Below are 60,948 nucleotides of genomic sequence, written 5' to 3'. Positions count from 1 at the left end.
CAATGTCTCAAAAGAACCAGGTCACCTGTTCCTTGGACCCCTTTTTAATGGGTGGGTGTGTTCATATCTCTGATGCAATGTGTTAACAGGAACACTGACCCCTACGAAGCATATGCCTCTTATCCTTGTTGACTAATGCACACTAATAGAAACTGTGGGTGAAGCGCCGTTATGTAATTGTGCTTGTGTTGCAGACATTGAACCTTCCGTGACATAACAGATCCTGTATTAAAGACAGAAGCAGCTTTATCCTAAGTATTATGGCTAATGTGAACAGACCTAAACATGAGCAGATGCACTGCTGCTACGTACAGTGTTATGCTACTCTGCCATTAATAATTTTCATTTTAAAAAACATATATTGTTTAATTTGTTCATAGAGAAAAAACGGATCTTTGGGTTCTGAAGGTTTTGTAGTTTAACATCTGTGGTGTTATAAAGTCAGTATTAGATAATTGTAAGATGTACATTAAGCAACATATTTTGACCTTGACTACTCAAATCTCAATTATTCAACCCTTCTGGTTATTATAAAAGGGGTCAGGTCATCTGATGTCTACTAATTAAAATAAAAAATAAAAATGTTCCAAATTGTCTGAAACCTCAAAACATACTTAGTATACCAGCAGAGAGAAAGATTAAAAATGTGGAGGGGGGGGAGGGAAAAGAAAATGAAAGGCCCAATTCATCAAAAGACTATTGATTTCAACACTGAAATGTTGGAGGCCATTTCAATAGTTTAAACAACACATGCAGCCTTGTGGTCAGTCCACTGGACTGCATCAGAAGTCTGGGAAGTCATGCCCCTCTGGCCTACCAAGTGACTTTGCTTCTCTGTGCTTTTGTGTTCTGCACTGAATAACAATGACAAAAACCTTGTGCCCACCCAACCCAAAACCTAGCTATTTTCTGGCAGCACAATGTGCTGGATTACCTTGTGGAGGGATCAAACACCAGATTCTGTGATTCTGTCTAAAGTGAAACTACAAAGACTAGGTAACAGGTCAGTGTTTCCCACTGGATGTGACCCATATGACTTTCACCCCAGCAACACAGGACTAACAATTCCATTTCAAGTGAGGTTTAAACTGGGGTCCTGCACCTTGTGGTATGTCTTCTAGGCTTCCTCTTTGCTTGGTGCACATCCCATACAACCACAGACTGTGTCCTCAGATTTTCTAGACACTGATACCTTATTTTCACTCAAAATTATAAGTTATCTTTCTTTGATTGTCACTCCAGTACACCAGTACTATTTAATCAATGAATACTAAAGGACATTGCTATTTTTTACAAGTAGTTGAATCACAGACAGCTAAAGCAGTAATATTCATCTGAATTTTTCATTTAAAAAATGAAACCTTTCATGGAGCTGATGTAAGCTGTCTGTGTGAGCCAACAGGCGACAGGATTGATTGATTTCACAGGGACTGTGCAGAATTCAGTGATCTGTACCACTTGAGAAGCAGAGAGCAAATGGGCATGCTGTTACTGAACTTACTGAATTAAAGCTATAGTGCAGGCCAGCACATCTTAAGCAGGAGAATTCAAAGCCAATTCTTGCTAATTAGGTGTCACATTATAACTATATAGTATGTTTTTCTATTAAAGACATTAGGAAAGGCCTACTGGGAAAAGTATTTTACTAAACTGAATAACAGAAGATACTGCCTCTTCCTGCAGTCTTGCTTAAATCGTATCCATGTAGTTACAATGATCTATAGAGAGTTAAGCATCCATTTTTAGATACTTTGACACAATATATAGCAGCAAAGCAAGCATGAAGCTTCCAGGAAGTGTGCTGCAAGGTACAGCTAAGCTGAACATGTAAGAAAGTGATTGAAAGGCAATTTCTAATAAACACATCAATGTAAGAGAAATAAGAAAATATAATGGTTTGTACCCCAAAAAAATCATTATAAAAGTCTAACATCCACTTAAATTGTACCCTTGCTCCTTTGTTTCTGAGGTTAATCATTGGTCACGTCCAACTGGACACAATGACCTATCACTTCATCTCCATAAACATTTGTATGTTGACTGACGTTAATTGAGATAACTAACATCTTTACTGCTATGGCACTTTCACAGTAACACTACTCCTTTTTGGCATACACACAGCTGTTGGCCTTCCTGGGTCTCCCCGTTAGCTTAGGTAAAAGCATACTCGGGGAGGGGGGGGGGAAACCTGAACTTGCCTATGACTTTCCTGTTAATGCTAACATTGTAAGTGCAAGTGTACTACACTTGTCCTGGTTTGAGCTGGGATAGAGTTTAATTTTCTTCCCAGTAGCTGGTATGGGGCTGTGTTTCGGATCTGTGCTGAAAACAGCGCTGGTAACCCAGGGATGTTCCCGTTACTGCTGAGCAGCGCCTACCCAGAGCCAAGGGCTTTTCTGCCTCTCACACCGCCCCCGCAGCGAGGGGGCTGGGGGTGCACAAGGAGCTGGGGGGGGGCACCGCTGGGACAGCTGCCCCCAGTGACCAAGGGGATGTCCCCTGCCATATGGCGTCATGCTCAGCATGTAAAGCTGGGGGAAGGAGAAGGAAGAGGGGAACGTTCAGAGTGATGGTGTTTGTCTTCCTGTTACACGTGATGGAGCCCAGCTTCCCTGGGGATGGCCGAACACCCGCCTGCCCATGGGAAGCGGTGAATGAATTCCATGTTTTGCTTTGCTTGCGTGTGTGGCTTTTGCCTTACCTATTAAACTCTCTTTATTTATGTCCACAAGTTTTCTCACTTTTACTCTTCTGATTCTCTCCCCTTTCCTGCCGTGGGGGGAGTGAGTGAGCGAGCAGCTGTGTGGTGCTCAGTTGCCAGCTGGGGTTAAACCATGACAACACTATAAGCCTCCTAAAGAATAAGATGTATTAAAATAACTATTTGGACTGTCTTCAGCTAGCCAGGCCAAAGAACAGGCTGCTTCTTGTACTTTTAGCTACACTTTTTTCATCAGCCTATTGCATAATGGAATACTGACCTTAAGACCAAAAACCTAGGTTCAATTGTAACAAAGGACAGCTCTAAAATGAGGCTCAATACTTTATATTTTCAAGGCCTTAGAAGTGTAGTTTATCCATATATGACATTTTCCATTATGAAATGTATAGACAAAATTATGTTCTCCATTCTCTGCCTCATATTAGCAATCTGCAATAAAATATGCTATAGGAATGTTGCATTATCCCCAAACCAAAAAGTTTTAAAATATAGAATGCTTATATTAAGAGGTGAGATTATTAAATGCTTATCCAGAACATGAAAAAGAATTCAGCCCTGTCATGACAAGCATATGGAAATTATCTTTAAAACATTAAAATGCCTTTAGAGTATTGTATTGCCATAAAACAGAAGGTTGTCTGGGAGTCTTGATGTTGTGTTTCCATCGTACATATTAGGGATTGCAGAAATATCCCCAGTTTCCTAAGGAGAAATGGTTTTTGTGGTTGATCCATCTGTTGTTCCCCTGCTCCATAGCTTTCAGGCCTATTGGCCATACTCAGGTGCATTTAAATCATGTAGAAGTCTCAAGTGTGATCCTAAGAGGTTTTTTACTGAAAAACTGGTAACTAGACAGAGGGCACACTCCCCCGTTTAATGACCCCCATGAGATAAAAGTAGCAGAACACAAGCATTTTACATAACCTGGTCAGCTGGCCAATCTGTGGATGGCTGCACAGTAACTGCAGCGTGTGCTGTCTATGCCCAGTGGGCATTCCAGGGAAACATGCAGCAGCACTACTATTATGGGGTGGGAAGTAGTGTAGGAGACAAAGAACTCAAATCTGTAGGAATCCAGTGCTTGTTGTTACTCCTTTCTTTGAGGAGTAATTCTTGACTTGTGCAATAAATTACTAGAGGATAAATGTATGAGAATATTAATAATGAAAGCATCTTGCTCTTCTATGCTGCAATGCATCAAAATAACAAAATCTTGATCACTACCTGTCTCCTGTGAAGCGGGTAACAGAGCTCGTTTCATTCCAGAGAAACAGAACTGACACACAGCTACTGTGCCTGACTTGCCTATGGCTGCACAGGAAAGCCAACAGGGAGTGTTTCTGTCAAAACAAACTTCACCATTTTTAACAGCAGCATGTGGGTAACTGGCTTCCTGTTGTCCTTGTTTAAAGGAAAGGAAGGACTTACTCAAAAGTGGAGCTAGACAACTGCATTCTGGTTGTAGTCTACTGAAATAATTGCTACCTGGAAATAGCAAATATGTTGCTTGCTAGACCAAGCAAGTGATTCTTTTATTTCTGTAGAAGTTACATTTACAGAAGCCCCCTGAAACCACCTTGTTTCCTGAAGCTTTTCAAGTATCATACTTCAACTGATTTTTATAGATGATGTCTTTCTATTATAGTCACTGTGATACAGGTCTAGTTAATAAAATAAACGCCTACACTAGCTATTCTGAGTGAATTCAGAGATGAGGTACCTATTGACTTGAATAGAGCTGAGACGTCGTGTTAATACCTTAGTACATCATTAAGTTCTGATTTCACAAATTCAGCTGTTAAGATATTAAAAGGTAAGGAAATTTCTTTCATCAGCTGAACAGGAACCTATAGGGGTATCTGGCATGGCAGGAGCCCAGCTCACACAAGGTAGGTTGAAATCACGTTTCTTTTCAGAAAGGGGAAAAGAAGATAAAGGGAAGTGAGGCTGTTCTGAGTGGAGTATAAAGAGACTGCAGACAGGTTTTCTTTACCCTAGACCATTCATTATTTCAGGACTTTGCCTCATTCTCAGGGTTGCAAGACCTAAATTACTGTGTGTGTCTTAAAACATCAAATCATTAAGATCCACTCTGTGTAGGGACTGCAGCCAGCAGTGTCCATTTTTATCATTATATTGGCCTCAATGCTATTAATTCTGCATTGATACCAGTGTTAGAAAGAAAGGAATTGTGCATATTTAAAATTTAACCTGTACTGATTTTCCTAGCTACGTACACAGAATGCATCCTTTCACTGCCAGTTTGTTTTGGGCAGTTAGTGGAAAAAGAGTCAGAAAAAAATGTTTTCCTGTTTCCTGATGGAAATAGCTTTAGACATCCTATGATTTGAGCAAGGTGTTGGACCACATGATCTCCAAAAATCCCTTCCAATCAAAATTAGTCTGTGATTCTATGCCTGACTCATGTTTAGAAGGAGTTGCCACTTCCTGTGGACCTGTGTGTGTTACGCGCTTTGTAGCCCCTTGCTGATTATTTTCTGTCTCCAAGCCAGAGTTGCAGTTTTGTGGGACTTTAGGGCTCATGTATCCACAGAGGCTGTTGAGTCCAAAGTTGCTGCTCTGCCTAGACAGCAGCGTATACGCATATGCATTGTGTATGGGGTTGTCTACTGTTCACAAATTCCTTGTAGCACCAAAACCTGTGGGCAGGGGGGTGAAATGAGGACAGGATGACAATGTTCATAGCAGAAATACCTCACAGTAATAGTTGTCATCTCCATTACTATCAAATTAATTCTGAATTGTTGCCCATCATACACTGTTTAGCTTGAGGGAAGCGAAATGTTGGCTTTGCTTCCATGGCAGAAATGAGAATAGTTCAGCCCTCTGAGGAGCCTTGCAGAGTGGCAAACGAAATGTCAAATATTGTTTGGTCAAAGAGGGTTCTTGAAATCCTCTGAGAAATACTCCTTGCTCTATACACTTTATCTCCATCATATATATGAAACAGAGAAGTGGAGCTTTTTATTTAGGAAGTATCAGCTTTCAGACAAAGCTGGGGATGTTTGTAGTTGAGGCTACATTTGGACTGAGACATAAGTTTTACAGACCAAATCTGCACTTTCAAACAACTATACTTCAATTTGCAGGCAGAAAAGAACAGCAGATGGGACAACAGACTGAAATTCAGCGTTAGCAGGCTCCATTTCTGGATCAACAATTAACTCGTCATGTGACACCAGGCAGTTCCATGGCACTATCACCATTCCTTTAATCCAGCACAGTGAGAATCAGTGCAGCAGACCTTCTAGTCCAAATTAACTATCTCAGTATTTAAACTCTTAGACAGAATGTAGATTTAGGCACTCTGATAAATGAGTTTGTGTGACAGTAAGTGTTAAATATCTCAATAAATGAAAGAACATCTATTTAGATGCCTATTTTGAATTAAAATCCCAAAGAGGTTTGTTTCTGCCTTTGTAGTGTACATATTATGTCTAGAGAAAGGAAAAAATGAGCATACGCTGAAGAGAAAACAAGGAAAGCTGATCCCTCTGTGGACCTTAATGAGTTTTTCCCTGGATGCCTTTCTATCAAGTTGCTGGTTCATTTAATTTTTTTCTTCCCTCACTTGAAGATGTGAGTTCTTCTTGGATCACCCAGTTTACCAAACTGAGATTTTGTAGAAATACATTGAAGAAGAAAATGGGAACGTGCAGCACAAGTCCTGTCTCTAAGAGTCATTTAGAGGTCTTGAGAAAGAAGCTAATGGTGCTGAGTTTAATGTCATGGCCTTGCCTAGAAAGCAGTATTAAGCCGAGTGCTACCAGACATGTACGTTAATACCAGAACTATCTTAGATGTATGGCGTGTGAGATAATGATTAGGCCTTCTGGTCTATGATGCTACTGGTGTACTGTACTAAGAGAATTAAATGTTTAAAAATCACATACTTGGGGTGATTACACAAAACCTGGATTATTCTCTGTGGTCAAGCAACTGCCACTGTTGCTTAAGGCTTCACAGATTAATGGTAATCCTCCATTTTGCAAAGTGACCTTAAAACTGCAGTCAAAAAGGAACTTAGAAATTCTGATGACAGTCTGCACTAATTACTTTGTGTGCAAGTAGGTACAAGTAGTTTGCTACATGTGCATTCTATATGCCTGGCTAAAACCAATGCAAGATTCCCAGCAGGAGCCGGTGAGAAAACAGCTAATGGGAGCCCAGGTGCAACTGGTAAGGTCACCTCAAGGAGAGATCAACCTCTGTATTTCCTGGTGTGGAGTTGAGAGACTCTATGGATTTTGCCTTCTCCCTCCTTTATTCCCTGGGCTCATAATGGTGGCTGTGTGGCTCCCTGTGGCCAGAGGGAGAATCATTTTTTTCTGTAGTGAGCAACTCTGGTGGAGATTTTATTTGTGGGGTCACTGACATAATTCTAGGAGGTGGCGTTGTAACTTGCGGCTGATAAATGCTTAAGTCTATTCCATATAAAGCTTGCGAGCATGACTAATTAATATAATAATCACCTCTAGCAGAGAACACATTAACTGCCTGAACTCTCAGGATTTAGAAGATCAGAGAGAACAAGTTGGAAGACACTGAGAAATCGAATTAGCAGATTCTCAGGATGGCAGCCAGTAAGAGACTTCATGCACTCGTGTGCTAAGGGATGAGCTCTGTGCCCTGGGGACCCTGGCAAAGCTGCAGTCTTCTCTGGGTTTACACCATGTGGGTACTTCCCTGAGGACAAAAGGGAGTGAACTCCAGGGCATTCTGGAGCACTGTATTTATTCCAACTAATATTCTTTGAATCAAATGATCTCATTAACTAAATATGCATTTGACCACAAAAATGTTATGTTATTTTTAGCTAACACTGCAAAGCTACATCAGGGTTGCTTCTTTTTCTCACTGAAACTGCATCTATTTTCTATAAAATTCCTTTATTTTTCTGAATTAAATCATCAGTAACCTGTGTAGCTGCTCTTGAATTTTGATCTTCAGAACCTGGTCTCTTCATCCTTTTTAATGATGAGATAAGCTTCTAACAAAAGTAATCAGGCTCTTTGAAAAAAGTTGTAACCAACAATTCAGGTACAAGTTTTCTTTTTTGTTTTCAAGTAAAATAAGAGAGGAAAATTACAGATCAATGTGTTCCATAACATTACATTCCGATTTGGATTTTTATTACAGATTTCCAGGCTTCAGGCTTTAAGTTTGAGATGATACTGAAATTACCAAAATGGAAACAAATAAAATAGTCTCAGATTCTGAGCTTCAGCCTTTCCAAAACTGAATGAGGTATCATAGAAATCAGATTTCACATTCAGAGAGAGAAAGTCTCAATGGCATTAAGTATTTATCTGTTATATACCACAATAATTGTTATCATCCTGATTTTGCAGACTTGGGGACTGTAGACTGCCTGAGGTGCCAGCAGCCACTACTCTAAACTGTTTCTTTTATACTGTAGCCACTAACAACGTGTCACCCTACTGTGTAACATGGCTGCGACATTTTGTCCCATTCTCAGTTTCCAGAAGGATGATAGCAATCTGGAAGAAAAAAAACATGATCAAAGGCTGCACAGATGGTTCCGTAACAGCTGATAGGTAGCCGTGGTTGTTGATGACTATTTTGGAGGTGACAGACAGCAAGGGCAAAGATTTACCGCCAGCATTTAAATGCCAGGCCACAAAATACTTCTGATGAAAGAAATGCTTAAAAGAAATTTCCAGCACTGAGATTTCTTAAACGGGAATAAATTCCCCAAAAGACAGGGACATCTCTCTCTCTCTCCCCCCCACCCCCCACCCCCACCCTCCAAAAAAAAAGGACAATTAAAGACTCTGCTGTGCAGTAGCTTTAAGAAAATGTGACCCTGGAAACAGAAATCTCTTTAAGTGTCTTGCACAAACTGCTGTGTGCTGCTGTGAACAATTACAGAATTACTTTCTGTTGTAAAGTGGTATGTGTAGTGTCTTGCAGGGAAGAGCTCAGGTTGTAATGAGTAATCAAGTTGACTTTTGACAGAGTACCAGTCATGTATCGCTGCTAAGCACAGAGGGCTTACTATGGAAGGCTGTTTGACACCACAGGTAGATCTTGAAGGTCCATTAAGAAAAGCCTCGATAGGCACCATGAGGCCAAATCCATCAGCAAGGGACTCTGTTCACACCCAGGTCAAGACATAAGCGTGCCCAGCAGCTCACGTGGTGCCCAAGGCACCATGACATGCATGGCAGAGGCTCAGGAGCCTGCAGCTACCTGGACTCCTCTGGGAAGAGTGTTACACAACAATGGTCTGAGCCTGTGGATTGCACCTCTTTGCTACGTTACCACATAAAATTTCAGCCATGCAACCCTCCCATTTTCTGCTGCAATGCATGTCAAGAGCAGCAGGAGGGAGGCTATATATCACCTAGACATGCTGAACAGCCAGCCTACCCCAAATTGTTGGATGTATGATTAGAAAGTTGTTATGAAAGATCATGCATGGTTTCAGGCTTGGATATGTGTGAAAAAAAATGAAGTTTGTATACCTTCAACAAGAGAACCTAGGCCTTGATTAAAGCAGGGAGACATTCTCTTGGACCTTGACATATCCAAGGCTGTGGACTTCCCCATAGCCTCAGCAGGTTGACAGGGTGACTGTCAGATTGAAGGACAAGAGGTTTCTGAACACAAAGGCATCCTTATAGAATGAAAGGGTACGTACTGTTGCTCTACCTCCAGAAGCCTGCCATCCAGCAGAGGGTTTTAAGGCAATTGGGTCTTTCAGCAGCCTGAGCTTGCCACCCACCAACAGATATCTAGACAGCCAGCATCTTTTTCACAGAAGATGTTTCACCACCTTGGAAGCTTTCATGATGTGCCTTGGGGTCTTCCAGGTAGGTGAGTCATTCCATCAGTTTTCATCTGTCTTGAGAGGAGATGGAGGAGTTCCTCCTGAGAAACAAACTCTAAACTCTGAGACAACATTAATGAGTAGCAAAACGCTGGTGAGGTGCTTTTCATGTTCCCCAGTTATCCTTAGCAGTGGGTTTAGCATGTGATATGACAACCAGACATAACTCTTAGATAATGCTCCCAAACATTATTCAATGAATGACAGGGACTGATAATGGTTTAGGATGCTGTCTTAGGAGCTCATCCTCATTACAAATTTTACACAGTCATTCCTGATGCATTTAGCCTCTTTAGACAGTTCTGGTCTTTTTATAGGTGTCATTGCTCTGAGGGTCCACTCCATGCACAACTGAAGCATACCCATCTGACAACTGTAGTGCATATGTCCCTATTAGACATTTTACTTAAGCACTCTGAACTGCCTCTAATTTCTGATTGTGTAGTCCAGCTTTTCCAGAAAAGCCTGACAATAGTTGGGGTTTTTTTTTGATATAAAACTACCCTGTACTGCAGTGACTTTTTTTCCCCTGTGGTCTGTCACAGGGCTGAGGGTAAATAATCCTACTGAAAGTGGATTTTCCTCTGGAAAGTGCTATCAGACCTAAGTAGAGATCTTTCATGCAGCAGGTTCTCCCTCTAGTCCCAGGTATTTCCAGTTAGCTGTTGACATTGTCTGTTGTTGGATTTGTTGAGTGCCAAGATGTCATGGTTTAACTCTAGCTGGCAACTAAGTATCGTGCAGCCACTCATTCATTCCCTGCCCTCCCCAACAGGATGGGGAGGAGAATCGGGGAAAAAGGTAAAACTTGAGGGTTGAGATAAGAACAATGTATTAATTGAAATATAATAACAACAATAATTATAATAATAATAATTTTAAAAAAAAGAGAGAGGAGGGGAGAGGAATAAAATCCAAAGGGAATGGAAAAAAAACAAGTGATGCACAATACAAATGCTCACCATCTGCTGACCAATGCCCAGACAATCCCTGAGCAGCAATCAGCCAGCCCCAGCCAACTCCCCTGAGTTTATATACTGAACATGACATTATATGGTATGGAAAATCCCTTTGATTAGTTTGGGTCAGCTGTCCTGGCTGTGTCCCCTCCCAGTTTCTTGTGCCCTCTTGTGCCTTCTTGCTGGCAGGGCTTAAGAAACTGAAAAGTCCTTGACTTAGTATAAACATTACTTAGCAACAACTAAAAACATCAGCGTGTTATCAACATTATTTTCATACTATATCTGAAGCACAGCATTGTACCAGCTACTGAGAAGAAAAAATAACGCTGTCCCAGCTGAAACCAGGACACAAGCTAACTCTCCTCTGAACACGAGAGGAACAGCTTCACTGACCTGGAAAACCATGACCTGTTTTTTCTCTTCCACTTGGAAGATTAACCTTGAACTTCTGATGCCTACCACCAGCAGCTAAGTCTCACTTTTTGGCAAGTTGTGGTGGGTCGCATGAATCATAGTGCTATGACCTTAGTGCCGAGCCTGCTTGAGGCCTGTGGCTATACAGAAACTGAGAAAGTTCTCCCATCTACGATTGCAGGTGTCCTTAGCTCACTCACTGAAGAATGACAGCATTCTGAACCTGATTTCCCAGTCCTAGCCTCACACCCCTTCTCTGCAGTGAGATCAATGTATGTCAAGGCAACACATCTGTGCAGGATCTGAAAGGATAAATCAGGCTGTTGCTAAGGATGGCATTCAGGATCATGGGTGAAGTACAGGAAACTCAACTACACTGCAAGTATTGCAGAATCCTACATTAAAGGGCTGTGCTGGTTTTAAGAAACACCCCAACTGACTCCCACTGAAGGCAACCAAATTTTCAGCTGCTTTTGTTCTGAAATGCTCCTTTCCAAGGTATTTCTGTATGAACAAAACCTGCAGAATGGAACAAGATTTCATAACCATATCAGCTGCATCATTCCTGCAATAGCTGCCTTCCTGTTTTCTCCATTTCTCCTCAATGTATTATGTCTATCTTTTCTCTAATGAGTTCCACTCAGACCTTGGTGATCCTTGGGCAAGAGATCATGCTAATGTCATTAAGTCTCTTCCTGGAAGCCTCCTACAGAAATAAGGCTTTAAAATTGCAAGGGCAAAAGTAAGGTGGTCACCTTGCTCTTTAAATATGTCTAACCACTATATTTGTTGACTGTTTCAAGAGAGGACAGCTGAAAATATTTAAACATATTTGAGCATGAAAGCAAAATTTGTTAAACTGTATCTGTCAGGTGCCAAATGTTCTACAGGCATCTAAAACAGATGGGCCCTGCCTTACCCAAAGGATATGCTGAGGCAGTGAGATCTTTAAAGAGTTATATTCAGACAATCATTTCCCTTCTGTTATTTCCACTGATGACCGTGAGCCTCCTCTACAAGCCTCACTGCCCACCTTTTGCTTGCTCATGAAGTTTAAGCCAGAAAGAAACTTGCTTTCATCTGATATAACTTCCTGACTAAAAGATTTCACTCTGCTATCATGGATAGAACTTAATAATCTGTATATGGTTAAAGTTTATCTTTCAAATAGAAACACTGGCCTGATTTGTGAACACGAAAAAATCAGAGAATCTCCACTCACCTCAGTTGTTTGCTCCTAAGGTCACTTGCTCTCTCAGCTAAAAATCTGTGCCTTTTTCTCTGGTTTGTCTTTCATCTTCCGAAAATCGGTTCGTGTTATGCCTTTCTCCAGTAGTCTAAAGAGCTTGCAAGTACCAGGTGTTTTCTCCACATGAAAGCACTTATTCACTATAATCACCTTACTGTAATACAAGTAGGACTAGATTTCAGTTTGCTTTCAGAATAATACATGACATTAAAAAAACACATGTAGTTCAGTAAGCAGTGAGCTAATGAAGTTTGTTTGCCTGTGGATTTGTAATCTCATAGTTAGATTCTCTGTGTCTCAAGAGTACGCATCAGTTTTCCCAGCAGTTAACCCATTCATCATAATCATCATCCATGTGGATTCTCTGGTCTAATAATATAGTTGAACACTTTAGGATGTTTCTTCCCTCTCTGCTGAGTTATTTTCTTGGAACTTGTAGGAGAGGAAGGAAGACTGATAGCAATATATAGGTGATATGATCAGTTAAGTCCCATTTCCACAGGAACCCAGACAAAAACATTAGTGCTGTGCAAAGTAAACACGGTCTTTTAAACCTTTGCAGTGGAAAATGCCACTCCAGATGGCTGCATTTGACCTGTCTTGTTTTCAAAGTCTTTTCTTGTTACCATCATCAGGAAACCCACATACCAGGATCCCCACTAGGCAATGGGTGTTACAGTTGCACAGCAGCTCCAAAATTCAAATCTTTCCTGTTGAAAAACAGCAGCTAGTTTCTTGTAATTTGAGCTTCGGGACACCAGGGAATTCTGTACCATATGGTACCAGAATATTTGTCTTCTGCCAAAAATTTCTGTCTCCCCATCCTCTGCTCCAACCACATGGCCTTTTTTCCCTAACAGTCAATTACATCAGATATAACTGATATTCTTGGCACAGGAATTTATTCATCTCCTCAAAGCAAAGGATTGTTACGAGGTTTCTGCGTGTTTCTACAGGGGACTACAGTATGGCATGTACTGTCAAGAGTCCCAACAGTGACAGGTGCCACCTGTTAAAACACTGCTACAACTGTTTATGGATCCTGCTCCATGGAAAATACTGTCTCTAACCCATCTAGCTAATGCTTTTGTAACCTTTAACATTAAAAATCTGACTAAGTTATGGGCAGTGCCCAAATAAGATTAGGTGTTGTAATTTGAGATCAGTATGGTACTCAAACTGATTCCTTCAGTATCTGCTACAAAAAATACCTGAAGCAGGTATTCTACTTGTAATAGATAACTAAAGTTTTCTCTTCTCCATTTGCTACGAAATGAGCAAAATGTAGGACTGGTGAGGACTAAACTCTGCCTTTGTCTAAATAAAATAGGAATAGGGGTGGCACTGTGTCTCTGCTGGCAGTCTGTTTTACAGCCAAAGGAAGTGTGGTGTGAATGAAGCTGGAGAGATCTTGGCTGTCCTCCAAGCTTAAAAGCTCAGTTATCAAGACTTTACAGAAGCTGCTGTGTCATTGAAGAGTGCCCCAGAGTATTTTGAAGCCTTCCATTCTAAGGTTCTGCTGCCTGCCTTTCCAAGCATGGTGGCTTGTAAGGCAGGAGATATTTGGCAGCAACTGCTGCCTTACTACCTTCTGAATGCGCAGAAAGCTACTGGGTTCAGAGTAAGCCTGAATTGGATGACAGTTTGCAGGTGTGGTGACCTGGGAGAGAACGAGGAAGAGATTTTGCAATCATTATTAGTGATCACTTTGACATTTAATGTGATTTCTGTGCATTTTTTCCCCTACGGTAGAAATAAGGCAGAGGAAAATCTATTCTTCTTATCATAGCATGGGTCTATAGACATGGGAGGTTAGAGGAAAGATGACTGGACTAGTAATGAAAATATCTGTGACAATAATGGTGCATGTAGATCTGGTGATGGCTGTACTTGAAAACATTTCTCTCAATATATCTGAAGGGACTTTAATTACAAATAAATTAATGAAAAAACATTTGAGACTGACTATTCCACAATGAGAATGCTTTCTAAAAAATTAAGCAGCTCAAGCCAGCAAAGTATTTACTTATTGTATCACTTAAGGCATTTTTTGTCACATATTTTGAGAGGTACACCTATAAATGTTAATCTGGAAGGTAAATATACTTTCAAAAGAGGACAAACTGAAGCATAGATCCTAAACTTGCCTGCTTTCCTAGGAATGAGTTAGTCAGAGGCCCAGAACAGAAACCACAGATTGTCATTCTAGAGTTCTTGCTTAGAGACAATTCCAGTTCTTCAGATTCTGATGAATTTAGGATTTGAGGTTACTCAGGAATTTCACTTTTGAAGTTCTATGCACATTAAAAAATTGGTCTTTAACCGGTTTAAACAGTGGTCTTAAAGATCAATTCAAGCACTTTCTTAAGGTTAATGAACACCATTTTGAAAATTAGCATATATATGCAGACATATATAATACATAAGGCTGTTTGTTTCATTTTAAGAAACAGAGCTAAGTAATTATATACTTTCAAAATGTCCAGCCATGTATTGTATTTAAATAAATCTTTTACAGAATATAAGGAATGAATAAAGCAAATCTGGAGTTAGTAGAATTCATATTCCCCTCTCTGAATGCAAAACCATGTCTCTTTTACACTCCTCAGTCTCCTCATAAATTCCCATGCTGTTAGCTTTTTGTTTTTCCAGTGCTTCATGTAAAAACTTAACGTGCTGCTGAATTTATTTCATGTCAGTTTATGTTTTCCTCATTTTCATGCAAAACCATGAAGGTACAGCTGCTGCAACAAACTCCCTTATTGAAGCTTGCCTGCTGCACACAGTGATTATTGCTTTTGGAGTCTAACTTGGCTTTGAATCCAAACATTACAAAAAATGAAAAGTAGCATGGTCTTAAGCACTATAATTGATGCTGCTAAATTTTGTTCCTTTGCTGTCCAGCCCACAGCTGTGTTGTACAGAATTTCTTCAATGAACATGTTCTTTGTTTCCCTCCCAAACCAAGAGAGGAAAAACACTATGAAATTTTACCCTCTGGTACTTTTTAGACAGTGCTTCTGTCTAACATCCCAGCATTTTGTATTTTTTTGTTAATCTTAGAATCGAATTTTGACATTAAAGTCAGCAGCTAGAAAATTAGAGGGGAAAAAAATGGTGTCTTCTGTGTACAATAGTCCTAGGTAAATGCAGAATTTCTATGCATGGACCAAATGAGAGAAGGCAACGAAAAAAACCACAATGTGCATGACGACACATAAGGACAAATGCAATTGAATATTAAAACCCCCAAATCACTTATGTACTGAAAATGAACTGAAATAAAACACTCATGTTCCAGTCACTCCAATATTTGTAATTCTTCTTGTAATTAAAAGCATAAAGCATTCTTATGATCTCTTACCTTGCTAATATTTGCCAGAAGACTTTGGCACATTTCTGAGATCCTGGAATATGATTTTACATCTCTTTGGCTTTCTTTGAAGAGAAAAGACAAGATTTTTCTCAGATATTTTTCTCATTATTTTTATTCACTGCATTTTTCATTATTCATCCTCTTCCTGTGTTTATTTTCAGTACTTTTCCTACTGAGATTCTTTTCTGTTTCTGAACCTGAAAGTTGCTTCCACGCAACTTTCTCTGATTGGCTAACAAAAAAATTTGCCAAAAATATAATTTAATTTGCTACAGTGCTTTACAATACTTTTTTGCTATTAATCTATACAATTATACTGGGTTGGGCTCCCACAGCAAAGTGTTAACCATTTATTTTTACTTATTTCCATGTGCAAAAAAGAAAATATCTAAGAGAAATATCACGTTAACTACCATATTTTTATCTTCAGCATTTAATATTTTCTCAGTTAACTAGGCCCTGACATAAGGGAAAAGGTACTCCTTACAGCACAAATGACAGATGTCACAAAAACTGACCAACTTTGGTTAAGAACTACAAAATAATTTGTGTGTGTGTGTGTGTTAAGTTTTGGGAAAGTACTAGTGAAATTAGATGTAAAAAAAGCAGAATAAAATATTAGAAGCAGTATTATAAATAGATGATTGAAAACTATTTGGTAGCTTTCAAAGACCTGAAGTCAGCACACATATTTTCAAGACAAGAAATCTAAGAGCTGCTCCTGAGCCAGACATCAGAGCTGAAAATACAATACCTGAAAAAAGGCCCCCCCATTTCAAACCTGATATATATTTTTGGAATCATTGGACTCTGGGTTCTCTTATGTGGCCAGCGTGAAAATCAGAAAGAAAGAAAATAGAGTGCCTACTGAAAATTTTAATGACCACTTTTAGAAATGCATTTTTCTCAAAATTACCCAGCTCTTGAAAAGTAAGTATAATCAGAAGTAAAATGACTGTGCTACTGGTTTTTAGAGCATGACATTTTGACATTTCTGTAATTCAAACAAACATTTCTAAAGAAACTTCCAAGATAGTCCCTAGACAAAACACAGTATTGAAAGCCTACTCTATTTCTTTTGAAATATAAATAGAAAGACTCCCATTGATAACAGTGGGAATTCATGATGACCTTTTGCTAATTTGAAAGTACAGAAGTTTGAAACAGAGATATTTGAAACCAGAAATGAAGCTTACAGCCTGAATAATACATACTGTACTTTTTTTGTCATTTTTATTGCAAAATGCCATAATTTATTTACTATGCTAACAGTGTATGTGAGGATTTTCTTTTAAGGTAATTAAAATCAATGATAAAAATGAACCATTTAGACCACCCTGTTACTCATTAACAACAAAACTAAAATGTCTTTACACTGTGTAATTAGTTTGCTCTTTTTTTCCTCTAATGAGTAGGCATTCTCTATGGATAGAAAGCTATAGGATTTTTTAAATGGATAACAGGAGCTTTTGTGCTTCCTGATGATGAAAGTAAAGGCTTAAGAATTTTTCATAAAAATTCAGTAATAGCATGACACTTGTCCCCCTCAAACTTTTTTCAAAGCCTGAATACAAAACAGGGAAATGATTAATGGCACCATATGGAGATGGAATATGAGAAACTACTCTGTCCTATTGCTGAATTTCTAGGTCAACAAATACAACAGTTTCCTTTCGCACCAGGTTCAGGCATGTTACAATTCTTTGCTCAGGAACTAGGAGTTCTTGTTTCAGTCACAGCCACTTCCACGTGGAGAGACATTAAACTGAATCGAGAGCTGCACTCTGATGTCATTCCCAATTTATCCTAAATGATGCTAGAAAATACATTACTCACTTCTTAAAATTTGTATTTTTTGTGTCATTTAATGTACCCATAATAATTACTGAATTCCAAAAGTTCAACTTTTGGACTCATGCATTCCTGTTTATATATATATCTATAAAATACATAAAATTTACATTTTAAGCCATTACATTACTTAGCATATTTTCAAAAGGTGTTCATGTACGGTGTAACACAGGTGTTCATCATATATGGTGTAACTGTAAAGCTGCCATGACATTTGGAGTTTTTAACGAATAATTTCTTGAAGAATCATGAGGAACTTTCCTCACCGGTTTTAAAGGACAAGCTTCCAGAACAAATTTATGTTGTTTTACAACGCTTGAGGGTGCTTTTTTTTAAACACTTCCCAATATTAAAAAACTCTTTAAAGTCTTCCAGTTTTCTATCGATATCTATTCAGTAGACCAAAGTATTTCAGGAAAGGGGATAATCTGTTATTTTTACTGGGAAGATTGTCTGCTCCTGCGCAGCTACGACTGCGCTACTGCCCGTGCCCAGGGGCACGGCGGTTCGCCCAGCCCCGCCAGGTGCCGCCGCCCCCTTGCGAAGGGCGCTGACACGATGCGGGCAAGGGGCCCTAACGCAAAAGCGGGCCTGGGCCTGCTGCTGGGAGGCCGGTAGTTAGGAGGGGCACTCCAAAAGCTCATTTACTGGTAATTCCAGACCTTGTTTTCCTCAGAATACCTGAAGGAAAGGAAACCAAAAGCCGTCCTGCTGGCGGAACCCTGAGGGGTCGCCCTTAGTGCCTCACCCGGTCTGCGGGGAAGGCCGGACAACGGCCGCCCGCCTTGCTCCGGGAAACAGCCCGGGAACAGGGCAGCCCGCCTCCGGGGCGGCCCCATTGCCTTGCCCTGCCCTGCCCACCAGGGCGGGCGGACGAAAGCCCATGGCAGAGCCGCCGCCGCCACCACCACCACCACCACCACAGCCCCAGCCAGCGGGGAGTGAGGATCAGCGCGCGGCGAGGCGGGAAGTAGCACAGCCCTCACTCTCGCGATAGCTGCCTGCTGCCGCCCCCCGGCGTTGTAACGGCCGTTACCTGGCCGTCGCTGTTTACGGTGGCGTAGCCAATGGGAAGGCAGGGCGTGTGGGCGGGACTGGGACGCGCGGCCAATAGGAAGGAGGGGCGGTGCGTTTAAACGGCGTGTGCGCCCAGCCGGCGGCCTGTGGCGGTTTTGTAACCATGCTCAGCCGCCCCGACGACTACGAGGTGCTGCTCACCATCGGCGCCGGCTCCTACGGCAGGTGCCGCAAGGTGCGCCGCAAGGCCGACGGCAAGGTGAGGTGGGGGCCGGGGCGGTCCCGGCTGGGTGCTGGCGGCTCCGGGAGCGGCGGGTGGTTTTGGGAGCCCCTCTCCCCCTGGGGAGCTCTGCCTGGTGCGTGAGGCACTCCCGAAGGGATTGTGCGTTGTTTGTTTTATCTCCCTCACTAGATCTTGGTATGGAAGGAGCTGGACTATGGCTCAATGACAGAGGCAGAGAAACAAATGCTCGTTTCCGAAGTGAATTTGCTACGCGAGCTGAGACACCCGAATATTGTCCGCTATTACGATCGCATCGTCGACAGAAGCAGCACAACTCTCTACATCGTGATGGAGTATTGCGACGGTGGCGATCTGGCAAGCTTAATTGCAAGGTGCACCAAACAAAGGCACGTGTCAGCTTTGGAGTACATGGCGTGAAATATCTTGGGCAACCCGAAGTGAAATGTATCTCAAAAACTTACAAATAACTAGGTTTAATCCTTTGAACCCGACAGCATTTGTGAAATGTGAAAGGTTTTGTACAAAATTGCAACACTGATGGGAATTGCACTAATGAGTGTGCTGACTGATGGGATGTGTATGTCAAAAGAGTGAGGGGAAAAAAAAACAAAACCCCCTGGGCTCTCTTATGAGGCAGAAGCTCTTGAAGGGTTTCTGGATGCAATGCTATGCACGGGGTTAAAAATGTAAACCAGCAAGTCACAGTTCATGCAGACTGGTAGCTTGATCTGTGGGTTCTTCTTGCTTGTAAAAACACTCGTACCCTGTCTTTTGTTAGAACACCAAAATATGTGAAAGGGAAAAGTGATTTTGTAAGTGATGTTAAAAGCTGCTTTATGTGCCTGCATGTAAAGCTTGTGGAGATGTAAAGTCTAATCTTAGACTTAGCAGCCTACTTCTTAAATATAATATCAGTTTTCACATTCTTAGGTTACACCATGTGTGCTACTTTGAGAATGATCTAAAATGGTGCTGCAGCTGCTCCCAGACATTGGTGTTTTCATTTAAAGGAAGTTATATTAAAAATCAGTCCCATCTTGGCTCTGTTGATGTATACTAGTCATGATAAACAGCTGACAGGATACTGTCAAGCAAAGGGATGGATCTCATCACAAAAGCATCAAATTGATATTTGTGTTGTAAGCAAGGGAAATGCTATGTATTTGTTAGATTCTTTGGGGGAGGAAGGAAGTATTTACAGGGACTCTGCAACAAAAGTCTAGATGTCTCCCAACATATTAGGAGGGATTTTTAATTCCCATTTTTAAAATAGCATATGTAGATGCCTGTTCCTGTTAGCTTTCTATAAAGGTGCTGGGGTCGATTCAGTGATGTTTTGTAATAGTAGTATTTTAAAAAGTTACAGAACTGAGGCTGGAGGCAACTACTTAAACTGGTGTATGCTCAGAGAATATGTTTGTTAAACTATGTGTTCATCTTTCAGGCATTATTTGGAAGAAAGCTTTGTTCTCAGAGTGTTGACTCAATTAACATTGGCCTTGAAGGAGTGTCACAGACGGAGTGATGGTGGAGTCACTGTGCATCGTGACCTAAAACCAGCAAATGTCTTTCTGGATGGCAAGCAGAATGTGAAACTTGGAGATTTTGGACTAGCTAGAATATTGCACCATGACACCAGCTTTGCCAAAACATTTGTTGGGACTCCATATTACATGTCTCCAGTAAGACCTCCCTTCTGTGCCTTATCTTCCCTTTTGTTCCTCCAAGATCTGTTTTCTGCAGTGTTAGTCTGAGAGTCCGTGAATGTTTGGGAGGTTTTAATGAAGAGTCACTAGTCTCAAATGCAGGAGACTCTTTCATAGAATGTATATTTTCTGGAAGCAAGGCTATTTTGCAGTTATTTTCATCTTTTTCCCACACCTTTTCACTGTATAGGTTTTGAAATGTGCTTGGAATATCAGATATATTGGAGTATATTGTTCTTGAAAAGGAACAGGGAAGCTATTTTATGTTTCACAGTGTTAAAGAGCTTATTAAATTACCTCTTGACAGTAGGATTTTACTTTGTAGTGGAAATGAGCAAGAATGAGTTATTTCCCTGATACAGTGCATTTTGTATGGGAAAGATTAATGTTGGCTGAAACATGGAGCTTTATCAACTGAAGACTGGTGCAACACTTCAGTATTCGATAGTGTAGTATTTCCAGAACTTTGTAAAATCCTGCTAGTAAGAGTACCTGTGGAGATTAATTAAGATGGGATCTTGAAAGTAAGCCAAATAAGGAATAGTTTAATTCAGGTTTGAACAGTGGCTGATTATGCTGCAATGGTAGAACAAGCTCCTAACTAATAAACAGAAGACTGTTCTTTTTCTTTAGGAACAGATGAACCATATGTCATACAATGAAAAATCTGATATCTGGTCTCTGGGATGTCTCCTGTATGAATTGTGTGCTCTTTCGTAAGTATAGTAGTGTAGTAATTAAAATGGAAACACAGGTGTCAATGCATGTATGATTAAATTTTTTATGGATGAAAGCTTAAAGTTTTAAGAGATTAGTCCTAGATTTTTATTTCTGTATTGGTCTTGACATTAGGTAGTCAAACCTTTGATTGCAGCTTTTTTCTTAATCTGACACTTTTTTCCTGAAAATAAGTCTTGTAAAACTAGTGAAAGAATCCAAGAAAAATGTTCTTTTTCAGGCCTCCGTTTAGAGCTTACAACCAAAAGGAGCTGGCAGAAAAGATAAGGGAAGGGAAGTTCAGACGAATACCATATCGTTACTCAGAGCAGTTGAATGAACTTCTCAAAGAGATGCTGAATGTAAAGGTAAGAATCAATTACTAAGTTTACCTTCTGTAGTTTGAACTAGTACTGAAATACTTGTTTTTCTTCTCAATTATGAAACAAGCTGATCTGGAGTAGTGGTTGCTATCACCTAGTCACTGTCAATATCACTTGTAGGGGAAGAAGGGAGGAATTGTGTTTTAAGTCCATTAAACAAAGGCAGCAGCTCAAGTGGTAGGCCAGGTTCACAGGATGCAAAAAGGCTGCCTCAGTATTGGCTTATACAGAATTTCCTAACAGCATGCTTAACAAGGTCTTATAACTTCAGGGTTAAAATGGCTCCATTGTGCTTGGAAGCTGGCAGGGTTGGTTTTTTGTCTTGATTTCTGACTTTGCTTTATATCGATAATGTATAGCTCGCCTCCCATGGGTGGCATGGGGGTGTTGAGAATAATACTGCATGGGAAAACAAAGCTGTAAGAACAATGCAAGTATCCAACAGGTATGTATCCTTCAGGAATCAAGTGACATCATCTGGAACCTACTGACAATTGCCTCTAGTCTCACCACCCCATTCTGGCTCTGAAAGGAGTGGGTGCCTGGGCTGGGAGAGCTAGACTTGCAGCTTCTGGAGCTGAAGGCTGGTAACCGCTTCCTCCCTCACTTTTTGTCATCTGGTTGTGCTACCCCTTCCTAACTCCCATTTTTCTCCAGCTTCTCTTTCACTGTATAGCACCTCAGCTGGTCTCTACCTGCAGCGGGTCTTTCTTCGGAATCCCTGGCCTTAATGTTTCTTGGTTACAGATGGAACCTGTTGGTAATGTCTTTTCAGGATTATTGCCGACCTTCTGTTGAAGATATTCTGCAGCACCCCTTGATAGCAGACTTGGTGACAGAAGAACAAAGACAAAATTCTGATAAAAGAGGCTGGAGATCATGGGAGCCAGAAAAACTGCAGCATTCGGATGCTGCAATGAGCGAGCTGAAACGGAAGGAACAACACTTACAGGAGCGAGAACAAGCCATTAAAGAGAGAGAACAACGTTTGGAGCGTATGATATTCAACTTTGGGAAGGGGGTAGCATTGGGATTCTGATTCAAAAGAATAAGTGCAGAGAAAGGAAAGGCAGACAGTTTCTAAAACTCATTTTAATCCTCTAGGATATTGTACTCTGCATTCACTACTAGAATTCTGTCTAAAGACTAAAACAAGAATGCTTGAGCTTACTAATCTATACTAATTCTTGTTTAAAGTTACTAAGATATAATTGGCACTTTGGATATAGAAGTCTGATTTAGGAGGATTATTAAACATGAGTAGCAACTAGGAAAGTACAGAAAAATGGAGTCTGAATATATTCTGCACTGTGCAATGTAGGTTGCTTTTCTTTCACTCTGTGTAAGTTAACATTGGCTATACTAATGTGTAGCCTAAGGTAACCTGCTATTGGAGCAAAGTAGACTTGAGTAACCTGTCAACTGCTTTTATAAAAGCTGTAGTAGCTTATGGTCTCACAGGTATAGATGGCTGGTCCTTAGGTGTTGGGATTTCCTGCCCATATAAAATACCTCTTGTATATGCAGCAGACCCTGTAATACAGGTTTTAACTATATATTGTTTTCTGAGCCTGAATAACAGCTGCTGCTGCTGTAAACAGGGTGCTTAATTATAGCTGATTTACAGTATGTGGTATCTGAATAAATAGATCTGGTGTCATGTGTGCCACTAGTTAATGTGCAGAACAGAAAGCTGCTATAGCTTCATTGTTGCAGATATGTAGAGTCTGGGGGAGAAGAAAAGCCTACCTGGCATTTCAGAGTACTTATCCATGCTTTATCAGTGCATTGGTAAAGGTGTATCTACAGAGCAGTTACCTTTTGTTTAGAGCCATAGAAACAGCCTGTCAGATGCACCCATATTTCTGTTACCAGTGTCTTTTTCTGCAAGAAAATCCGCCATGCACAATTACTCTAACATTTACATTTTAACACTGCATACTACCATATTTCTACTTCCAGAGAGAGAACGGGAACTCTGTGTTCGAGAGAGACTGGCAGAAGACAAACTTGCTAGGTATCTTACTAACCTATAGTTGCCTATGTTAAAAACTCTACAATCTTACAACAAAAAGCTTAAACTTTTCTTTTTCAAAACAGAGCTGAAAACTTGATGAGGAACTACAGTCTCTACAAACAGCAGATTGCATTAGCTTGTGCAGATGGTCCAGGTATGAAAATATGCAAGAAGCCACTTGTACTGATAAATGTAGGCTGTTGTGAGTAGAAGAATGTCCCTGATGCTCAACGTGCTGTATCTAGTCCCACTGTAGTGTTACAGTCCCAAAGTATTCCTGCGTGGTTGGGAAGAGACACTTGACTTTCATTAAGTTTTTTTGCAAAATAGAATGATGTTCAGCTGTGAGTATGAGTTACCACTGTCAGCACTGTGGTCTTGTGCTGTTTTGAAAATCGGGTTCTTGTGGTAAGCTGATGGAAGCACTGACTTGTAACCCAGACTTCTCAGCTGCCTGTATTTTATTTATGGATGTTTTTTATATACCTTTGATTTAGTTCATTTTAATAAAATTGCACATGTCCAACTACTTCAGCTTTAGTTGAACTTCCAAAAACTTCAAGGTGAGAAGTAATATTTGTTGCAAGTGACTCGGATGTGATTGGTGCATTATGAGCTCTGAAGAATACAAACTGCTATTATCATACTCCAGTTTAACTCACTAGAAAAAAAAACAAAACAACCAAACAGCTCTGAACATGTGCTACAATGCTTCCTGACCTGTAGCCCAATCTGTTTTACAGTAGTTATTACCCTATGAGTGTATGACACTCACTTTGGCCTTGGTTGTTCAGTCCTCACTATCACAAGAGACTGTATCATCTGTCCATTGCATCCATCTTTTAATAGTAAAAATGATCAAAGTATCTAAAGGAATTTTGGAATATTGTAGAATATTAAATGTCTGGGTCCTAGGTAGTACTCTAGAAGAAAGACATGTAAAAACCTTTAAACATGCAGCAACACTCTCTTCATTTAGTTTTGGTCAGATAAAGCAAGATAAGCATGTCACTGCCTCTCTACAACTAAAACTGAAGTTGCATATTTTTATTTTTTTCAAAAAGTGTCTATCACTGCTGGAAAGAACACAAGTGAAATGCTACCAGAGTTAGTGGCACTTGAGCTATTTCTAACATTCCTGTCCACTTTGAGAGTTCCACCTATGACATTTCAACTTACTGTCTTTGATGCATTAAAGAATATAAAATTACCAACAAACTTGCCTTGGGCTTTCTGATGTTGACTCTAATGCTGGATGGCTGAAAGTAAATGAGCTTCAGCATTTGCTTCTATTCTTTTCTGCATCTTCCACCCCTTTACATGATATTTTGACCTTAACAAGGATATCAGTTTTTTGAAGATGGGCAAAACCACTCTGAGTTTTTAATGCTTCAAGACAAGCAATGCAGAGAAGTGAATGTAGTTATTAGAAGACTAACCAAATCTTGCAAGATCTTGATTAAATATTAGTCACAATGTTTGCTACTCTTCCAATTCATTTCATAGTACTCTTGTAATATTGTTTCTAAAATTCTCCTTGTTTGGATATGGATGGACTTGGTGTTTCTCCACTATGTTACCAACATCACTTGCTTCCATTATCTCCAGTTTTCAAAACTGGTTTGTGTCTCACGCATCTCTTGGATCCCTGAATTCTCCTTAAAGTCAGTTGTGTGGTTCACTTCACAGTGAAGCAAATGAAATACCAAAAATCTGTGTTTCTAAGTCAGTGTCCTAGACACTACCTTATTTTTGCAGGGATTTTCCAATGTTTAGGGAAGGTTTTAACATTAAAACAGATACAGCTTACGGATATAAAAATACAAAATGCTGAAATATTCACTAACTTCCTCAGTTTGGGCCTCCTCACTCTCTTATGCTTATTGCATCCTTGATCTAGCCTAATGAATTGAAAATTAAGGCTTCAGCATTGTTAAGATTAGGATAGTTAGATCTTTGATTAAAATGGAAACATCATGCATTAAGTTGAGCCTTATGAAGCTGGCTCTTATGAGAGGCAGATCAGCTGTTTGAATAGCTTTTTATGGTAGTTTTGTACCCTGAGTCATTAAAAACAAAACAAACTGCCTTTTAATTTGTGGCAGTTCTATACAACTAAAGCATAGCTATACTATAAAAATTCCTATTCTGCAGGCTGCAGTGAAAGTACTTGTTAATTTTTAATGTGCCTGAACTTGTCATTCATGAAATTCAAGCCTAATTTTTACCCCATTGACTTAATACAAGGATAGAGTTGGAACAACGTGGGTAATGTAGAAAGACCACCGGATGGGTTGGGTCTGCCCATGCTATGAAGGAAAGAAGGCTTTCTGGTAGCTGCGAGCCTAATTCTCCATTTCCCTTTGGAATTGCATTATGTTGCTGTTTAATTCTGTCCTTCAGAAGAAACTCCATGTCTTTTCTCCTTCTATCAACAGTTATCTTAGGTGTTGGGAGGTGCACCCTAGAAACTACAATGGCATATATCCTTTTACCACAATCATGTAAAAGCTTTGTTTTCAATTATTCCTCAAAACAGGAAAAAGAATTGTTACTATGAACTAAAATGCAATTAATTAGGTCACTTAAAGCCATAGGTAGATAGCAAAATGGGTAACAGGGTTAAAAGATATCAGCTAAGCAATAAATGCTGAAAAATGCACTAATTCAGTACTCATTTTTTGATTTCTTAAGATAACGCACTCCTACTCCCCTTTTCTACAACCAAGAAGAAAGTACACTTTGGAAGTGAAGAGAACCTTGTGCCTCCTTGTAATGTGGAAAACCATCCCCTTTCTAAAGGGAAGTCATCTGATCTCAGAAAACGTCTATATGCTGCAAATCTACGGGCTCAAGCACTGTCTGAACTGGAAAAAAACTATCAACTAAAGAGCAGACAAATCCTGGGCATGCGCTGAAACTAATAGAGATTTAAAGTATTTAACTTTTAAAAGTTGATTAAATGTATGGGAAGATACTTGTGCTTCCCTCTTTTAAGTTGGAACCTACTGAAAATTTATTATAACAGTTGTTATACAAACTTGTAGTCTATAGGTAGTTCACGATAAAGGCTTAAGAGATTATATTATGAAAGCAGGTAGTTTTGATACCAAATTAAACAAATTGAATTATTTGTATTATTCAAGAAAATATATTTTAGTTCTTCTGTTTACTGTACATTACTCTTCTGAAAATATAAAGAATGAATATTGTAAAACAGATACTTTTAAGATCCGATGTAAAAAACTTTTCAGATAAAAATGTACAGATTCACAATCTGTAGGTTAAAACGATGCTGTATGTAACACACAGTACTTGATTAAAAAAAAGTATTGATATTTTATATATGTGGAAAACCTGGCTTTTTGTCTGTGCTTGTGAATATTTTTTAACTATCAAAAGAGCAAAAAGAGATTTTTATGCTATCTCTTTCTGCTAAGTAGGTGACCTATCAAAGCAGGCTACTTTTAGTTTCATGTCTTTAACTAATCAGTGGAAGGGGTCAGCTTAGTGTAATTGAGTTTATACTTCTTTCTGCCTGGGCAGCCGAATGACCTGTCCATCAGCTCCTGAAAGGCCTGCTTCAGGGCAGAGCATTTGAAATTATACCTTCTTTGGTTTGACTTGGAAACTGTGTGATAAACTGAACCTCTGAGACTGCTGTCCTGGATGGGGCACCATCCAGGGTATCAGCACCTGTGTTTTGGGGCGGGGCAGTTGTACTTTGAATAGAAAATCCTTATTTTTGTGATGCTGATGAGGTATCTCCATCTTCCCTTTCACAATTCTTTGCCAGAGTAGGAATTGCTCGCTTAAGATGGTGTAAGTTTTGTGAACTGGCTCAGACATGTGAGCTTAAAAAAAGCCTTTGGAACTGTGATGTCTGGCATAGTTTATATAAAGATTTTTTTATCTCAGGGTTGAAATGCCACAAAACATACATTCTTAGAAAACAGCTAATTTTCAAAACGTGTTTCCTTATTGGACCGTGAATGTTATCTAAGGAGGTATTCTAGATGGTTTTTACTTGAAAAAAGAGAATCTTATTTGAAACATCGATTTGACATATTTGCTGATAGACACGTACTTGTGTCATCAAACAACAATTTTGCTCTAGCAGATTCATAACCACCCAGCAGAGCTTATCATATTTGCTTGCGTAGTGGTTACTGGTTTTGCCACAACCTTTGCTTAAAATAATTAGAATGTGACTGTTTTCTGTGCTAGTTTAAAACTGCCACTATTCTGGTGGCCATTACCCAGTGCTAGGTGTGGTTGAAATGTCTGGCTGAAGTAGCTGTGCCATATGGATCAGTGCAGCTTTCCTTCGGCATTCTTTCATGTTGTTGAAGATTTTCATATGTGTTTTGAGGGATTCCCCTGCTTTCTTACCACGTTTGTACATTCAGATTTTTCTGTTCTGTGACTCAATCAGAAAATCTGCAATGCAGTTCTGCTGGCCTTCAGGTGGATCTTCACTGTATAGCCCATAAAACATCAAAGGGTAAAACACTGGACTTAGTCCAACCTGAAAAAAAAAAAGTAGGATGCAAGAGTTTTATTGTATGCTTTGCCATCTGCAAAATGAAGGTACCAATTAGTGAAAGGCGGAAATCAAGCAACCAAGAAAATAAATTAGTAATTAATGAATCAGGAATGACTGTATTGTGACATGGCTGGTGTTTGCAAATGCTTTGCTTTTAACAAGGCCAAACTAAGAAAATGGCTTGAGAGTCTTTTTTTTTTTTTTTTTTTTCCTTGGAACATATAGATGGAACAAATAATTTCTGCATTTAAATTTTGAATACCTTCAGAGCAATACTTGTGGCTTTCCCTTTAATTCTTTAGTGACCTCAAGATGGCACTGTTGCCCTGTAATTGTTGGAATTTCTTTTAGTCTATCGATACATTCACACAAAATTTTAAGATCTGATTTAAATATATTTTTACCTGTTTTGATTCAGAAAATCGTAAGTGTGTTGCTGCAAGATGATGATTTTCTTAGGCTACAGATGCTTTAGTACTTGCTGGTGCAATTAATGGTAATTATCTCCCATTTGCCATTTTGCGTTTTTTATGCATGTTTTATAAAAATAGTTGAATCAAAATCCTAGCTAACAATTACACTATTATGAATAAGAAATGCTACAGAATGTGCAAACTGAATCAATCACAATGGCAGTAATAAATAGAGAACAGCTTAAGTTACAGCTGCAGCATTGAGCTATTTAAGCTGCCTTACTCACAATCTCGTCTTGAAGTATTATCACTCTAATATAATAAATGCAGTGTTTCTTGAAGGTTTTGAAATAAGAACTTCCTACCAGTTAAGTCAAACATAGGGGAAAGTCATTCTTTGGATGCCTTGGAGATGGTCTTCGTTCTCTCTCAGGATTTTTGCTTTGGAATCCTGCAATCCACATTTCCCTACAAAGGCATAATTGTTTTTCCCAGAGCACGTGTGTAGCATTGGAATTGCATTCAGGATGTAATTTTCAAATATAGCCAGGAAAATAAATAGAACATTTATGGGAATAGTGACTGCTTACAGAGTCCTTCCAAAACATTGCCACCATGTTGATGGGTACTTATCTCTTAAAAGTAAATTTGTACATATGTATATGGTACAGCTTAAGCCTTACAGGATAATAATAATAATAATAATAATGTTGTACACTGTGGAATGTTGTAAGACAAAGTCATTAAGTTTAGCATAGGTACCAGGAGTTTTAATGTTTATATGTATAGTTGTGGGCACAAAACTGATGTACAGAAGTCACCTCTGAAGTTACAGAAGTTTTATATGCATAGACCATAATTTAGCTCAAGGATAGACTGGAGGGAAGTTGCATCATCTTTAAAAAATGCGGGTGAGATCGTGGATTTTCAGCCTTTGTGTGTGAGCTTGATCAAGTCCCTGTCCTGGGCCTCCGGTTCCCATCTGTAACAGGCTCGTCACAGGGGGGTGCTCAGAGACAGCACTGGACAGGTCTGCATTTTGGGCAGATTTTTGGTGAGAGTGGTTGCACCACTGTCTTCTCCTACTTTGAGAAGCTGTGCACGTACCAGGGAATGGAATTTACTGGGAAAATAGTGGTGAGTTACCGAAGTAATTTATTTAATGATTAGCCTGGTCAACTGTCCCCTCTGCAGCCAGATGACAAGGCCATTCCATGTGACGACAGTGCTTGAAGAGTGTGAAAGATGCTGGCTAGCTAGGCAGATAAAATGCTTAGACGAAATCAGCCTTGAATATAGAGGAGCATCAAGCTTCTTCCTAAACATAAATATCAACAGGTCATTTAATCTATACTATATAATTGAACAGGTGGAGAGAAAAACCCCTCTGGAATAATTATAAAATACTTTATCATAGGGAATCTCACATTTTTGCCTTTACTATCGGTGAGTATCCCAGGAAGAAGTGATCTGGTCCTAATAATGGCACAAGCTGGTTCATAAGCACTCGCTGCAAGACTCAATCTTCTGTAGTTTCCTGCAGGTATCAGAAACGGTGCAGAGCAGAAGCTCCCTGCTATTGCTCGTCTTCATCTGAAAAAAAGAGATCGCTCCTCACTTAGGCTGCTTGTCATCCTAGCACCTGGGTGTAGCTCTTGCTGCGCAAGAATGGAAGATGAAGTCCATTTCCCGGTAAGCAATGCTTCTAGCATTCATAGTGCAAAATACGGTTGGACCCAGTAATGGTACAGTGACAGCCTTTGGGCCATGTCTGTCTTATTTTTCCCTTGTGTAATTTGTGTGAACCCAGTTGAATCCTAGTAGCTATAAAGCTGGTGTATCAGGCACAGAAGCCGAAGCCTGCCCTGGAAGCCTGCTTAATATGCATTTCAGCACTGTGGAAGGCTTTGGTCTAATTAAGGCTGCATACAGTATAACATCAGGTATTAGAAGTGAGTTTTATTTATGTATTTACCTTAAAAAATAGCTGAGAGTTAAATATTAATCTTTACAACTTTAAAAAGCTCCACAGACTGATAGCACAACGCTACATATTGTTATACTGCTTTGGCATTTAATCTTGCTTTCCACCAGATCAGCAATGCTGAGAAGTTACTATACTAGAGGCAACAGTGCCTTTATCTGACATACTGTTTTGAAGGCAAAGTGCACTTCTGAGGCTCAGCTGCTATGAAAGGATGAAGCTTTGTCGGAAAAAAATCCTTTGCATCCTACAAAATGGACTCATGCCAGAGTTTTATCATATAAAGGGAAAACAAAGGCTACAGAGACACCTAGAATTAACTAGCTCCAGATAGCCTTATTTTTCAATGTTGGCTCTTTCTGGGTAAGAAAACATAACATATTTATGAAACCTTTTGGCTAATTAACTTTCATTTTTAATTGGTTTAATTTTTGACTGTCGGATGATGCTTGTTGCTGGGTTACCTGGTTTGAGGAAAAGTAATTTATGGGCCCAGTTATTAATGTATTGTTCTCTACTGTGAATATAATTAGTCTCAGTGCATTATATCTACTTCCTTGGCAACTGAAACTGACTTGGACATGACATAAAGTGAGTAAGAACCAATAATGCAGCTTCCACTGTCAACCTTCATATGTATTTTTTTGTGGTAATACAGATTCATAAGGAATATTGCAGGTACTTAGCAGGTGCTGGAATACTTGGCTCCAGCTAGTAATTTTTCCCCATTATTCATACTAATCTGAAAAACTTTTTTGTTTGCAAAAATAGCTGCTAAATACTTTTTTACTGTTTAATCAGCTCTTTTAGAGGTCCTGCTCTTCCAAGGTCAGCGGAAGCAAGAGTATACAATAATACAAATTTTTGCACATGTTTGTGTCAGTCAAAGTCCTAAGGACACAACAGAAGCCCAGTAAAGCCAGTTACAAGCTTTCCTTCAAATTCAGTGAACCCTTGGCTGGACTTCAACTTCATTAGCATTAGACATAGTAGACATTTGTAAATACTTACACTTGTTTGCTATCTGGGGAGGCAGAGCATTGCCAAAGGCACAGCAGGAACAAATGATCCATCTTCCTCAGCAGAAATGAAGACAAGCCACTTTAGGTAGAGCTCTCGATCCTGGCTTCTACCAAATCGGACTTTACTTGACAAGAATTGCATCAATAGCCCTCTGGCAAGCTTAGGCATTGCACAGACCCCTCTGGAGTTGTATGTAGTACTAGGGAACAGTGAATGCATTTTTTCTGCTCATAATGCATTTATCATCCAATTGCAAATAGAAGCAATATTATGTACCTGAACTCTCAGCGCTTCCTAGGCCATCGGGGAACACTCCAGTGGCTCCAGTGACTCCAGAGCTCGGTGGCTATTTAGGTCATCCAGGAAGTTTAGAAAATCTTTCCTGACAAATGCAAGTGTTAAAGTCACTGACTGACTTGAGTGCTAATTGCCATGTAAAGTCTTTTCTGACTACTACTAATCAATCTTTAGATGCCACTAGGGAAAGATAATATGGACTTTATGAGGCCTGGATGATAACATAAACAAAGCCATCAGAGCAAATGGCAGATCATGACAGCTAATGATTTCCTGGGAGGTAAAACAAATACCTCCTATGACAATGATCCACGTCATTAGCTGGTACTGGATTATAAGTACTTTGTGGCTGCAACTAAAAGCAGGAGGAAGCATTAGCACTAACGAAAATGGTATCAAGGAAGTATTCACTTGATTGGAAAAATAACATATTTTTATGAGAAATGTTACAGACTTACCTTTAGGGCATGTTTTAAATATTTCTCCCAGGTAAAGTGAAAGCTAGGAAAATCTCACCATTGTGCCAGTTTCTAGAGGGACAAGTGTGATCAGAGAACTGCTGCTGTAATGTAGTTTAAGGGATCTGTCTGCCTTTGAGGCAGGCTGGGGCCTCACTCTTATCAGGTGTAAGATAATTTTTCACCAATCTTAACACAGTCAACTTCAACAATGTGATGGGTACAGAACATCAATGTAATGAATACAGGTGAACAACCAACAATGCATTGCTAGATCTCTGTGTAAGATGCAATGAGCAAAATTCCTTTCTCTAAATTTCCCACTCTTTTTCGAAGCCAAATTAAGAGTCTCAGTGCTTGCGGTCTCAGGATGAAACGAGGCTACAGAAGGACCTCATTCTCAGAGAAAAGCCACATTCAGTGGAGCAACATGTGTTACCAAAAGGGGAAAGCACATTAAACCATTTTCTCATTATTGATCTTAAATAAGGGACTGAAAATCTAAACCCTGCATTGCCTGAGTTCAGGGAATTTCTCTGGGCAGAGCCCTGGAAGCTGTGTTTCAGAGACTTAGAATGGAATTTGTGTATGAACAACCACAGCCTTCATTTGTGCCTGTTTTAACTTCTTTCCATGTTCATTTTGCTGTCTCATGTTCTGGCTAAAAGAATCCATGGCAGACTCATCTTGTAACTGCTGCTAATTTGCACTTGCTGCTGGCATGGCTGTGGGTGCAAACCAGACAGTTAAGTGCTGGCAAGAAGCAGTGAGTTAATCATGGCCTTGAAAGCATGGTCCTCTACTTGTGCTCCAGGGAATGAACTCAACTGAATGGCAAAGCCCAGCCAGGGAACTCAGCTCTGGGTTTGTGCCAGGCAGCAACCATGAGTTTTGTTTTCAAATTTGGCTCTGCAGTAACTTCTTACATAAAATCCTAGAGCCTGGCTCAAATTCACCAGATGTTCTAATGGTCACTTGCTTTTTTAATTCTATTTTTTGACAGTTTAGATTCCATCTTCAAAGGAAGTGGAATAAAACTCACTACAGAAGTAAATTCTAAGCTCAGTATTTACTGCAATGATTTGTAGTGTTTGCAAGTGGCCTGCCATATCTGCAATGCCTCAGTTGCACGCAAAACTCTCCGTCAGAAATGGGAGATGTTTCTAAAGGCTTGCTCCACATCCTGCGCCTGCATCCCTTACCAAGCTTTTTCTCCACATCTCCAGCTTGGGCAAAGAGTCAACTTTCTAAAAAAAATGAAAAGATCACTTTTATAAAGTGGGATTGAAGAAATTACTATGCTGTGGTGAAGTACTTTCAGATCTGTCCCTGCTGAATAATGTTATTTCACTCCTCATAACTTTGGAGTTAATAGTGGATGTGTTAAGAGATACTGTATGTAACCAGCTGGCATTGGTACAAAGCTGGAGAAAAACTGTATGTGTTTTGCATGGATTTATTATTGTTATTATCATACAAACAGGTACTACCAAGGATGATGTTGGCTTTAGTCCTAATCCAGTATCCCACAGTACCAGGCTGTGAATGAGTATTTTTTAGCGATCCTACAGTGAAATCGCCAGTTGGTCACTTACAGAGAATCAGAAGCATCAACAAGCAAAGCACTGAATAAAATCAAGTCTTTGCAATGGTAAGGACAGCTTTCAGCATATGCGAACACAGAATTGTCTTCTACTCTTCTTGTTAGTAACCAAACACAAAACAATTAGCCTCCTTCCCTATTTACAGGCTCATTCTCCCTGGTGACTCAGCCTGGAAGAATAGTAGCTGCTCACTTCTTTAATGCCAGAAGTCCTTATCGTGCTGTAAATCATCCTGTCCTGTTTCAGCCTCAGCAGTGCTGAGAAACAGGACGTGCACCCAGCCTCAGCACCGCATGTCCTTAACCACATGCAACAAATCTAAGACCCCTGATTGCCAGTGAGGTCCCTTCCTGCCCTTGGTAAATAATAAATAATAATAAATGCGTGAAAAGAACACTAGACATTTCTCAACCTGGGAGGTATTCTAAGGAAATTCTTACTTGGGACTTGCACTACCTGGCAGTGACCTTTTTGATTTGTTCTAAGCATGCAGCTGGCAGAAACAAACCCATGCCGATACACTGCCTTTGCACAGCTATTGAGACCTTCACAACACACCAATGCAGGCCATCAAGTAAAGTGGAAATCCCTCCATGGCAACATCTATGGTTCTAATTTTATTACTTAAATTAATACCAGCCTTCTGATTGACAGGTCTGTAGCCTGCCTTCCTCCCTTCACAGATGTAGTTCATTCTGAATTAACAGGGCGAGCCTGTCTATATGTACGCAGTGATCTGCTTTCCCATGGAGGTTGCTCAGATTAGTGTCACTTGCTTATTTATTTTAGGATGTGGTTACTTCTTCAAAAAAGAGGAAGGATAATCTTAGGTAATTTTATATAGATTACTGAGGAGCTATCAATTGATAATATTTTGTATCTTCCTTTTTTTTTATTTTGTCTGAACTAATCATCCTTTGGCATGGGAGTGAGAATGGCTGTTTAAACAACAGTAGTTTATTTACAGCTACTTGGGGTTTCATTGTCATTTGTCTGCCATGGTAGAAACATTAACCCTAATTCAGCATTGTTGGAAGCAAACGATTTCCATGTAATTAACTTTGCAAGGCATATGTTACAAATAAGAATGCTAATTTAGTACCTGTTTCACAATCACGTCTTCCTCTGAGAGTTATAGGGAAACTTTTTTTGCAAAATTTGGGCCAAATACCGCAATAAAAAGTCCACTGTCCCTTCAGCTGTTGTTTCACAGTCATCTCTTTGCAGCATATTAGTTCCGGATATTTTCTTATATTGATCCTCATTAATGCTTTAGTGGTCTACTTCTAAAACATTCCAAATACCCAGACCTGAGTGATCGTGGCTGCTCTTGTTAGAAGATAGTGGCAGCCAGGGAATAGCCACAATGCAGGGCTGGGATACTGAGGAGTGAGATGGCTTCCCCGTGACCTGAAACCCTTCCATCACTGCTGCCTAGATTTCAAAAAGACAGTACACAATTTAGGCAGGGGTCTTTGATATGAGCATCTCTGAGTCAGGGTTTAAGGTTATCACAGTGCTACAGCTCCTAATGATCAACCTTTGAGCAGTAACTTGAGAATTTGTCCTTGAGATTATCTGTAATTTTTTTCTTGCATCTCCTTTAGAGCATCTGTGAAGGACAGGGGATTCCCAAAGAAACAGGGGATTGATTCCTTTTTGACAAAATATATCCTACTAAGAACTATCCTACTAAAAGCTCCAGATGCACTCCCCCGCTGATGAGTCTTTTAAGTTTCAGGCCTGGGTGACATCAGAAGGATGATAGTGTGGGTGCTCAGCAGCTCTGGGAGACATCTGCCATACATCAGACACCAATGAACTGAGAGGTTTGCAAACAACCGAGGAAAGCTGCTGAAGCATGCAAAGCTAGGGCAAGATCATTAGGCTTTGTCTTTTGATTGTAAATGCAGGAGGAATCCTGGCCTTGTGGGAGCCATTGATGATGCCGTTGTGGCCTGGGTTGCGTACAAAGTCCTGCCTCTTTGATTTAGAGTGTTTGTTTCCAAACCCCTTTCCCCACCATCCCTCATTTCTACCCTCCCTGGGGACGATTCAGTGGAATAAAGCCACATAACGCCCATCCAGCAAAAACACTTGAGGACAGACTTTAAACTGAGCAAGTGTTTCATTACATCCAGAAGAATTGTTTTTACAGAGGGATACCCTTATGCTTATTACAAATAATATGTCTTATTAAAGTCATTTCAGCTAAAGAGGAACCTATAGAAACTGCCCTCACTGTCCAACAATCAAGTGAGACTGGCAGAAGGAAACAAGAACTTTGGAATTAGTGGAAATAACTAACTCTGCCTATTATTTGCTTTTGATTTTTTCCCCTTTTGCTTTCTTTGCTCCATCTTGTCTGTTTACTCCATTTCCTTTGTATTTTTCAGTCACACTGTTGTTGGGTTGTTTTTTTTCCCTTGGAACAAATAGCGCCAAGATTATTACATTGTTTGACCACTGTACTAGTCTCCAGCACCAGCCAACAGTGTGTTGCCAGGACTTAGGAAAGCAGAGATCTTTGCTCTTAACTTTCCTCCTGAACTACATCTGCTCTGTGTGTGTGCCCACATGTGTATGCTGACCTAATGATGCCTCTAACAGTCACTCAGTTAGAGCGGAGATGACCACATTGGTAATTGTCAAGATCGTGTGCAAATAGGTGCCTGTGCACACTTTATGCTACAGTTGTGGTCATGTGAAGTTTCCCAGACTGAGATGATCTTGGAAATGCAGCTCCTTCCCCTTTTCACTTTAAGGACAACCACCCTGGGAACTTTGAGAGGGCTGAAGAACTCACTGATCTCACTGAAACTGTCAGGGGAAGTAGATAGCAGCACAGAAACCAGCATGCTAAATGCAGGCCAGTATTTACCTTAGGTATCTGCATAGTCTTTTGATGTAAAAGGAGTATTGTATTCTCCTTAGTGCTTTGCTACAGAAGCATTTCTCCAGCAGTAAAACCGAAAAAGCAGGTTTAATCATTAGCTGCTTTGCCACCTCTGGGGCTTCAGCAGGCTGTGTGCAGACTTTGCAGATCATGGCAGTCCGGCACACCCAAAGGCTGCACAGACAGTCTTGAAAGGAAAAGCTGGAGGCAGCTGTCCCCCTCTGAAGGCTCTGTCTCTCCCAGATAAACAGCTGTACAAGGGTGAGTACAAGGAGCTGGTTGCAGTGCTGCTGCTCCTGTCAGCTTGCTGTGGGCAGGGTGGTGCCTGAGCACTTGTGCTATCCCGCTGGCCCAGAGGGACAGATCCATGCAGGGTTCCCTTGCTGAGTGGAGCAGATCTTATAGAAACATGAAACTGTGCTGCCTCCAAGGCTGGGGTTGCACTGGGACATGTCAGTCAGGGGATGTGGTGCTGAGCTCCAGGCTCTACCCCCAGCTGCGCTCTGCCCGGGCAGGGAGGATGGAGGGCCAAGTGCCTGGCTGGAGCCCAGCACAGCTCTGCCTGCAGCCTACCACGCTGCCCATGGCCCTGCCCTCCGGGCAGCCCTGAGGAGCCTTCTCTAGGCTGAGTGTGATGGAGGAGCAACTACTTCTTTACCCATGGATGGATTAGGTGGCATGCAAACTGCCAGAGAGGGATATCCATATGCAGGGGCCCGTGTTATCATCCTGACCAGTGCAAGCAGGCTGTGTGACACAGTTACAGCAGGTGAGAGAGAGACTAAGGAGGTCAGGAGGACACTACGGTATGTGGGGCTAGGATGAATCACCTCGATAAAGAGAAGACTCAGTCATGCTACATGCCCTGGTAGGAAGTGCTGGGCTGTGTAGCACTGCCAGACTGCCCCAGCTGCCCCAACTGCTAGATCAGGCCAGAGTCAATGCCAGGAAACCATTGCATATGACTATGGTGAATTATAATGACAGAGATCGAGCAGCTCCTCCTCCCTCCTGCAACACTTCCCACCAGCCTACGAGCTGCCCGCGTGCCACCATACCGAACACTTCAGGAGGGGCCACACACGTGCACACCCGATTCCTTGTCCACCCACACAGACTGTCCTAGAGGTTGCCTCCCACAGAGGACTGTGTCAGCCCAGCCTGTTAGGACTCCTCAGGGAAACATGAACACACGAGCACTACTGGCTGCCTTTCTATGTGCTTGCAGGCTGCAATCCAGTCTCCCTGAGTCTGAAATATCATGTCGGAAACTTCTTCCCACTTAGGATTAAACATAATCATTATTAACAAGCATAGAAGCCCTGAAGACCAGCTTGAAAAAGATCTACTAATTGATTTATAACAGTGTCTACCTATGTGTGTTTCGATAGTGTTTATAGTGATTTTATATCCCTGTATGCATGTGCCAGTGTGTTAACGACACTGGTGTGTTGTGATGCTGCTCATCAAATAAGCACATATTTTGCTTCTTTACATATTTGCTTTTTTACAAGGGGAGTATCTTCCTACAGGGAATTCTCCAAGAAACAGATAGGCTCTGCTTTATCTAATTAGCAAAGGCACAAAGTATGTCTATTATATGTGGCTAATAAAAACTGAACAAGCATATTCCTAGAACTTTAGTTGGCACTGTTCATGATCCTAAGGTTATACACAGTTTAACTGCAGCTTTTTGCACAAGAGCTTGACATACAGCAGGAAAAAGACCTTTATCCCCACTGTTAACTAATGAGATAATATACATTGTTAATCACTAAGGGAGATGGAGCACGTATTTCACAAACAGATTACTTGGAAACTTGATGGACAAGTCCTTCCTGGGACAGCCATGGCAACTGCTGTATTTAATATCTGCTTTGTCATCTCAGCAGTGGCAGAAATGGATTCCCTCCATTGGCTCTGCAGTTACTGTGGCACATCATTTAATCCACGCATGCTGATGTGAACTTTTGTTTTCCCAAACATTAAGACTGAAACACCTGGCTAGATATAAAGCAGGTCAAGACAAATAAAGCTTTCAAGAAGCAATGTTCACAGTCACTATTTCACTATGCAAATAGCCATTCATAATGAACTGTATAGCATTAGATTGTAAGATTTAGATGAAGTTTTTATGAAAACACGTCTGAAGCGAGGCTCCTCCATGCTTAATCACCTAAATGACATGCTTTCTAAAACTCCTGTTTGTTTCTGAGGGAACTGCTGGCTGCCCAGGACTGATTAAATCAAAATACCTCCTCTATGCCTGTGAATTTTAGCTTGGAGACAGCTTTGAACATCACATTTCTAGTATGCTGGTAAAAGCATTAGTATTAGCAGGATGGACCACTGGATTGTACTCTTCCTTCTGACATTATTCAGTTTGTGGCATTAAAGGACTCACTTAACTCATGCTTTAACGTACGAATAAGAAAAATCCTTGTCTTATAACGGGCAGAACTAACACTAGGGGGCAAGAGTTGCCTCATTAGCCTCATTAGCCATTGACCCAATCTCTGAGCTATTCACACTAGGCTTTCATTATAGTCAGCGACAAAAATGGGCACTCTAAGGGTGGGATTCATCTAATCAAGTACTTACTACTGTAGGAGGAGATAAACCACATTGCAGGCTCCACTGACAAAGCTGATTAGATCTCCACCGACTCTAAAGGGAGGTCCATGATCTGAAGATGTTTTGTGTGTCAGCTACCAATTCCCAGGCGTGAATCCCTCCCTTATTGTCCAGTTGAGGCTGTGGTTTCATGACCAGCATCAGCAACTATGTGCTGTTGCCAGTATATAGTCACGCACTTTTCCCTGCCCTCATCACATGGTCCTATGTGTCAGCTCTAGCAATCCTGCAGCCCTAGGTAAATAGGATTAACTTGCTGAACTGGCTGAAAACTAACACTGAAATAAAAGATTTGGTTTTGGTTGCACTGGCAGGCAGAGCTGATGCCCCTCATGGCATCACATGTCCTAATTGCTAGATCTGAGGCTTGGTTGGGGTGGGAATGTAATTTCTGAAGGGGGAATGTGACTGCCCATTTTGGCACCAGCTTTGGTTAGACCTGCTTAAGTTGACCACAAAACGGCCTCTGTGGAAAGCAGTTCTGAAAATGAATAGAATTAGTTACAGAACATAAAGTTAACATGTTTATGCTTACTGTCTTGGGATATGATTTGACAAATATCAAATACAGTTGATCCTTGAAAAGAAAAGAAGTGATGAGTCAGCACAGACCTTCATGTCTCCATCCTTATGTGAAGGCCATGTTTGGTGCCTGGGGAAAGGAGCATGTCCTGCAGGTCTCACAGTCAGGATTGCAGCACATTCCAAATCACAGCATCAGCCCTGGGGAGAGGCAATGTTAAATGATCAGGACTGAAAAAATGTTTCTTCTGCTCTGGGCAAAGATACTTCTCAAGCACTTTTTTCTCAAAACGGTTATCTGCAGAAAATTTTTATAGCGGGTGCAAATTTGCTTTTAGTAGATGGCATTAATTATATGGTATCATTTGCTAGAATGACTTCTTTCTAAATATCTGTAGCTTAGAAGGGGCAGGTTTTGTCATGAGCTTGTCTAATGCCTGATGAACAGCTAACAGCACCTCCAGTCCTAAACATGATCTAACAAAAACACTTCAAGCAGCAAAATAAATGGTGTTTTTACACCATTTTTACACAGACATATCCATTTGTGTAGTAAAGGGAAATTCACCCATCTCAAGCTGATACAATTAATATCTAATATATAAATGGTAAAATGATGAGTGTGCTATTGCTCAGCCACCTGAAGGACTTGACATAAAGACTTCGTGTCATCAGGACAGATGGATGCAGCTCTTGCCTGATGTGTGTTGTGGCAGCAAGAGCAGCAGGGACCTGTGAGTAGATGAGCTGGTTGCAAACACCAGGTGTACCTGGCCTGCCTGCTGAGGATAAGCCTGAGGCTGCCCTCCAGATCAAACCTGTTGGTGCTGGGTCAAAGTGGGAGCCTGTAAACGTGTATTGCACAGGGCCCCCATGCCTGAGCATGCCCTACTGGTCCTGTGCCACCAGGCTGTTTGCCGTGCTGCAGGCGGGTCTGTCTTGCAGAGCAGAAAGAATGGGATGTGCCATATCCCATGCTCATGGCTGTCCCAGGAACCACCCTGTAAGCTCTGTATATACACAGCCAGCACGATGGTTTTCATTCCAATTTGCCTGGGGATCTTCCTCTTCAGAGCCAATACTGTTCTCGTACTAAGTTCTTACATTGCCTAGTTCAGTCCCCGGGACTGATGAAATCAGATTTCTGCTGCACAGTGTGCCCTTGATGTGACTGAGCTCCCAGCAGACACGGACGTGTGCGAGCGTGGCCCCATTTCTCAGGGCAAAATGTGCCACCATAGGGCATTTCTTCTTTGGCAGCATTACACAGAGGTGTTCTGCGGCCTCACACAGTTCAAAGCTGCAACTGTTGAACTAGTTTTGAATTGACTTTTCAAATGCCAGAACATGCATGTTTATGATTTCCCTACACTATTAGTTGTTCTTGTAGGGACCTCTAGGGACTCGAAGGACCCAAGTGACCTTCTTCCAGCAAGAGACCTTTGGATATCCTGCACCAATAAAATCCAGCATCCTATAGCAACAGTGGGAATCCCTAATATACCAATTTTGAGGCCAGGAATCCCTAAATAACCAACTCTGAGGCCACAAAATCTTGTATGCCTCCTGACAGGGCCTGATACTGAAGGTAGGTGGAGCAGGCACCCCAGCAATTAACATACATGTCTCTCAGCGTCTGTCCTCAGCAAATACCCATTGATGCATTGACACTCATTGCCACAGGTCCAAGAGAATTGGCTCAGCTTAGCGCTAGCGATCTCATGTTCTTTCTAAAGAGAATAAAAGGCAGAACTTTAGAATATGATTTATAAAAATGCTGTATAAAGGATAATCATTTCAGTAGCAATGAAAAATGTTACCAACCAATCAGCTGCAAAGACAGACTTCCAGAATTTCATTCTGTTAATTCCATATTTACAGGATTTTCCTATCTGTGTTGAGTCATTGTTACTATCTTTCCAGCAGAGCCACACTGTGTGCAAAAGCGAGTAACACCACATTTTTTTCTGACTTTTTTCCTTTAATGGTTAATATAGCGGTGATTTTTCTAGTAAGATCCACTTGAACATTGGCTGAATAAGGTATTAGCTTTAACTAATACCTTATTAGTATTAACTTCACAGCTGATTAGAGAAACTATTTTGCCTGCCTACTTGTGAATTTTAAGAAAATACTAGTTGTACCGTAAGCAGACAAAGTGGTAACCAAAGCAGCCAGGAAATGCTCTTAACTCCACCAAAGAAAAAAAACCTACCATGTTCATTAAAAATAGTTATAGATTGGCTTTGCAGTTAATTGTGCCAGAAGTTATGAAGCAGTTGCAGGCTGCCAATTGCCTTGTATCAAATGAATGGCTTGATAGTAAGAAAGCAAAATAACTAACCTAGAAAGGAAAGATCAAAACGGGACATAAGAAAGGCATATTTTTAAACCAGTTCTTTCTCTGTTAGGGAGAAAATATTTTGGCAGGGAAAGAAGTGGGGGGTTTTAATCTGCTTTGCAAAGTTCAGAAGTATAGCGGATGATATACTGACCCCCTCGACTTGTCTGGAGTTCTCTGACTGATTTCCAAAGAGCCCAGACTTCACAGACACAGTAACCAGGTAGAAGAAGAAACCTCTTTTATAGAGCAAGACATTCTTAATTTCCTATCTTAATGTAAGTTACAGCTATAGTCTTTCTTCACAGGTCACAAACGAAAGCATGTAAGCACATGCTTAACTCACCTCTGTTCAAAGAAGGCCTTTTAATTAACTGCAAACACATGTTTAAGTCTTTTCCTTGATAAAGCTGCTTTCCTGAATCAGGATATAACACTGAATTTGACATAGAGCTATGTGAACAGTAACACTTGCTTTCCACTTGTATTGTTTTTCATTACGAGGAACAAACTTGTTTATGCAGGTAACTGGGCAGTGAATGCTTCTGTTGGCTTTGGTGTTGCTGACTGCATCTAATTTGAAGAAACCTTGTAAAGACAGCTACCAGAGCGAGACATTGCCTGCAAGAAACACAGCCTAAAATGAACACTGACAGCCTTCAAGTGGAACAGACAGATGGAGTCATGTTTGCCAGAGTCCCACAAGCCTTTACTAAAAGCAGACAGGCCTGATGACTGCACAGAATGGGAACAAGTTAGGTGTTAAAAGGAGGCAGTGTGCTCTGTAGTATGTGACTGCATTAGCGGTTTATAGACAGGGTTTCACCTTTTCCAAGTGGAAAGGCACTGAGTGATGAAGAGCCCTCTGTGGCGGAGATCTCTCCACTTGAAAACTTGCGCAGAAATTCAAAGGAAAAAGCAGTGACTTTATTTACTCAGCAAACATGCTGAGTAATAGCAAATCTCCCAACCGAAGTCCTATTCTTCCCACAGTGCTCAGCTGACTTAAGAGCTCAGCAGCACCCAGGGCAAAACATTGTACCTCAGAACAGGCAACAGGCAGGAGCTTTCTGTTCAGCCTTTCCCTATCTTGTCACCCAGCTGTGGGGCAGCATGAAGCTGCATGCTGGAGATTCAGAGTTACTTCTCCACTCAGAACATGGAGCATTTACGGTAAGTAAACAGATTTGGAGCCGGGTCCTTCCAGACATGCCAACCGGAAGCAGAGCCGAGAAAGAATGGGGTGAGTCACGAACAATGCCTGGAAGCCTGAAAAAAACAACAACAAAAAGCCCGGAGTCCTCCCTACTTTGAAGACATAGCATTCTCCTCAAAAGCATAAGCAGGAACAAACTGTTCTCCTGTAGCACTCCATTTATGGCTTCATTAGGGACTTTTATTAGTCACCTTCTAAGTTATTAACCTTAACATTGATAATATTGCCAGACGGACAGCCCTAAATTTAGGAACTAAATGCTGATAATACAACAGAAAAGCCTGGGAACAGCAGTGTAGAGCACACTGCTTTATGAGAAAGAGTGTGGGGAAGAGGTAGCGGCATGAACTCTTGTGTGGTCCCGCTGCTGGCCTGTGCCTGACGTGCGGCAGTGGGACTGGGCTGGCACAGCGATTATTCATCAAAGTCCCTGTATTTGAAGCCAGTGAAGACAACAGTGGCTGCTGGGTCCCATAGGACAAAACTATATGCCCAGCCCTATTCATCAGGGAGCAGTAGAAGGCCTGAGGAACCGTTATTCCTTCCCACCTGGGAAGAAAACATGCCTTCCCACTCTCCTGAGGTGTACGGTCCATGTCTTGTGGCTTTTGGCCCCAAGAGGAATTCAGTATTCAGCCTGGTTTAGTGGGCAAGGGCAGGATCAAGAACATGCCATCCCCTAAGGGGAAGACAGCAGCAAATTGACCAGTGGTATGGTATCCCTGAGTAGGTTAGGAGGTCTCGTGGTGAAGAAATGTTAAAAGGATCACAAATTGATCTAGACATTGTTTACATACCAAAAAAGAAGCCAAAAAAGCCGTAACTCCCCTCCTGTAAGTCAGTCACAGCTCTTGACACAGTTACATTCAATGCTGATTAAGTTTTATTCATAAGGATGGTACTGATACTGATATCCTGTTTATTTCATGCAGGAGGGGACTGAGTAATCAAGAAAACTGCGATGACATCAGGGGGTCGACTACCTAACACTCACATTCAGTAACTCCTGAAGTCCCACCAATGAAACAGTAAACTTGTTCCCCCTTTCTTCCTACCTAAATTCCATTGGATTAACAACAACCCCTGTAAAATGGTAACCTGCCCCACCCGCAGGAATTAAAAAAAGATTTGAGCTGTACCAGTTTCTTTGACCTATATATCCTAAATTCGGGTAGTTCTTCCTTATGAACTAATGGCCCTGTGTGGGGGTAAGTAGGAGAGGACATGGGCATGTTCTCTTCCAGCATAATTGCTGGTCAGCTTCCTGATTATTTACAACATCTTGTTGAATATTATGGCATATATGGGAAGCCAAGTAGACGAGGAGAATGTTATAGCACGGTAATTACTGACTCTCTTAAAGTACTCTTTACAGTGGTCATTAAAGCATTCCACAAGGGTTCCTACCGCTAAACTAAAAACACAGCAGACCTAGATTTTGCTATATGAACAATCTCACAGAACACAGGGTTCAGGGTCACAGGTCAGGACAGCAGTGCCTGTGGTGCCCAAGCTGTGACAGCAAAGAGCATAACACTGCATCTTAAGCAAAGAAGAGGGGATGACACGCACAGATTAGAGCAACGTGGTGGATATACGTTGATTTGCTGGGACTCTGCTGAGCTTAGGGGAAGCCTGTCCTGAACCCCTTGGTCTCGGGTATGCTTGGTGGTAACTCTTTCCTTGTCAAAGCATGAAGACCTTCTGTCATTTTACTAACGACTAAAACTGGCTGTCCAACTCCAGCTGTCAGGAACCTTTGTACAGACCCTGAATCATGATCCCTTTGGAATCTCCAAGTATAGCAACGGACTTTTGCATTCTTGCTAGACCCTCCTTTTCAGGGCACCAGTTTTCTTACTGGGTCTATATATTCATACACACAACTACAGCTCTATAGCTACAAATAGCTATGGCTATTTGTTTCCTATTTCTCCATTTTCTACTCATGAAATGCTCTTGGATGCTTTTTCTTGCTGCCATGTTTGTTGGCTCCCTGGAACACAGCAGCCAAAGTAAGAGGTCAGCTCTGCCTTTTTGCAATTTTTGCGACTTGCTTTTTTGTGATTACATTTTTGTGATTTTTCTGGATGTCTCAAAATACTTGCTTTCCCTTTCCTTTTTTAAACAAGTTTAATAGCATCTAGGGACTGACTTTTTAGCATTTACATACTTTCATTACAGCTTTTCAAAACTTCCTCAAGCAAAATTGCTTTCATCTTCTCTCCAGATTTTTTAGCTGCTCATCAGTTGTTATTATCTCATCGCTCACCCTAACTGCCTTCAGCGGCAAAACCAGGAGAAAAAATAACCAGAAATTTCCCTGCAAAAGGCCAAACCTCAAACAAAACCAGGAGTTAGCAAGGTGGTAGGACATGGCTGTCGGGCTGCACTGTGGCACCCGCGGGCCCGGGGATGTGGTAGCTGGGGACGGGTGCCGAGGCCCTGCAGCCTGCGGGCTGGGCGCTGGCTCCTTCCCCCTCCCCGAGCAAGCAGGAGCGGAGGGGCCTGGGGACCTGCACGGGCGTCGCGGCGCCCGTCCGGGGCAGTAACCCAGCGGGCACCTAACACCCTCCGGTAAAAGCCGGGGCTTCAGCACGGACAGAGGCAGGAGGGGCGGGCGGCCCGGGCCCGGGGACGAGGCGACAGCGGCCAAGTCCCCGCCGCGGCCCCTCCGCGACGCCCGGCGGTGCCGGCGCGGGCCTCCCCCCTGCCCGCAGCCCGGGCCCCGCTGCCCCCCGCGGCGGGCCCGCCGGTGCTGGCCAGCTCCCAGGGCCGCCCTGCTGCCGCGCCGGCCGGAGCGGGCACCTGGCTCGGCCTCGCGGCTCCCCCCAGCCCCTCACGACCGACGGCCGGTAACGCGCCCCGGGCCCTCAGCGGGCGGCCGGTGCTGACCCTAACGGGCCCCGCGTGACGTCACAAAGGCCCACGGCCGAACGCGTGACGTTACAATGCGCCCCCCGCAACCCGACCGACCCCGCACGACTCCCCCTCAGGCGGAGCGGGCCCAATTCCTGCCCGGCCCGCAAGGGGAGCCCCGCCCCCGCGCCGGCCCGGGGCCGTGTGAAGCGCACCTTTTGCACGAGTCCCGCTCGCCGCGGGGCGGGGCCTGCGGGGCGGCGGGCGGGGTAGGCGGGACGAACCCGACAGGTTCGACCAATCGAAGTCGTCGCTCCCGGCACGTCACGCGCGGCCCCGCCCCCCCTCTTCTGGCACTGTGGGGCGGGGCGGGGCGGCCGCGGCCAATGGGCGGTACCGGGGGGGTGGGGCCGCCTGTCGCGAGGGCGAGCGGGCCAATGGAAAGCGAGGCCGGGGGCGGGGGCGGGCGGGCGCCGCGGGGAGGGGGGGCGGTGGCCAATGGGGCGCGGGCGGGGGGGTGTGGCCGTGCCGGCTCGGGTTCCGTGTGGAAAGAGTGAGGGGGCTCGGGTGCAAAGTTTGCTCGCCCAGCGTCTGCGGAGGGAGCGGCGGTGCCCGGGCCGCCGGCCGCGGGGAAGGGGCCGCGCTCGCCCTCGGGGCTCCGCTGCGCCCGCGGGCCGCTCGCCGCGCCGACCGCCGCCGCTCTCCTCGCGCCTCCGCCGGGCCGGGCCGGCAGCCGCTGCCCCGGCGCGATGTGCGGGGGGATGGCGGCGAAGGGGCCGGGCGGGCCGCGGTGGTGGCAGAACCGGCGGGCGCGGCTGCTGTGCATGCTGGCGCTCACCTTCCTCTTCTTCGTGGTGGAGGTGGTGGTGAGCCGGGTCACGTCGTCGCTGGCCATGCTCTCTGACTCCTTCCACATGCTCTCCGATGTCATGGCCCTGGTCGTGGCACTGGTGGCCGTGCGCTTCGCCCAGCGCACCCGTGCCACCAAGAAGAACACCTTCGGGTGGGTCCGGGCCGAGGTGATGGGCGCCCTCGTCAACGCCGTCTTCCTCACCGCCCTCTGCTTCACCATCCTGCTGGAGGCCATCGAGCGCTTCACCGAGCCCCATGAGATCCAGCAGCCGCTGGTGGTCATCGGCGTGGGGGTGGCGGGGCTCGTCATCAACCTGCTGGGGCTCTGCCTCTTCAACCACCACGGCGTCGGGGGCCACGGCCATTCCCACGGCCACGGGCACTCGCACAGCGGCAGGCAGCACCCCCGCGGTGGCTCCAAGCCCGAGCAGCCGCCCGGGGACGGGGAGGCTGCGCTGCACCGGGAGGAGACCAGCACCTTGGTGGAGAACTGCAGCAGCTCCAACGGAGTCAGCCAGGAGAAGCTAGGTAAGCCCTGCTGCGCCTCTGTCCTGTCCCAGCGTAGAAGTGCCAGGGAAGCGGGAGAGGTCCCTTCCCTGAGTGGGGCGGTGGGCATCTCGGCCCTGCCTGGCGCAGGCATCATGGGGACCGCCTGGCCTTTCTCCCAGGGAAGAGGCCAGAAACTTTCTCAAGGTGCTCACAGGCACATGGCTGTTGTGCCTCTTCCTCACACCTTTCCTTCAAGTGCTAAAAGGAGTGCCCGAAGTTGCGTGTTTGTTTTACAGATGGGCTAGAGTGTGCAAGAGTCTTAGGGTAAAGCAGTTTGCCTTGGAAAAAGCTGGTGCCGGTAGAGAAGGCACATGACGAGTGTTTTTTGGCTAGTGACACAAGCTGTCACAAGACATTGCCCTAGTGCCGTCTGAACTGGCTGCACATCGAACGGAGCACGGCTCGACATCTTGGCCCTGGCAGCCAGATCACTACGTTGGGTCAGTTATGAGCTACCTGAGAAGCTAATCTCAATCTCAGTGTAACATACAGAACTCTGTTACATCACAGTAGCATTGAACTTCTTTGTGACATGATGTTAATAGGAAGAAGTCTTGGAAATTACCAGTTGGAACTGTGGAAGTCGTGCAGTAGGCACTGAATGTGGAGCTCGCTGGTGTCAGAGTACATGCGTGGTTTCTTTTAGTTAGTTTTCTTTAGCATTCTAAAGCACGCACCTTCCCACTCACTTGCACATAGAGATAAATTTAAAATCTTCCCTCCCCAATTGTGACCAAACTGTCTGTTTTGTGGGAGGGAGTTTCTTCGGTTATTTTTTCAATGGATCCAGAAGCCTCAGTAGTTTATTTTGAAGTCACTTGGTTGAAGTCAAGTACTGAGTGTTAGCAGAGTGAAAGGTGCGTTAATTGCCGCTTCTCTAATTGTATGGCATCCCTGTTACTAGGGGGAAGGGGTTCCAGTCTTCACAGCCTATGTCTTCCCTTAATTTTCAGGGCAACATCAGGAGACCACTGTTTTAGCTTAAATTGTGCATTAATTGAGCCGAGTGGACTTTGCTTACAGTTGCAGTTTCTCCGTGGTCAGAGGTTCCAATAAACATTTGAGAAACTTTGCAGTTTCTCTCTTCTTTAGTGTTTTGACTCCATGTTGGTTTTGAAAAGACAGGTTTTGCAAGAGGATAGGAAGGTTCTGAATATAGTACAGCATTTTCTTGACCACATAATAAGCTCTTAATGTTGGTTTAGTTCCAACAAGCGTATCCTAATAATTAGTTTGGAACAATATAAAATTCCCTTAACTTTTGATCTGATAGATATCTTGCATTGTGAATTGTTCTTGCATGGTGAAACATGGGGAAGAGTTGTGCTTTTTAGTCAAGTTTGGGACTAGTTCTAGACTAAAAGATTGACTTATAGCATGGGTTAAAATTTGTACTGTTCTGAGCTAATTTGCCTGGAATTTCTCATGGATGTCCTTCTGGCAGTAACAAATAATTTGTTGTGGGTGTTTAGCTGGTAATAGGGCATAATTTTGGTCACAGTGAAACTTTGAAATAAGTTTGTATTTCCTTCTGTGCTCTGTCATGGTTATGTAGTGGATGGAGTTACTAATAGTTTACCCATGGAAATGTTATGGGTGAAGGTGCCTGGAGATGTGTGAGAAGCTGTAAGATGTGTAGGTGAAGACTAGGGATATGACCAAGAGTGGTACTATGCCTTCACTGGAAATTACAAAGAGGGGTAGACCCCGATTTCCTAAGGTGGAGGTGGAAAGTTAGTAATAGCCTTAGGGACTAGGCCTACACAGATATCATTGTGCATGTAATCAGTTTATAGTTAGATTTAAATGAGTATATTTCAAAGGGACACGTTTTTACCATTTGCCATTTAAAAAATCTGAAGAGCTTTCTGGAATTGTTTCCTGTTATCCGCCCTTACAGATAGGTCTACTAACTTCCAATCTCCTTTGCTCCAAGCACTTGGTATGCAGCAGAGCGTTCCTCTTCCTTTGCTTTCGTCATGGACCTGAGGTCTGAACTCTGTAACCTGAGATGTTTCCCTCTAATTCATCAATTTCTTTGAAAAGTTACAGGTCCCATATTCCATAACTCCTAGAGGTTGTGTGGAAAATGTAGCTGGAGCTTTAGGACAGAAGTGCGATGCGTGAGATAATGAGCCTGGGGCTTGGAACTCACCCGCTCAGCTGCTTTTGCAGGAGCCCACCCCTCCTTCAGAGAGGAAAGAACTTGTGGATACTTTATGACCACAGAATCACAGTCTTGAGAGCAGAGCAGCAGAAGCTGCAGGTCTTACATGTTAATGTTTACAAAGCTTTGAACTGAATAACCAAGGAAGCAGTAAGAGCTCCTTGTTTGTTGGGCCAGTGGCTGTTAGATTTCTTTAACACTGGGAGTTTTCTGTCCAAAGAAGAACTTCTGAAGAGAAGTATGAAGTTCATCATGTAAAATACTGGCAATTTTGAACATTGGAAGATGTTTTTCTTTCAGAAAACATTGGTCTTTGTAATGATACATGCATTTATTTCTGTATAGCTAGTTAGGTGTGATGGGGTGAGTGGTAATAACACAGACAGTTTTGACAAAGGAGGGCACTAAAATGTTCGTTTGTGCATTGCACAGTCCGTGACACGTGGCTTTGGGCATTAACAGCTATATGTCACTCAACAGCTCTGTCACATAAAAAATATATCTTTAGTGTTTGGTTTTTTTATTATTCTGAAGTGTAAATAACACTAGTTCATAGCCTTTAATAGTTGCAGTGATAACTTGCACTGTCCTGTAGTCAATATGGCTGGTAAATTCTGCATTTTAGACCCAAAGGCTCAGCTTCCTGTATCTTACAGTTCTGCTGGCTCCGTGCACCATCTCAGAAAAACTTCCTTTTCCTTGAACTCAGAAGTCTTTTGGAAACGAACTACTAAACCTGAAAAGAAGTTACTATAAAGCAGTATCTATACAGCTTTTGAGCTTCTGGGCTCATAAATTTTAATATAATGTAGCAATGCAGTCCTATGGTTTAAGAGAGATTTTAGCAATGTGATTAGCGTTCTGGCTTTTTGGAAAAGGCAACAAATGTAAGTTACTTAGCTACCTAACCAGCTTTTTTTATATCTGCTCTGTAATTCTGCATTTTGTTTCAGAAATGAACAGTGAGTAGTCAAATGGTTAAAAAGCTAGAAAATGTGAAAGCAGTTTTTCAGTGGAATAAATTAAAATGCAGTCATCTTCGTACTTGGCCACTCTATATCTTTAAGCTCCATGTAGAAACAATTGCCTTCTAGACAATTTAGATCACTTACTGGGAGAGCTGAGTATCTCTCAGCCAGAAAAAAACATTGCTAAGTGTCACGGGTAGAGTTGCTTGCTTTTCAGTTTCATGGTCAATGTGGCAAGTTTAATATTGGTTATTATTTTATATGGAATTAATGTGTAGTACTATAGCATATGCCTAATTGTTCTACTGTTTCCTTGTCAGGTGATATGAAAGACGACATGACTGACCTACAAGTGAATGGGAATGCTGGTCATTATCCTCTGGATGTAGAGGAGGTTGAAGAAGACTCTAGTGCACAGCTTAACATGCGTGGAGTTTTTCTGCATGTTTTTGGAGATGCCTTAGGTTCAGTAATTGTGGTAGTGAATGCCTTGCTCTTTTACGGGTTGTGGAATCCATGCCCCAAAGATGGGCCCTGCTTTAATCCATGTGTCAATAATCATTGCATGGAAAATGCTACTTTATCCCAAATACTTGGCAGAGCAAACAAGTCTGAGCAAGAGCACATTACGGTGGCTGGTCCATGCTGGTTGCTATATTTAGATCCCATCCTTTGTTTGATGATGGTTTGTATACTCCTTTACACAACTTATCCGTTACTTAGAGAGTCAGCCCTTATACTTCTACAAACTGTTCCCAAACAAATAGATGTTCATTCTTTGAACTCAAAATTACGTACCCTTGAAGGAGTTGAAGCAGTTCATGAATTACACATTTGGCAGCTAGCAGGCAGTAGGATCATTGGCACTGCTCACATCAAGTGTCCTGACCCTTCCACATACATGATGGTGGCAAAGCGCATAAAAGAGATCTTTCATGACGAAGGGATTCATGCAACTACCATTCAGCCTGAGTTTGCCAGTGTCGGCTCTGAATCAGGGAGAGGGAAATGTGAGTTTCCTTGCAGGACTCAGTGCGCTCTGAAGCAGTGTTGCGGAACAGGAGAAGATAGTACTGCAAAGAAGACAGAAAAATCTTCGTCACTTAGTATTTCTTGTTCAGAAGTTGTCATTGAATTTCCAAAAACTAGGAGGACTAAGTCGGAGAGCATTCCTTCAGTTAAGCTAGAGGCAAACACTGATCAAAACGAGCAGTTTGAGTCATCCTTGTAACTCCCTGAATGGTGCTACCTGAGTTTTTGTGACTTTGACAACAGCTGTATTGCAAGAGGAAGAGACAGACGTTTGAGATGCAATTTTGCCGAGTAGTGTAATTGCTAAAGTCCTTGTTCTTGTCATATTGCTAAATCTAGAATGCTTGTTTTAAAGAACATAATGTCACCGTCATGATACAATGTGTTTGTGTTGACTTTGTACTGAGACAGACAGAAAGTGCACCAATGCTGTAACAACTTCAGAAATCCAGTTTCAACATTTCAGCAGAGACACTTTTTGCTGTGCTTCACATTAAAATATTTTTTTCCAGTGAAAAGGTATTTGAGGGATAAGCATGTAGGAACTCAATTTGTGTTACAGATTTCTTGGACCTACTCTTTCCTTTATTATTTGATTTGTAGATATTTTAATATATTGTTTATTTAGAAGCCCTAAGGAAACCAAAGTTCATAGAACATTTTTAAAGATATAACTACTTAAAACTGGAAACCACTTTGCAGTTTCACATATTTTTTTCTTAAACCTATATAATAATAAATGTGAAGGCTTTTCTAATGAATTTATTCTATAGTATATTTTAAAAGAGAGCACCATGTGATTGTTAGAAACTGTCCCCACTTTTTCTGGTAAGGTAGCAAGGTTATTAAAATCAACTGCTTGTGAAAATACCAGATGTGAAAGATTTTTTTTCTTTTATCGGAATGGAAGTTCAAGCTACTGTGTACTGCTCTGTGATCGAGCCATGAGACTGACCGATAAAGTAACGCATACTTTCATATTTTATGGATTTTCTGGTGTTTTTCCTTATTTCTAAGTTGTGTCTGGTCATAAGTCCTCGAAGTTTAAAGAATCCTTGACTCACAGTGCTATGAATGAAGAGCTAGAGCTTCATTTTTAACTGATGCTCAGCTTACTAAGATAAAAGAATTAGTTATGTCAATAAGTGCTCTGTCGGGGAAAGTCTGCCAAGCACCAACAGTATAATTCATGCTTCTAAGCATAGACACTAGCCTCCACAGCAAGTAATTCAGTGGTGCATTTTGCTTGTAGTTGAGTTGTGTCTGTAAGCACTTCCAGTGACTGCAGTCCTGGTGCCCACCATGTCCTCAGGAGCCTTCCACTGACTTAAGGAAGCGGGGCAGGGAGTAGGATTCCATTTGCTGTGTTTCACCCTTTGAGGTGCTTATGTATCACATAATTCCACTTATTAAGTATCTGAATCTGAGGTTTAAAATGTTAACCCAATAAATTGACAACTGGCTCTAAAGAAGCTGTTACAGTATGCTGCCAACTTACACCTTAACAAAGGAGAAACTGGTCTACGGAGTCTGTAAATTTTGCAGAGACTAGATGAGAGCTGAAGATAAAGTACACAAGAAATCTAATCTAAAACCCTGGACCTTTCAATCTATCCTGAAGTTATGTATGGGAAATAATGTCTTGTGATTTAGTTGACTGCTCCTATGCTCAAAACTGGAAAATGATGCAGATCTTCCATTGTTTGCTCTGACTTTGGACATGGTAAACACTCTGCCTCAGTTTCCCTGTCTTAAAATGGGGATAATACCTACCTCACAGGGGTGTTGTGAGGCTTAACTGTTGTGTGAAGAGCTCTGAGATCTGTTACTGGAAGGCACTGGAAGGAGTATAAGATACTAAATTACGTGGTATTTACTACTTCTACAAATGTATTGCAATACCTAGGCACAACAGAGGGAACTGAGGATAGTTTTGGCCTTATGAAATTCTTTGATGCTGTGGTTTTCAGGTTTTTAACAGTATTTAAATGTAGAATTTTTTAAAAAGAATGTTTTAGTGAAGGGAATGTAGCTTTGCTTCCGAATACAGAACACCTCGCTAGTTTGCATTTCTAATATGTCTCGTATGATAATTGCTCCTAAGTAGTTCAAAATAGTCTGCTGCTCGTCGGACCTGGATTGACCCAGGTCACAGCAGTGGTCTTACCCTACCCGACTTCTCAGCAGAGCATTGCAGTCAACTCTCGATTATCCATGGGTTGATTACCAGTGTTTTATTTTAACTGTGCAGTCTACAGGGCCAGACTAGCTCTGTATCGCATGCCAATGCATTGGCCAAATGCTGCGCACCAAAGCATTGGAAAAGTAGAGGAGCTCAGTCCAGTTTTGCACGGGCCCCCTCTTAGGGGGTTTGTTAGCTTGGGTGCAGCGCAGCACCATGCAGTTATTTTGCTTTTTGGCTGCTCAGATGCATCCACAGGGAGCTGCAGTGTGTGGATGGGTTGGTTCAGCTTTGTGCTAGCTTGGGAATGTTGGTGCTTCACAGCCATCGGCATTGCTCACCTTTTTCTGTGTTTATGCTTGTTGTATAGTCTCATAAACTAACTTAAATATGTTAATATAGTATTTATATATGTTTTTGTTTTGTCTGAATTATCTTAACTCTTTAACTCTTTCTTCTGTTACCTATATACAATCTAGAGTTGACTGTTAAATGAGATCTCGTATGAGACTACATTTGCAGAACATGCTACCACTGCTAGTATACTACAGAGTATTAACCAAGTAAATTTTGAAATGAACAAAGTGCCTTTTTTTTTATTTTTTAGATGTGTATCCTTGCTTTTTATGGTAAACTTCCACTAATTATTTTGCTCACTAGTTTAAAATTGGTCTCAGTCATTAGTATGAATTATTGAGGTCCTGCTGTATATCACTAATGCACAATAGAACTACTGCTTTTTAGTTTATTTAAAAAAAAAAAAACAACAAACAAGCAAACCATAGTAGCACTGAGAAGCCTGACTTCTTTCCTGTTGCTCTTATAAAAAGAGAGCAACTATTGAGTCTTGACAGTTGCCATCATTGGTTAGCAGTCTCAGTAAATGCATCTGAATAGATGGAGTTGTAATCACCAATTCCATTGTAACTATTTAATCTCTTTTTTTTCTTTTTGTGTGTGTGTGTGTGTGTGTGTGTGCCAGAAGTCATATTTTTCTATTTTGGTGTCCATTGCAGGCAATGGCTAGCTTAAAAGACAAAAAAGCTCTCCCTCCCTGTTATTTTTATTATCAGGACAGGGTGCAGATGTGATGATGATGATGATGATGGGGGCAGCAGGCGGAGTTGCTTGGCCTGTACTGTGTTGCATGTGCGGCACCAGCTGGTGTTAACGGGGCCCTTTAGTCTCTTTAGCCCTTGTTAGTAAATTCCCTGAAAGCATGTAGTCAGGTCAAGGTGGGGGCTGTACAGCAGCAGGAACACAACTTTTGTGTTTGTTCTGTCTGTATGAAACCCGACTGTAGCCTGCTAACTTGTGATATAACTTGATATTTTTTTTTTTTAACCTGATCAATCTGTGGTTAAACAGACTGGATTTGTTCTGAACATCACAGTTCCGGAATACTGGGAGCATTCAAAAACACTGCACAGTCTCTCTCTTTTTTTTTTTTTCCACAAAGCATGAAACTAGTGAATCTCATGTAAGTGAACACTGCAGTGGTGGGGAGCTACTTGTATTGTGTATCACATTCCTGAATTTTTAAAATAAAAAAAAAAAATGGAACACTCATTTTAAGGAAAAATAAGTTTGTATTTCAGTGTCTAGATTGTTTAGGCTTCTGATTAAATGTGTCAGAGATGTACCAAACATCACCAAGTGAAATATTTTACACTTTGTACTCGTCTTATCCAGAAACATGCTATTTTAGAATCACTTCTTAGATTATATCTGCACCTGAGGTGCAGCACAGAACCAATTCAGACACTCAGTGGGCTAGCCACAGTGCTGTGAAGCTTTACTTTTTAACAGATTAAATTGCTTCTATGGAACCCCTTACGATTTTAGCCTGATTGCTTTCAACATCCACTCTAGGCTTTTGGTGATACCTGTTATTGCTGCATCATGGTATTTGGTATGGACATACACATAGTTATGGAAAAGACAAAACTAGCCCAAACTTGTGACTCCCCAAAAGTCATGGCAAGGGCTCAATCCTGTACATTTCTGTATTCATGAATAGTTTCATCGGGCTGACGAGTAGTTACTTGCATGCAAGGAATTACTTGCGGGAGTGAGTCCAGAGCTTCTGCCAGTACAGCCTAGCTTTTGAAGAATGACTGAAAGTACCTAGATTTTGTGGGTCTATTAAAATCAGGAATACCATGGTGTTTCTGAATTTGCTGCAGAAATACTATTGGGTTTTTTATAATTCCAGGATTTATTCCTTTTCCCCATTCTCCAAAAGAAAGACAAAAAGCTCAGTGTCCTAAGACTTCCTAACAAGTCTAGCTAAACTGACATGGCTGTTTGCTTCTGAAATGGGGCTCTCTGAATTTATTAAACACTGCCTAGTGGAGTTTGGGGAGGAGGGATAAAGATTCTTGCCATTCTCCTTCCCCTGCCCCCTGCTTTGACTGCACTTTCTAATCTCTTCAGCTATGGAGAGACCCGGGGGGGGACACAGAAGGGGTGAATTTTGTAGCTAGATGTTCTGAGTTCCATGTGGAGGGAATGGGAAATACTGCTAACTATATTTAAAAGCATATAAATATGCTCTGACTATTTTAGTTTCATAGCATAGCATCAGTTACACCCTTTTTAGGTATGCATTTAAGTTCGGTTCTGTAGTAACTTCGTTGTGTTTTTCTTTCTCTGCTGGACAGAAAGAGGTGAATGCTCTGTTTGCCTGAGCTAAAGCCAGTCTTGACAATTTTCCAAACCAAATGTAGCTTTGCTGATAACAGGAGGTCTGATTATTCTTTATGACCTTTGTTTTGTGTGGTTAGCTGCCTGTGAGGTAGTGCCATGTTTTAGCAGGCTCACATTTATATTTTTGCATTCACTGTGTTATCTAAGTAGTTGAAGAGAAAAAACATGATACTGAAAAATATATTTTCATCTATATGTCTCCAAATAAGCACATGGGATTAGTTTGGCTTCTTTTTTTCTCATGTCCTGGATCCTGTTTGTGAGCAATGTTAAAATATAACTGGCATAGCTGGTGTTCATTGATGATACTTCTTTTTGGCTTTTAACAGAAATTATTTTTACAGGTTTTTGGGGTTTTTTTTTGTATTAAGTATTAAAGTCCTGAGAAAATAAATGGAGCTCTTGAATGTCAAATATGTTTAGTTGGGATTTCGTTTTTCAGGTCATTTCCTCAGAAGAAATTTGACTAGTAGAAATGCACTTTCACCATCTCCCAGGCTCTCAGAAACAAGTATGAAGAGCACAGGTAGAAGAGGAGGTTAATAAATGGGTTATAAGTGATGGCCTCCAACTGTCTGGATTCCAGGTGTGATTAAAAGAATGGTTGCTCAGTTCTAGTATCGTGTGAAGAGTTGATTATGCAAAATGCATTTATTTCCTGGGTGGTTTTTTTTTCTAAGAAAAACAGCTTTTGAAAGGAATAAAAAAATCTTCCTGTCCTGTTAATTGGCTGTGGTTAAGTATCTAACATACGGGTCATTAAGGTAAGCTTCCTAATACGAGTCTGTACTGGTTTATTTAATGTGTTTGGAAGACAGCTACTTTAGAACAGAAGATGCTTTGGAGTTTTCCAGCTTCATTTGTTTCGGTTCAGAAACACTGCAGTTCATCAAGTTTTGTTGGGAGAAAAGTACTGACTACAGAAAAAGATAGAGCTGCCAGCAATAATACTGAGGATCGTTATTAATACCTGCCTTGAGCTGTTCATGAGCTTGCAATGATGAGTTCATTGTGGAGCCCTTCACTGGTGCAGCTTCAGCACCTGCTTTTTTTTTTTTTTTTTTTTTTTTTTTTGCTTCAGGAGGGAAAAGCAATTCCATATTACTAGTTCTGTATGCAGGAGGGTGTGTTTGATCATGCTGTACGCATTGCACATGAGCTTGAGTTTTGCCATTTTCCAAAGCTACTTCTACCTCATCATGAAAAGATGTGATTTAAACTTAATATGAGCTTTATGAGATGTGCAGGTGTGGGATTTTTTAATTAATAGGAGGGGAAGGGAAGCATCAGGTATGTAACTAATTTTTGCTTTTACACATACCTTTACCCATGCCATTTGTAGACCTCCTACCCCAGATGGTTGCCTGACCACCTCAAGGATCAGGTTGAGCTCCCAGAACAACTCCTCCTTGCTGCTTTTCCATCAGAGGAGCTGATGCCACAGGGGAAGGGCAGGATGGGAGCGAAGCTGTGTCTGACTCCAGGCAGGCAAGCACTTTCAGCCGGAACCTTCTCAGTTGGATTCGTGTTAGCATCCTAAACCTGGCAGGAAACCCTTGCCACCAAAACTGGGTAGCATTTATATGTATGTATTTTATGTCTTTTTTTTTTTTTTTTTTTTTTTTCTTTTTGTGACAATCAACACAAACTTCAAAGTGGTGCTCAGGCCAAATTGTAATCCCCCCTCCTGTCACCCAAGCTCCATCTCTAGTCACAGTGTTGGTAGGCATCCGCGTGTTTCCCTCACGCCAGCTAGCGCAGCTAAGAATAGCCGTAGCGATGCTGTGGAACAGGACGTGCAACCTGCTGGGTTTCCTGCATTTGTGCTTGTGTCGCTGGCCTGGGCTGAAGCCTGTCCTCCTCCATCTTCCCTGCTAGCGCTGCTGGACTCGCTAGGGGAATTTGGGATTGTATTTGTTAGGTTAGATTTGCTGTGGGTTGGCCTACGCTCGTTTCAGTTGCATAATGCAATATAGGCAGCTCCGTTCTGCAGTATAGGCAAAACCTCAGCTGGGTGGTGTGCTGGCTGCCAGTTTCTTGCTTCAGAGGACGGCTGCTGAGTACGTGGCCGCCGCAGGTGGTGGCAGGTGAGGGCTGCAGCCCTGGGCTGGGCATCACTGGCCAGCTTGATGTCACCATGTCACCCTCCCAGCCGTGGCACAGCTTGGCAGCTGTGTGCAGCGAGTGTGGCACGGTGAGTCTCGGCAGGTAACGGGGCACTGGTGCTTGCTGGCCTGGATCTTGGTGCTCATGCCCTGGTTTAGGTGTGAGCCCCGCTCCCACAGATAGATGCTGCCCCTTTGCTGTACCCTCGAGATTTTTGCATTGGGCAGCGTTGGCTGGGGACACAGCCCGTCAGTCCTGTGTTGGAGGGCGCTGGGTCTCCCTGCCCAGACAGTTGCAGACAAGCTCATTTTCCCTTGAGAAAGGGATTATGTGAGTTAAACCAAATCTGGGTGATAATTTTCACTTGTATTTTCGTGGCCGTGTGGGAAGGTTCTGACCCAAATGGATGTGGTTGATGCTGCGTGTTTCCAGCTGAGTGTAAGAAGGAGTTGGGTTGAAATACCAGGTAAAATCTAGGCTCAAGCAGTTAATCTAAATATCCACAGTGGCAGAGATCTTAGGCTTTTATGCTGTGTTGTTTTGAAGGGATTTGTTCTTCTCTCACTGCTGTTAAAAAAAAGAAAGGAAGAATTGTGTTTAATTATCACAAAAATTATTAGCCAGCCTTGGTAGCTGTTTTTCCAGATTCTCTGAAAATCTGCCCGCATGTAGTAGATGCACAGTAGAGACACTGATGAGTTAGTCGGCAAGCTACCGCTAAAAAGGAGGTGTTTGGTACATATGTTTGAGCTGAGAAGTGGAATGACACTTGGCACTGTAACGCCCCACTTATCTTTTTCTGAAGGAGTAGGAAAACTCCAGAACTAAATCCTGAGTCAAGCTGCGTGGGCAGAGCTCCCGTGGCAGGAGCGCACTGACGTCATGGCCGCAGCGTGACGTCGCTAGCCATATGTGACAAGCCCATAGCATCTCCCAAGCCATCTATCTCATTCAAAACCTCAGTAACATTTGCTGAAAACTGGCATGGTTTGGTTTTGGTTTTTTTTTTTTTTTTTTTTTTGCTTAACGTATCCAGAGAATTTCAGCCACAGCGCTTAAACATCTCACTGCCAGTGCAGGAGGTGAGCTGGAAGGTTTTGGCCCCCGGGGTGTGTAATTCAGATGCATTGCAACAGTGTGTCCTGCTCTGGAAAAAAATGTGCCATTGAACTCATGTTGGAATGGCATTGCCCTCGTGTGCCCTTTCTAAAAGTATCGGTGAAAATGAGGTAGTGTCAAAGTAGTGTTGCTCTACTGAAACCTGTTTGGATGCTGCAGCCTACAGCCTCTGCAGCAGCCTTTTGTCAGTAAGAGGCGGGCTGGCTCGCTGTGGGGCTCCTGCCGCAGATGCATCGCCAGACCAGCATCCGTAGTGCTCTTCGTTGCTGCCCTCTACACAGGCAGTTACCTTAGCTATTGCTGCACGTTTGGGAGTTTCACAATAATTAATGTGACGTGGAAAAAGAAGGGGGAAGGGACTGGGGTTGTGGACATTTTTTTAAGAACGGAGAATTTGATCGGCGAGATTTTTGCCAAGGCTTCTTTCAGCTCTGGTAGGATCAAGAAGGCAGATCGCTTCTCCCACAGTGGTTGCTCTGGTTAGCAGAGAGCAAATGAAATTACAGCATTGATGGAGAAAGATGAGCAATGGAGTGTGTACAGGTTTTGCTTTTGGGCTGGTTATATTTTTTTTTTCCCCTGCAGCTGTTTTGGTGAGGGTAATGATGTTCTTTGGTCTTCCCCTATAGCTCTACAGTGCTTATTGCTGTGAGACCTACAAGTGATGTCTGTGGAAATCAAAGTTAGCGAAAGACATAGAAAAAAAATGTTTAAACAGATCACAGCTGAAACTGAGACCTTAATCTTTCCGAGACTGAGAGGGCAGCCAGCACAACCTCAGCTGTTACGTCAGGAAAGGACAGTGCAAAGTACCAAGCTTAGCACGCTGCTATAAAAATGCTGTAGAAAATCAGGTAACAGTAGGTTTGTTTCACACCTGAGCATATGAGAAGTAGCCTATATTAAGAGACTGCAACTTGTCAAAAATAATGTCTTCGC

General features: G+C 42.0%; 2 protein-coding genes and 2 long non-coding RNA genes across 6 annotated transcripts; 3 read left to right on the top strand and 1 right to left on the bottom strand.

Annotated features, from left to right (window-relative positions):
* Positions 1–8,530: 8,530 nt before the first annotated feature.
* Positions 8,531–46,628, bottom strand: LOC114016584 (uncharacterized). 3 transcript variants are annotated; one of them, XR_008734970.1, is made up of 7 exons: positions 46,541–46,628; positions 41,532–41,639; positions 40,000–40,110; positions 31,775–31,880; positions 27,925–28,060; positions 15,586–15,659; positions 8,531–12,375 (listed from the first exon to the last, which is right to left on the bottom strand). It is a non-coding gene; the product is annotated as an uncharacterized LOC114016584 (long non-coding RNA). The 3 variants fall into 3 exon arrangements; XR_008734969.1 differs by having other exon boundaries at positions 8,531–15,659; XR_008734968.1 differs by lacking the exons at positions 8,531–12,375; positions 15,586–15,659 and having other exon boundaries at positions 27,412–28,060.
* On the top strand, positions 18,412–26,875 carry NEK2 (NIMA related kinase 2). The gene is made up of 9 exons (XM_055725945.1): positions 18,412–18,724; positions 18,878–19,095; positions 20,154–20,391; positions 21,049–21,131; positions 21,374–21,500; positions 22,291–22,510; positions 23,478–23,532; positions 23,616–23,686; positions 26,227–26,875. The coding sequence occupies exons 1-9, from the start codon at positions 18,629–18,631 to the stop codon at positions 26,448–26,450; spliced, it is 1,332 nt and encodes a 443-aa protein (XP_055581920.1). The 5' UTR covers positions 18,412–18,628; the 3' UTR covers positions 26,451–26,875.
* On the top strand, positions 42,634–45,605 carry LOC129737275 (uncharacterized). Its single transcript, XR_008734971.1, has 2 exons — positions 42,634–43,423; positions 44,399–45,605. It is a non-coding gene; the product is annotated as an uncharacterized LOC129737275 (long non-coding RNA).
* Positions 46,629–46,879: 251 nt separating the features above from the next.
* SLC30A1 (solute carrier family 30 member 1) lies at positions 46,880–57,401 on the top strand. Its single transcript, XM_005441893.3, has 2 exons — positions 46,880–47,705; positions 51,182–57,401. The coding sequence occupies exons 1-2, from the start codon at positions 47,075–47,077 to the stop codon at positions 52,090–52,092; spliced, it is 1,542 nt and encodes a 513-aa protein (XP_005441950.3). The 5' UTR covers positions 46,880–47,074; the 3' UTR covers positions 52,093–57,401.
* The last annotated feature ends 3,547 nt before the right edge of the window (positions 57,402–60,948 follow it).

This window comes from Falco cherrug, chromosome 13 (assembly GCF_023634085.1).
Source record: "Falco cherrug isolate bFalChe1 chromosome 13, bFalChe1.pri, whole genome shotgun sequence".
NCBI lineage: Eukaryota > Metazoa > Chordata > Aves > Falconiformes > Falconidae > Falco > Falco cherrug.
This window is presented reverse-complemented; position numbering and strand designations above follow the sequence as displayed.

Coding starts and splice junctions, on each gene's coding strand:
- SLC30A1 (XM_005441893.3), top strand. CDS start 47,075: ATGTGCGGGGGGATGGCGGCGAAGGGGCCGGGCGGGCCGCGGTGGTGG. Junction 47,706..51,181: donor AGTCAGCCAGGAGAAGCTAG/GTAAGCCCTGCT, acceptor TTTCCTTGTCAG/GTGATATGAAAGACGACATG.
- NEK2 (XM_055725945.1), top strand. CDS start 18,629: ATGCTCAGCCGCCCCGACGACTACGAGGTGCTGCTCACCATCGGCGCC. Junction 22,511..23,477: donor GAGAGAACAACGTTTGGAGC/GTATGATATTCA, acceptor TTCTACTTCCAG/AGAGAGAACGGGAACTCTGT. Junction 23,533..23,615: donor GCAGAAGACAAACTTGCTAG/GTATCTTACTAA, acceptor TTTTCAAAACAG/AGCTGAAAACTTGATGAGGA.